This window comes from Cryptomeria japonica, chromosome 9 (genome assembly GCF_030272615.1).
Source record: "Cryptomeria japonica chromosome 9, Sugi_1.0, whole genome shotgun sequence".
NCBI classification, from domain to species: domain Eukaryota; kingdom Viridiplantae; phylum Streptophyta; class Pinopsida; order Cupressales; family Cupressaceae; genus Cryptomeria; species Cryptomeria japonica.
The window spans coordinates 710063364-710119926 of record NC_081413.1 but is presented as its reverse complement, the minus strand read 5'-3'; the positions used below and the strand labels follow the sequence as shown (position 1 = coordinate 710119926).

General features: G+C 36.6%; 1 protein-coding gene across 2 annotated transcripts; it reads left to right on the top strand.

Moving 5' to 3' along the window:
* The first annotated feature begins 3151 nt into the window (after positions 1 to 3151).
* LOC131073835 (uncharacterized) lies at positions 3152 to 33329 on the top strand. Of its 2 annotated transcripts, none has more exons than XM_058010351.2 (5): positions 3152 to 3458; positions 20814 to 21691; positions 32168 to 32326; positions 32506 to 32754; positions 32973 to 33329. In XM_058010351.2, exons 2-5 carry the CDS (start codon positions 20828 to 20830, stop codon positions 33111 to 33113), a joined length of 1413 nt encoding a protein of 470 aa, XP_057866334.2. In that variant the 5' UTR covers positions 3152 to 3458; positions 20814 to 20827; the 3' UTR covers positions 33114 to 33329. The 2 variants fall into 2 exon arrangements, with proteins under 2 accessions (XP_057866334.2, XP_059066888.1); XM_059210905.1 differs by having other exon boundaries at positions 3197 to 3463.
* The last annotated feature ends 23234 nt before the right edge of the window (positions 33330 to 56563 follow it).

Here is a 56563-nt window from a genome sequence, read left to right as displayed (position 1 = left end):
CAAGGTAACATGTTAAAGGAAATAGTCTTATTGTGCCTTGAAATAGTCTTGACAACGCATAGAAGAAAACCAAGGTCCAATAGCAAAAATTGGTTTTTCAAGTACTTAAAAAAAATTCACATCTAAGATATTAGTGAAAGAACAAACAAAAATTATTAATCAAACATCACATAGCTAATCATTATTTAAAAACTAAACAATTACAATTAGATCCTCCAAAAAAAACTAATAAGTAAAAAATTTAAATATATCTATTTTTCGATGTTAAAAGAACAATAAAAATAATGATATAAAAATTATCACAATTATAGAACACATTTTTCCTTTAAGACTATAGGAATTGGGTAGCCCCCTATAAACTATAGTTCGTCTAGTAAACTTTTTAAGGAATTAGGTAAATATTTTTGAACACAATCAATGATACTGGCATGACACATCCTCTAGTAACACGAGGGTTAGGGGGAGACTGAACCTTTTGACCTTGTGCTTTACCACAGGAAGCTCTCGCCAATCAAGTCAGGCCCCCAACCGTACAAAACACAATTTTAATATTAAAAGTATGTGAACAATAAAATCAACATTCTTTAAAATATATAAAATTTTAATTAAATAATATATTTAACAAATGTTTAGACCAAACAATTTGATATTAATATTAAATCTTGTTATTATCAAAGTTATTAGAAAATGACAATCAATCATTTTTAAAACATTTTTGACCTAAAGTTATTAACCATTGAGGTCACAAATGATCTCATCCCTTATATAAACATTTAACAATAAAATCATAATGGAGTTTAAATCTTGATGATAAGAACAACACCACAAAAAATTTTATTATTATTTTTTTTAATATTCATAATAAAACAAAATTAACATATTTTTATTTGTGACACAAAATAATATCCGCTTCATATTCAATCTTTCACTTTCAATTTAAAAATAAAAAATTCCAATTTTTTTAAAAAAATGAGAAAAACGAGAGTTAAAAAAACATAAAAAATTATCAACCAAACAGAAATCAGAAAAAACAAAAAGTGAAGGCATTTGCTTTTTGTTGATTCAAATCAGCTATGGCTCATTGTCAAACACAAAGAAACAACCTGACAAAACTCGCCGTCAGAGTGATTTGAAACCTCAGAATTCAATGCTGCCCTATTCTCCTGTTAAATGCTTTCACACGTCTCATTCACATCCTCGTTTTCATGTCTGATATTTCTATACATTTTGACATATAATTATAACTTATGCAAATAAATTAATCTAAATCAAAGTATAACCATCGAACCTTGTAGGATGATGGTAAAGGGCGTATGAAAACAAAACAAAGCTAGTAGGGTGAGAGAATGAATTGGGAAGCAAGGTGTTTGGATCATTTTTTAAAGGGTTTTGGGGTGTCATGGAATTTGTAAACCACAAGTTTGAAGCATTCTAATGAGGTTTGATATGGTTATGATTTCGAATTTCAAATAGTTCGATAAAAAAGCTTGCATTTATAAAGGGTTAAAAACATATTAAAATGATAAAATGGTTTCATGATGGCTTTAAGTTAATGAGAGGAGAGAGAAAATCAAAAGTGTGATAGATATGAATGGTGAATGATTGGAAGGGTGCATGGGTGAGGTATTAAGAAATAAATCTACATAAAAATTATATAAATGACTTCATTTCAAACAAAAACAACATTTATAGAAATACCTTTATTCAAATTCTTAGAAATCAATTGCCTACTATCAAAGATCTAGTCACAACACTATCTAGTGGCTAAAGAAAAAATATAAAGACTTTGGGAATGAAGCTAGCTCATTCTTAAGATTTTTGAAGTAGCATTGGGGTGTTGTCCTTGAGCAAAAACAACTAAAACCATATGAACAACTAAACAATTATCTTTTTCTATGTAAAATAAGGCAAAGGCAATATGTTTTAAACAACTTGTTTTGAGATTTTTGAGATAAAAAATTTGGGTGAGAAGCTCTAATAATTAACTATATTGCATTCAAAGATTATGCAGAAGGATGAAAAGTCAAAACTGTTCTTTTAGGTGGCAAACAATGGGTATTGCTCAGTTAACTTAATTGACCTAGTGGACCTTAAGCTTGATGGGGGGATCTAGTGGTTGGTGTCCACATTATTTTTGTGTTTATTAATGTAGGATTTAGGTTAGGAAGAGGCGAGGTTTGCACATAGAATGAGGCTAGGCATAACATTCAAAGGTTTGACAAGGTGGTAAATGGGCATAAATCAATGAAAAATTAAATGTGGGGTTATGACAAGTGATGGAGATAAAACTTAAATGAAAAACGACACATAATAACTCTAAACAATATCATGAGATTAGCATAGGAAAGATAATATGTATGGCTAGAGGTGACATATGCTAGGAAAAAAGAGTTGTTCAAACAATACAAGATGCACACACATGGGCTAGGGGATAAAATTGACACAGAAGTGCAATAAGGAAGTTGCAAGATAAACAAATTTTATAATTACAATTATCAATATATTATTGATCATTTGTTTAATAATTGTATTGTGTTCTAAGTCATAGATTTTCTTAACTATATTTCATTTATTTGTCATGTTATGTACAATTCTTTTACTAATATTTATTATTCCCCAACCACCCCTAAATTTTAATAAAAAAGCCATCCTCAAAAATTAATAGCATTTTTTTTCTTTCGACAAATATTAGAACATGAAAACTCCACACTTTTCCTCTTCCATCTGATTAACACCATTTTAATATTAAACACATGTGAATAATAAAAACAACACCAACAATACAATACATTAAAGAAGCAAAATATATAAATTTCAAATTAAATAATATTTTTAATAAATCTTTAAACCAAACAATACATAATAAACATTAGAACTTTTCATTATCATCAATTTTTTTTATATGTTTATGGATAGCCCATGTCCCCAAATTAACAACAAAATCTAATATCCATTAGACCACCAGCTGTACAAATTACTGTTTAACTAAAATAAACTAAACCAAAACAATCGACAAAGATTCGCTTCTAAAATTAAACACTCCTGTAGGTATTCCACTTCTTTTCACTTACGTAATCACTTACGTCTGAGGGTAAAATACGAAAGAGATTCCATGCTTCAACACGAAGCTCTTAGAATTCGTGCTTGCGTATGATCTTGTTAAATGCTTTCACACCTCTCGTTGGGATTTTCGATACATTTGAGCCCTTTGCAAGCTGGAAAATTTTGATCTTCTTCGTGCGGCGCTCAGCTATGAAAAAAATTATATATTCGAACGTTTGAATTAGCGACAATTTAATTTAATTTATTCAATCATATAATATAAATAAAATTTGACCGTATTGAAAGAAAATTTTATAAATAAACCTCCTTCTCCTGCTACGGGAATTATGTGAAGTATATCGTAGACTTCATTATCTGAAGCAGCATACAACACAGACTTGACAGGGCAGCTAACAGTAAGGCACACACATTTTTCTTTAATTTTATTCTCCTCAATTCTAGAAATACATTTGAAAAGAGCAGATTCACATGATTATTTGGTATTCAGCACCTTTGAGGTTTGATGTGATTTTCTAGATTCACAAGGTTATTGGTTATTTTGTTTTTAAGAGTTATTCTGTTCAAATTGAAAGCAAATACGGGCGAATTCTGTTAGTGGGTACAATCCAGGGTGGACAAATATTTTTGATATTGGCCTAGAAATTCTGTTGCAGTTTGAAGAGAGTATTTAGTTTGGTAGACTTATTATGTTCAACTTGAAAGTAAAAATAGGTGAATTCAATCGGTTGGGCAGATTCCAGGGCAATTTGTAATTGTTATGTGGTTATTACTTTATGATATAGCTAATTGCATGCAATTGTTTTAGTGTTTTTGAGCCTGCACCTGATTGAGTAGGATAGATTCTGTGTCAGACTTTGAACCTATGACCAATTGGATAGAACAGACTATTTCACTGGGTACCTAGAGGTGAGGTTATGGGGTTTTTCACCATTGAAGGGAGTAGAGTGTTTCCTTTTACAATTAGGTGTAATACTCAGACGGTCTATCTGTACTGGTGTGTATGACTGGACGAAGAATTTGAATTTTCCCCACAACCCAGCCAGAATTCACCAGCCTTAAATTAAATAATGAAAGTTTAAATGAAATTTAATATTTATTTAACATTTCTCTTTGTGCTTGTCAAGTTTCCCTTCTTCTGACAATTAATATATTAATGTAAGTCTCATATTTTACCTGAGTACTCTGTATTCAAGCTAATGAAATGAAACTCATTATTTGGATCCCGGTCGGGTCCTGAAGCTTCACACAGTGGAGATTGTAATATTGTTGAAACTCTGTTCAACTTTGGACAAACCATTTTATTAGCAGAATTTTTCAATAGATCAACTTAACTTGTAATAGGAAAAATATTTCCCCCCTGTAATTAACTTCAGAGTTCAGACTGAACCTCATGTTAGTGATAAATGATTCAGCTTTTTATTCATAATATTGCATGCACCTAGTTTTAGGCAGTAGGTGACAAAATCACAATAAATACAAAAAAAAGCATGGGTCATTGAGTCCTATTATGACTAAAACCCTAAAAAGCCTAAATGGCAGGAAAAGCGGCAACCAGCATAAATCTCTATAAATCTTCTAACAAAGTCATTGGGTCATTTTTGGCTGGCATTTCCTTGACCTAGGCGAACTGCCAGTTTTCTGCAGGTGCTGGTTACAGAACTGCTGCTGTGATATCATAATTGCTGCAGCAATTTTGCAATCAAAATGGCAGTTTTGAAATCACTCCCTGCTGAAATCTGATGGTTTTGTTGAAATTGTGTGAATGGGAAATTCAAGCACCAAATGACTTTGTCTCTATGTTTTCTCTGTAATGTCCCCAATTTGGGATGAACCAATTTCTTGCACAATGGATGTATGGCCTGAATCTTATTTACTTAGATTAGATTTCTCTATTTTCTTGGTAGATTTATTCTATTTCTGTTCAATGCATTTCCTCACTTTGATTGCCACTATGTTTACTAGATCACCAAATGCTATATATTTGGTAATGCAAACCACTTATGAATCAATCTGCCTTAAAAGCACAAACTAGCATTATAGGATTCCATATTTGTCATAACAATTATTTCCAGAACTATAGTATTTTCTGCTATATCTTAGTGTGTGACAAACTCAGTTTATTCTGTTCCTTTGATCAGATCAGATTTTCCGATTCATTGTTCACCCCTCCCCCCTTCTCCAAACGATTGGATCTTCCTTTTATATCCTTATGAAGGGTCACATCTTTTCATAACAACATTGGTTTGCAAAGGACGCACCTACTCTTGTCTAGATCGGCCCTATTTATTTAACTTAAGTTCTGTCTAAACAAGTCTTAGTCGGCCCTCTTTAAAAGTCATAGCCAATTTTAATTAATGCTTTTTAAATAATTTGTTATTAAATCTCTTAATTCTGGCTGGCCCCTCTAGATAAGTGGTTATTTTAATCTTAAAACATTTGCCATTAAAGTAATTGCTTTGACTGGATTTCCTTATTAAGGCTGTGAACTCAAGAATATGACAGTCCGCCCTTCCCAAGATTGCTTGTCCTCAAGCAACTTAGTATTCTTTGAATCTTTTGTTATTATGCAAACTCAAATCAACTCTTAGAGTTTATGGTGCAATTAGCTTCTGCAGAACAACTCTGATATTACCTAGTTGCAATTTTGAACTAAACTCGTAACAACAGAATCTAGAGTTGGCAAGGTTCTTAATTTTCTCTTATGTATCACTTTGTAACTGTAAAGAAATGATTTAGGTTGTCCCAATGTTTGCACAATATCATGGATATCTCTTTGCGTTAAAGAAAGGGTGATCTTAACATATATTAAGATGAGGATTAGAAGCAAGGCACACATCTATAACCTGAAATGCAATTTTCTTTTCTAAAGTGAATTTATATCTTTTTGGTCCAATTTTGTTATTCTCAAATTCTAGACCAATCAAAGAGTTTCTCTTTGTTGATGATAGACCAACATAGAATAGCTATCTAGGGTGAAATTGTAGTACAAAATAGAGATCTTATATTCAGCACTTTCAAATTCGTTAAGCATAATGTAATCATAGACATACATGGAGTAGACATGGTGGAAACACATCAGTGATCAGAAATAAGTCAGAGTATTCAATTAAATGAAATATTTTAATCTTTAATCAATTTTGTCTTTATATAAACGTAATAACCTTTCAATATCGGATTGTCTCTTCAATTTCCGATGAGGACATAAATGTAGTGGCTGTTCAGCTTCTTTGAAAGCTTATAAATAAGCTCAATTCAAATCCAATAGACAGAGTTACAGGCATACAACTCTTAGGATGAGTTTGTCAAGCTGTGATATACATCTCGTCTGTTGAGTTAGCCAATTCAGCTCTCATGAAGTCCATAGGCATACAGCTCCTTCACGAGTTTGCCTAACTTGTATGGACTCGGGTATACATCTCCACCACGAGTTTGCCCAAATTGGATAGATTCAAGGGCATACAACTCTTTCACGAGTTTGCCCAAAATTGTATGGATTTTACATTTTTATTGAATGAAATGAAGTTTTCGCATGACGTATTATGTGTTTACAATATCACCAATTCTTCTTTGGGTATTGTCCCCTGAATTAGCAAAATAATTCAAATCAATGGTATCAAAGCCATTTTTGATCATTTTAGGTGCATCTACAAGTAAACAATATATTTAGTATCCTTATGTTGATAAGCAGTTGCGTAGTGTTTAAGCTTAAGATGGATGCGATGGTATGAATCATATAGGAGATTACTATAATTGTGAAATCTCAGGAATGAATCCAGGGTCGAGAAAGCTTCATGTATACGAAGCTGCTTAAGTGTCGCCGCCATCAAGTAAAGAATTCCTTGAGGTGGTTTTCGACATGGCTTTGGCTGTTGACTGGAATTTGAAAAAATAATGTTATGGGTTTGTGCGGAAAGAGTGCATGGAAAAGAAAAGAAGGATCTTTAGTGACGCTTCATCTTCTGTAAATAGATAGTTGACAGAGGTGGCAACAAGGCTCGAGTTGAAGCTGAAGTGCTAGAGCCATAGTAGAGAGAAGAGAAAAATAATTTGGTGTGGCGTGCAGAGAACAGAACTAAAGTTTGCTTAAACTCAGACCCTAATTGGATTCAATTTCCTCAATAGTAGAACAAAATAAAAATGCTATTAAGATGTCTGGCTCAAAATGATAAATACCCTAGTCATGGACTCAAAATAGTTAAAAGTGAGCTCTTGGGATATCTTGGTGATTCTTCAGAAAGGGATTCTTCATAGCTTTGTGTTCACATCCTTCAACTAGCATGCATAGCTTCGGCGTTCAGGTAGAGCTTTCCAATAGTTGTCCTCTTCTTTGGAAAATATAATGGCCTTCACTTAAGGTCTGATGCATATGGAGGAAAAGATTAGTCTCACGATTCAAATATTTCTACCTCAGTTTCTTCTCACCAGGTTATTCTCTGCGTAGGCCTCTGCAGTCTCAAGCTTTCATCTCAACATACTGACTAGCACTTTAAATTTGCATGGCAGAATTTTCTTTGGAAGATGATCGGGCAATGGGGCCCATTGCCTTTCAAGAGGGGAGGAATGATCAGAAATAAGTCAAAGTATTCAATTAAATGAAATATTTTAATTTTTAATCAATTTTTGTCTTTATATAAATGTAATAACCTTTCAATATTGGATTGTCTCTTCAATTTCCCTGATGACATAAATGTAGTGTCTGTTTAGCTTCTTTGAAAGCTTATAAATAAGCTCAATTCAAATCCAATATACAGAGTTATAGGCATACAACTCTTAGGACGAGTTTGTCAAGCTGTGACATACATCTCGTCTGTCAAGTGTTGTTGTGTAGCTAGGTCGGATCCCTTCTAGGGCCGACCTAGTGCACAAAATGCCAAGTGGCCTGTCGGCCTTGGCATTTGGATATCTCAGTTGTATGAGTCTAATTTGGGGCAAGCCCTATTTGGGCGAACCACTTTTGTGTAACCTGTGATTAAGTTAAATGTAACTTGCAACTAAGGGAGACTCATATGTAACTTGTAATATATAGGTCTGACCCTATCCTTGGCGCCAAAAGTATATGGCCGACTTGAGGTCTATTAGGAGGTATTGATTCATATATATGCAAGGTCATTATTGCATCAATTGATATGAATTCAACAACATGAAGGTCATGTACTGTGCTCAGGTGTGACGATAAGAGTTTATCATCTGTGGTTGGGAAGGCAACAAATCTGATGTTTGCCTGTGGTTAACGAGCACTACCATAAAATCAACACTCCGTAGTGTCAACCTTTCATCTCAATATACTGACTAGCACTTTCAATTTGCATGGCAGAATTTTATTTGGAAGATGATCGGGCAATGGGGCCCATTGCCTTTCAAGAGGAGAGGAATGATCAGAAATAAGTCAGAGTATTCAATTAAATGAAATATTTTAATCTTTAATCAATTTTTGTCTTTATATAAATGTAATAACCTTTCAATATTGGATTGTCTTTGCAATTTCCGATGATGACATAAATGTAGTGTCTATTCAACTTCTTTGAAAGCTTATAAAAAAGCTCAATTCAAATCCAATATACAGAGTTATAGGCATGCAACTGTTTGCGGCTACAACTGGTAAATTAAATATAGGAAATAATAATGTAAATGACAATGCATACCAGACACGGCAGTAAAATATATCTTTATTCGCACATTCAATTATTACAGAGAAGAGACCAAAGATGGTTGGCCAAGGATTACAATAGATCCGACAATACCATGCCACTTCCTTTACACTACACGACATATTTAAAGGACCCGATGGTTGCCGAGAAGTACACAACCATCAAATAACCGACACGTAACTACCCGAGATTGACAACCCACTAAATACAATTAATTAATACCTTGTCGGATAACAAATATTATCAAATATAACAAGAGGCAATTTATGCCAACAACATCATCCCCCCCAAAAGAAAAAGTTGTCTTCCAGACGACAAGAAAACATCAAGTAATATTCAGGAAGACTAACGACAGACAACGACTTCGACTGGACAACCCCAACTTGTAGTGTACCTGCCAAATCAAATGGAGGTTCAGGGGCAGCGCCCCCAGCGGGGTCAAGGGGCAGCGCCCCTCGCAGGGTCCCGGGGTAGCGCACATGATTTTTCGTGATTTTTTAAGATGCCAAAAACATTGATTTCTGCCTCAAGTCCACATGACGTGCATACAGACCACCTCTCCTCTTCGTACAAAAATTCCTCTTCTACTTGTGCGTACGAAATTACCCCCGCACCAAGCTTCCCTCTCGATTGGTTGCCGTACACGTTGCCTGCGTGGCCCCCTTCAACTAAGTCCATATGAATTGTGTATGAGTTCCTTCATGCGAATTTGGTACTGATTGTGTATGAATTTATGTTGCCTTGCAAAGTTTCGTACGGGTGCCTTCTGCCAATTCCTTCGTCTTGATTTTGTACGGTCGCACTTCTCCAACTTCGCCTGATAGTTCCGTACAGTTCTTGTACGGACAAATGGTTGTTGCACGATCAATTTCGTCGTCCTCCTCACGGATTGCGTTGTGCTTGCCATCGTATGGACTTACCTTCCAAGCTAATTCTATATGGATTTTTTCCAATTCCGTACAAATCTCAGCAAATTTCCTTCGCACACTCTCACACCTTGTATGGATTACCGTACGGATTTCTCTCTCCAATTCTGCGCACTCCGTACGGATTTCTCCTTTAGTTAGTTCCATATGGATTCCTCCTTGCAATTCTATATTCCCCGTACGGATTTCTCTATACGGTTCTGCACACCAAATTGCAACCTTCAAAACCACACGGAACTCCATGGCACACATGATTTTCGTGATTTTTTAAGATGCCAAAAACAATGTTGATGAAGCCAAAAAAGAGCTTTAACCAACATTTGCAACATGTCGTGAAGAAACCACTTTGCTGTACGGAATGATGGCATTGAGAGGATTGTACCATATATGACACGATGAGAAGTCCACATACAGGCTGAGGTTGATGATGTACGGCTGATTGGTGTTCCCGTACAGGATGCAACCACTGTCGTACGATGCGAAAGAAATGCTCTGGCCGTACGGTGTCGACAATAGGCTTTGTCCGTACGAGATGAAGTATCCTTCGTACGGTGTGGGCAATATGATTTGTTCGTACGTGACAGAATTGACGTACAACAATAACTTTTTGGAAGTTTGAAATGTGCGTTGGTAGTAGGGAACGATGCACTAGGTGCCGTACGGAAGGAATGCACCTGTGATACCGTACGAGATGAATGAACTTGCCATGCCGTACGGAATGATCTGAAAGTCGTACAATACAAAGCAATGATAGTCGTGAAGTCCATATGATAATTCCACAATTATGTCGTACAGTTTTGAGGTGATGTACGTGGCAAGGAGAAGGTGGTCGTACGGTGGTGATTCCCTCATGGTGGTTTGATGTCCGTACGATGGTGATTCCCTCATGGCGGTTTGATGTCTGTACAGTGATTCCCTCCTAGCAGTTTGATGTCCGTACAGTGGTAATTTCCTCCTGGCAGTTTGATGTGATGTCGTCTTGGTCTTTACTTGCCTTCATGTCTCCTTCCATACGGACTCCTTCGTACGGGTTGAGCCTTATTTCCTTCGTCCAACCCTGGACCCTGCCAATGTATGGTTTGTCTATGTGGCTTTTCTGAATTTCACGTTTGTACGGATTTGTGGTACGGAACTCTTCTTGGGTAGTATTCCGCAGGGCGTACGGATCCTTTTGAGGTAAATGGTGTGCTTCCAAATTCCGTACGGATTTTTTGTACAAATGATGTGCTTTCAACTTGTACAGCCTTCTCTCATACAACCCCCCTATAGCATACAAATGACGCGCTTCATTATTCCTGCAAATTTTTTTCTCCTTCTCATACGGCCTAACCCCTTACAATTCCTTCGAGCTTGTTCGACTTTGCACTTCCTCAATTTCACCAATCTGTAGCATGTTACAGTCGGGGTGGAAGACTTCATAATCCTCCATCTGCCAGTGAAATAATCCATTAAGAGAACTCGTCTCATCCTCAAAGCAATCTTCTAGTTTGAGCACCGCTTCATCGTTGGGTTTCATACCTTTCCTCCCTCCGTCCATACCTAAATCTCCACCCTCAGACTCAAAGTCTGAGGCTGCCAGTTCTTCACTCACCGCTTGGTTCCTCAAGTCAATGATGTGCTTCCTCATGTCACTCTCGATCGAGAGTGTGTTTCGCTTCCAGTTATGATTCGCCTTGGCAGTATTCAACCATCCCCTCCTGAGGAGTGCATCGTACGCCTTCTTCTCTAACCGGATGACTACAAAGTCCAAGAAAAATTGTTGTGTCCCAATCATTACTTTTTGTGCCCTCAATGTTCCCAACAGCTGGATGTCGTGCTGGTCGACACCTACCAAGTGGAAGGTTGGCGGCCAAAGCTTCTGCTTCCCTAGACATTTCCATGTGTCTTTTGGCAGTACATTTACTCCTGTGCCTCCATTGACAATAGTGTTTGTCAACTTCTTCCCCATTATTTCCATTTCGACGACCGCTGACTTCCTCCCGATGCTCACCGTCAACAACATTGGATCATTGGACTCATTCACTTCGGCTAATGGTTTTCCTATCAGTTCCTTCTCGTGTGGCTTACATTGTTTCTGGATGACTGTGTCGTCACTGACTGTGTTGGCAATTGCCATTCTTAGTTGCGACATAGTTTGAAGAAGGTCTGCCACCTTGATGGGTACGGTTGTTTGTAGCACTTGTCGGACTATGGTCTTCTCTGACTCTCGCAATGACATACTTGCAGTTCCATTGGAAGTTACTTGTTCCTTCACCAACACTTGTTCTACTTTGGCTTGTTCCTTTTCCGTACCAGAGTTTGAATACACCGCCTTCTTTGTTTGTTCTCTTGTGATTGCCAAAACTACGTCCTCTTGTTCCTCCACGTCCAACATATTAATACCCTTCTGATTCGGGCAGTTGGTGTCTTCATGGTCACCTGGTCCACACCATTTGCATAATAATTGTATGGTGTCTTTCTTGTTATGGCAGTCTCTCGCAAAGTGTCCCCATTCACTACATTGCTAACACTGTATGATAGGACGTCCTCTAGAGTCGTACTGTATTTGGTTTCGCCCTCGTTGATTTCCATAACCACTTGGCGATACATTATGTGATTTCGATGGGCTAGACTCTCCCTGTGTGAAGAGTACTTGTGTACTTCTCATCTTCAAATTGTACGGGCACTCCTTGATTGAATGCCCCAGCACTTGGCAAATTTCACAAAACATATTTCTAGGACAATCACCTTTCGTGTGCCCATCCCTTTTGCACTCAATACACCATAATTCATTACCTTAATTGCTGGTTCCTTTCTCAGCCTTCAATTCTTTCATCATTCTCAACATATCCCGTCGAAGGGCTCGTATTGTTTTGAATTCTTCGTCACTGCTACCTTCGGTGCTCTCATCATCATCGGTCTTCCTCTTCTCTCGGGAGGAGGTTTTATTTTCACTCTCGATGTCCATCGCTCGATTGTACACATCAGCTTATGATGACGGAGGCACTACTTTCATCTTCTTGTGCAGTGAGGGTATCAATCCCTTCGTGAACCACCTCTTCTTCAACCCATCGACTGGCTAGTTTTCCATCTTGTTCAACAGTTCTTTGAGCCTACGGTTGTAAGTGCATACTCTCATTTTTCCCTTCCTTAGTATTATAGATTTCGGCCACGATCTCATTATCATCCCTCAAGAGTTTGAATTCCTCCTGGAATGCCCTCTTTAGATCACTCCATCTCGTCTTGTGCTGGGCGTCGAGGTCTGTGTACCAGTCAATGGCGATCCCTCGAAGGGTGGCGGGAAATGCCTTCAGCCAGTAGTCCCTGTCATCTTGGCCATTTGCCTCCCAAATGGTTATGCATGTTTTTCAATGCTGTACCGGTTCCTCCGACCCGTCTCTCGTGAACTTCGGCAGTTTCTACTTCTCCTGGGTGTTCAACATTGTTTTCACTCGTGAGGTACGTTTGTATTCGCCTTGTGTGCCGGACTTGGGTGGACTGTTTCAACCGCTATGTTTTGGTGCTTTCCTTGCACTCTTGACCACGCAGGCGTCCTCAACACTTAGAGTACTTCCAGGTGTGTCGGACCTGAGTGAACTGTTCTGACCGCTACGTTCCGGTGCTTTCCTTGCACTCTCAAACACGCTTGTGTCCTCTACACGTCCACCTTCAACCTTCCCAACACTCCGAAGTACTTCAAGGCTTCGACTCGTCTCTGTGCTCCGTCCGACCGAGGGTCGGCAGATCACCTAATCGCTTGGTCTTGACCACCCTGTGGCCTCTTCTCACCTTTGATGGGATCTACGGACATGAATCACTCAAGTCTGATCCAATTTCTTTTAAGGCAACGACGCCAAAATGTTTACGGCTACAATTGGTAAATTAAATACATGAAATAATAATGTACATGACAATGCATACCAGACATGGCAGTAAAATATATCTTTATTCGCACATTCAATTATTACAAAGAAGAGACCAAAGATGGTCGGCCAAGGATTACAATAGATCCGACAATACCATGTCACTTCCTTGACAGTATACGACATATTTAAAGGACCCGACGGTTGCCGAGAGGTACACAACCATCAACCAACCGACACATAACTACCCAAGACTGACAACCCACTCAATACAATTAATTAATACCTTGTCGGATAACAAATATTATCAAATATAACAATAGGCAATTTATGCCGACAACAACAACTCTTAGGGCGAGTTTGTCAAGATGTGATATACATCTCGTCTGTTGAGTTAGCCAATTCAGCTCTCATGAAGTCCACAGGTATACAACTCCTTCACGAGTTCGCCTAACTTGTATGGACTTGGGCATACATCTCCACCACGAGTTTGCCCAAATTGGATAGATTCAAGGGCATACAACTCTTTCACGAGGTTGCCCAAAATTGTATTGATTTTACATATATATTGAATGAAATGAAGCTTTCGCATGACGTATTATGTGTTTACAATACCAACAATTCTTCTTTGGGTATTGTCCCTTGAATTAGCAAAATAATTCAGATCAATTAGGTATGAAGCAAACACGGAGCATAAACATAAAAACACAAAGCATACACATGAATATATGTAGAGACGGAGCATACATGCAAATACATGTATTGTTAGATCCCTTGTTATCTACTAGAATGCATCCATTGATTTATTTTTACCTTGCAGGCTGGCGGCATCAAGGAAGAAAGAAAGAAGCATTTGGATCTGCAAAAGACAAGTGCATCAAAGGGTTTGTTAGGAGCTAGGAAGGGGGCCTAACCCCACCCTGCTACTCCCATGAGCCAGGAAGGGGGCCTAACCCCACCTTGTTGCTCACAAGCCACTTAGAGAAAGGAAGAGGGCTTAACCCCGCTTTTATGCTCCAATAAGCTAGGAAGGGGGCCTAACCATGCCTTGCTGCTCATAAGCCACTTAGAGCCAAAAAGAGGGCCTAACCTAGCTTTTCTGCTCCAATGAGCTAGGAAGGGGGCATAACCCCACCTTGCTTCTCATAAGTGCCACTTAGAGCCAGAAAGAGGTCCTAACCACGCCTTTTTGCTCCCATGAGCTGGGAAGGGGGCCTAACCCTGCCTTGCTGCTTGTGTATGTGTCATAAATTTGCTCCAATATGGTTCAAACATTTTCTCAATATGTCCCATAGATCTGCTCCAATTTGCTTCAAAGATCTGCTCACAAAGTCCCTTTGGATTTTCTCATAACCCTCTTTTACATCTGCTTTTAACTCTGCTATAAATAGGAAAGATATTCGTTAGTTGCTTCAACTACTGTTTGCCCCTCAAGCTGGCAAGAATGATGCTCTGATACCAATTGTAATAACCCCTTTTGGGATTGCCCTAATATCACAAATTCCATTCAAATAAGAAATGCAAGATCGTTAGAGGTATGACTTTACCATGTGAAAAGCCTTTTAACAAGATTAACCCTGATTTAAGTCCTGCAAGCATATGAAACAATATTGGATATATATATAACTCATAAATATCAATTATTTTCATTAGGGTTAGCAATCACAATAGAGTTTGAATGAAAGAGGATTATGGGATCGGCCCAAAGCAATCTTCACACGAAGCTAAAGAGCGGACACTCACCCTCTTGGCTTCAAGTGATCGGCACATTGGTCATCTAGCATGGAGTGGTCTACCTAATGGAACACTTGTATCTGCACCCACTATCCATGTATCCTTATTCATTCTCTTTGATGATCATGATGGCTTTCAATCAAAGGCTTTTCCTACCAACCAATCCATATTATGGAGTCCCTTAGGAAATCATATAAGGTGCCTCAAGCCTATTCCTTTCCACAAGCCCAAGAGCACAGATGAACACCCAATCATTAGGCCTTATGGCCCCACCCGGGTTTGGTGTACTTGATGGAACTTAGTGCTACTTGCTCCCTTATTATGTATTTCATTCTCCCCTCCATCATGGGATGGTTGGTTGGATAAAGTATTAAGGAATCCTTCATATAATTTATTATGTATGAATATCATAATAGCAAGAATGGAAAAACAAACACACACACACACACACATATATATGTATGTATGTATGTATGTGTTTCCATTCTTGCTATTATATGTGTGTGTGTGTATGCACACACACACATATATTATCAACAATATGTTAATTACTTATAATTCGTACGTATTATTAAGTGGAAGAAATGATAACAAATCAGCAAGATAAGTGTTCTATGTTTTATGCATCATACCAAGCACCTATCAAAGTCTGCTGACTATTTTTTGATTAATTCTGAAATCAGATATCCAGTTAGAATCGATTGACTTGCTAATCCTTTTTTTGATTCAAAGCTTGTTCCTATTTGATGACTTGCATATTAATCTCTTATTCCCTATACTCATCATATTTTCACAATTGAATTTACTCATTCCAAGTTGATGATAATAACTCAGATTTCTGCTATAATTTATTTATTTTCTGCTCTTACTAAGTTCTGACTTATCTGCTTGCTCATATTTATTTTTGGATCCTTCTTGGATGTCTTGCTTGGATGTAGTGTCCTTCCTTTTATTTTAATTGGTGATGGAGTCATGCCCCTTCACCATTTCTTTTTCAAGAGTCTCACCCTTTCCTGATTGCCGCCCTTTTGGAGAATAATTTAATGAATTTATAAATAAATTCCTTAACTTGCTGCCCCAGGTTGGCCCTAATTCATTAGCCCCATTTTGTCCAGGTCAGCCCTAATTGATTAGCTTTGTTTTGCCCAGGTTGTCCCTAATTTATTTGCTTCTTTTTGCTCAGGTGGGCCCTAATTTATCACTTATTTAGCGCCCTAGGTTTAGTTATTAATGCTGCAACCTATTATGTCTTCTTCCTTTTGCAATTTTCTTAGTGATGTTTTTGTTGGGGCATGACATTTCACCCATCCAATCTTCCCAATGTTGTCTAACAAAAAATCCAAGCAATGTGCAGGACAAGGAGTCCATGAAATTGTAGTTTGCCTCTCCATAAGCAGTCTACCTGCAGCTACATATGCAGTTGCATTGTCCATGATAACTTGGAAAACATTCTCAACACCAACCTCCTAGATCACCCTGTCTAATAGATTGCACAAAGTCTCAACATTTTTGACTTCATGCGAGGCATCTATAGACTTTAGAAACACCAATGCACCACTAGAAGCAAATAAAAGTTTAGGAGAGTCCTATTCCATCCATCCATCTGATAATATGTTGCAGCCTTTTCTTCACCACACTTTCTTTTGATCATCAACCACAAATGTGTATTTTTTGCAACTTTTTGTAGCAATGGCCCACCTAATTCTCTAGCTGTTGGAGTCTTAAATCCTTACCTACATTTGTCAATGCATTCACCAAACCTTCCCAATATGGACTATTCACCACATTGAATGGAAAATTATCATAGTAACAAAAATTTGTTGCTTCCATCCTAGCCCCATGGTGTTTTTCTTTATTCCAACCAATACCTTCAAGTGAAGGTTGTGCTCTTGGAACATTTTGTGGAACAAAGAAATTGGTGATGATGAACGAATTTGGATAGCAGCAGAAAAGGAACCCTCAGGATTCTCACCAATAGATGAATGTGGATGATGGATGCTTGGACTTGGGCCACCAAAGGTATCTGATGGCGTAGAACGAGATACATTTTGACTCATCAGTTCTACTAGTGGTTCCTTTGTCTTTTGCTTTTTTGTTTTCTTCAACTCATACTTAGCAAGAAGGGCATTCATCTAACAATCTTCGGAGTCAATTCAGGGGATACCTTCACATTTTGACCAAGTATTTTACCAAGGTGGTATTTTAGTCTATTAATTCAGCCTGTCATCAGATGATTGCATTCAGTACAAGTGACTTGGCCCTTTTCTTTTCTTGGTATCCCATACTTCCATGTAGGGTCTTTCCTACTTGGCCTTTGTGTTGACCTTGAACTTAAAATTGCTGTTTTAACATGAAAAAAAAATATCAGTAGGGTTTTGTAAAAAATCACCAAGAAACATGACAAGCATTCATTTTGAAAACAAAAAAAATCCAAAAATAAGCTATAACGGCTATGAAATAGGTTATGAAGGGAAATAAAAAAAAATTGCCAGCATTTCCCCTAGTTTTCCAATTTTTCCTGATTTTCAAAACAAGAAAACAAAAAAAGAGTGAAATTTACTTACTTGTGTCTTCTTTGATCTTAAATGCTCCTCTTCTCCTCTCCTTTCCTTCCTATTTCTCTCTTCAGACCTGTATTGAACAAGCTAGAGCAAAAAAAGTGAAAAAAGAATGTTTCTTTTGTGTTTTTAAGCTCCCAACTGTGCCCAATAGAACCCAAGAGTCCTCCAAAACTTGCAAGTCCGATGCCAAAACTCTCGAAGTTTCAGACCAAAAATTACACTAGTACTTGCCCAAACTTGGGCAGACTCACCTCATGAGTCCTAAATCACTGATTTTGGGACCTAAGAAATTGCATCATTGATATTTGGGGTGCAATTTTATTTTGAAGTTTTAGAGGTTCATTTCTCATTTTTAGGTCGTACAATTTGGTATTTTTAGAATTTGTGCAACATTTCCAGCAATCATTTGGAGGTTAGTAAATATCTGTGATACTGGTTCGCCTGTCTGAAGGCTCTAGCCCGGATCAGGTCCGCGTGGGTCGTAGTTCACGTTGGGTTCACAATCCAACCAGGGTTCACTCCAGGGGTCCTGGGTTTGTTGTGGGTTGGGGTGAACCCTGGTCGGACCTATTGCGAACCCAGGTGCGAACCCGGGTGAACCCAGGTTCACTGGCTGGGTTAAGTCACATAAAGTGACTTTAAACATTAAAAAATTAATTTTTTTTTGCCTTTTTCAATCAAAAAACCATATGGCATATGACATAATATGATATTATTGAAATTTTGAACTATCAATGATTCAATTGGCATTTGGCATTTGGCATTGATCAATGATGAAGTAGCATACTATTAAATGTATTTAGATTTGTAATTTTGTATATTTCTTAAATTTTTTGCATATATATATATATATATATACAGACAAACCCAACCCACAAACCGAAAAGGCAAAAAAAATTTTGCCCAAACCCGAACCGGTAACTTAGGTAAATATATACCATATTGAATTTTGTATAATTAATTTCAGCTACAAAAATTGGATTTATGCATCATCCAAGTAATTTACATTTTCTGTAGTTTGCTTTCCAATTGTTTGATGAAATGTCTACTTTCACATTTTTGGACAACAATTTGACATAATTCTTGGATTTGGTTATTTAGGAATAATAGTTTCTTATCTTTCAAAATTGTAATAAACTGGATGGTTTACTACTAGTTAGAAGTAGCATTGATATTGTAAGATCCTAGATGGTTTACCGTTGGATCCATGCTATTATTGTAAGAAGATTTTAGATGGTTCACAGCCAGATCACTTTTTATTTGGCAGTGATTCAGAATCAAATGATATAGTTTTCCATTTTGGCATTGACACATTTCGACTTGTTATCTGCCAGTTTGGCATTGATCAGAATTTGCATCTTATTATCTACCTTTTTGGCATTGATCAATTTTGTCAATTTAATATTGTTTTTAATTTGGTCAGCTAGGTGCCAATTAATTGCTTATTATTTGTATTGTCATCATTCTAGGCTTTTTTATAACGTCAGGAACTTTGTGATAAAAAAGAGCTAGGATTTGAGTTGATTGTTAAGATTTGGTGGATTTGAGCTAACCATCTTTCCAAGGACATCACATAGAATATATTAGAGTTTAGATTGTACACTAGAAATTCCCAATGCGTTGTAATAGTTTAGTTTCTTTCCATTTGAATGTATGTGTTCCATGAAGATATATAATTTTTTAAGTCTTTTGGGTTCAATTATTTGAATGCATTTGGTTTAGGGTAATGATGCACATAGAGGGGTTAATTCCAGTCTAATAGTTGTGTCAACATAACACTTCATTTCAGTAGCATGCCATTGTGGATAGAGCACCAGTGATTCATTTTTCTGAAGAATGCATTCTTTTCACCAGAAACTCTGTTCCTTTTGTTGTTTAATGGACTTTAAAATGTGAGCAATACATTTTTTAAGAAAGAAAATTATATGCCCCTCATCAATTTTTCTACCAATTGGATGCTTGAATTGATGGTATGCAGGAGCACAAATGAGAGCAAAATCCCCATAGGCTTGTCATGTTGCTTCCTGAGGTTATGGGATCTCTTTGTCTGGGCAGATAGGTTTTTAATCTCCTGGTCAGCTAGTCAGAATATAAGGAAGTAATGTTTTAGGAGGACAAATTGAGCTGACTTATTGTGGTTGTGAAGTCATACCATATTGCATAGAAATAGGATCAATCAATCATATAGAAAGTTGGAGCATAATGAAATCAAGTGAAAAAACAATCTGCATAAAGTGATTCTTTAGCTTCTAGAACAACTCTCCTTAATTTTCATTGCCATAATGCCAATGAAAAATATCCAGTTATTTCTTTTCATTCTTTTATATGAAATGATAATTGTTATCATTTATTATTAAATATTTCTTTTATGTAATTGATTGTGATGTATTTGCAGCTGTATGACAATAGTAAGCTGTAAAATACTAAAAACAACACAATACAGTTTGCTTGGATATAAAAATAAATGGTAAGTGATTTATATATTTCACATTGATGGCAGCCCCTACTAGAACCATACATGACCTATTTATTCTAGATGATGGGTTGATATTCAAGGCACTTATCAATTGTGTTATGCTTGGATTTTCAGTTTTCTATTAAAAATCTCAAGACATTATTAATGGTGCTTTACTTGTCTCTTATCAAATTTGAAATCAATCTAGTTCATTTTTCCATCTTTTTTGTTTCATGCTGATATCTCAGAATGACATACAATGTTTAGTCTCATCAATTGTTTCCAATTAATTTTTATCCCTTCTTTGTTCACAAGTAATACTAATATTCTGATTAACAGGGAATTTATACCATAAATTGGAATTAAGTATCCTTTTAGGTTTTTTCCTCTAGTCAATTTGATTTTTTCATATCTAGAAAATATGGTTCTCATATAGTTGCAATACTATGTCAGATGGTATGGGTTTTCTTATCATGCTATATGTAATGCTGTAAACTGAGAACCTGTCATTTCATTCATTGTATGAGAAAACTGTTCATTGTAATGACACCTAGTATTAACATGATGTAATTTGGTGTATGCAGAATTTGAAGACAGCATGTATCAGCATATGAGGGCATGGATACTTTCATGCTTCTTGTGGATAGCAACAGTGCATGCCCAAATAACAACAGAGACTTCTTTAGATCTAAGCGCTGGAAAAATCAAGTCTGCAGTCTTCAAGTCCCCAGCATTTATTTTGGGACCTGGAGAAGTCCAAGATAAATGGTATTATGGTATTGATTTTCCCAAAGGCCATATTGCACTCAAGGGTTTTGATGCAGAGGTTGTAAATGAAGATGGTAACTCGGTCCCTTTGTCTGAGACTTATCTGCATCATTGGGTAGTTAACAGGTTTTACCACAAGACACCTATAACAGAAGAACAGAGAAAGCCAAAAAATGAGATACTTACCAGTTCAGACTATATCTCAGCAGGAAATGATGGTATTTGCCAAGCTAACGTTCTTAGCCAATACTTTGGGCTTGGATCTGAAACACGTCATACCAGTACATTCATTCCTGATCCATATGGAATTATAGTTGGAGATCCTAATGAAATACCTGAAGGATATGAAGAGTCATGGTTGTTGAATGTGCATGCTATTGATACAAGGGGTGTTGTAAACTCCCTTGGTTGCACAGAATGCAAATGTGATCTCTACAATGTTACAGAAGATAGTTATCATCGTCCACTTAGAAAAGATTACATAGGAGGCTTAAGGTGTTGCTATGATGGGACCCAGTGTCAACTGAAAGAAGGGGTTCAAGGAGAGAAAATAAAACTTTACTTGAAATACACTATACATTGGATGGATTGGGAGGAAACTATTGTTCCCGTTAAAACATATATCCTTGATGCTACAGATACCGGAGAACGGTCTGTTGATCAATCAAGCTCTCATGACTATGTTGGTTGCCATGTAAGTTACCAACTGGTTTATCTCAATTTATATTTTTGCTTTCATGTGCAAGCAACAATAACGTCCAAAGAATGTGGTTTTAGTTAGTGTTGACAGTTTCCACAATACTAGTACTGAGGGAAAAAAGTTACTATGTTGAAACTCTAATTTAATTGCACATGAGGTTGGTTTAAAAGAAAGATAATGACCTCCATTATACTTTCCATGTTCCATTTTCAATTGCATCCAACATAATTTAGGTACTTTCCCTCTAGCACTCATCCATGCATGGGGTTAGTCTTCCATCTTGAGCTTGTTTTTGCCAATTCCAATGATTCTAGTCGTTGTCGGCTGTTTTTCTATCGTGTTGCCTCTTCTTCCTTTCGTATTTATTTATTGGGGACAGCAAAAATACCAGTTTAAACCTGCATAACTGTTGTGGTGATTCCATAAACTCCAATGACAAACAAAACCACCTATTAACGTTATGTAACTGTTGGGGATGAGCTCTCCTAGTTGTGGGACCAACCATATGGATCTAGTTAATGCCTAGATTCACAAATTAAAAAACAAAAGGATACACTCAAATGTCATAAGGAGTATTGGACATAGCACACAAAATAATCCATCATGATAGTGATTTCAATTTGGCATATTTTCCTTGCAAATGAAATCAATGATAGTCCACATAAAATATTCTTTAGCTTAGGTAAGACTTTTTGATACCAATTTTGATAGTTGTGCTAGTGTTTATCAAGTAGAAAATCCTTAGAAGAGAAGAAATTGTAGACCTCACTTATTGGCCAACTATTACTTTTAGGAAATGGGTATGGCAAAAAGGCATTGATAGATTGAATCAAGAAAATAAGTTGGGAGAATGGTTAGTTGAGATAAAAGATATAGTCAAAGCCAACCATAGGGTACCTCTAGGCTTGATGAGAAACTCAGTCCATGTATTAAATAAAACTTTTCAGCAGGATTGGACTATAATAAAGGTCTTGAATAATAGTGGTTTCCAAATGAAGAAGCATCCCCTTGTGGAAAATTTGAAGACAATTGCAGAAGAAACAAATGTAACATAAGCCAAGAACCAAAAGAAACAACTCCAGGCAAGTAGGGCACACAAGAATAAGAGAAACACAAAATTGTATTGGTCGTGTTTCTCCCTAGGCTTAAAGAATCAATTTAAATATAATGGAATGCAATGAGATACATGCATTAATCTTAGCTTGTGTGTATATAATTCATTCAAAGTGAAGAAATTAACAAGGCTCAATATTATTACACGATGCACAAGGTGTGAGGTTACATGGACCATAAATAAGTATATGGAGATAGGTCACCCTTAGTATTGTACCTAAACATCCTCCCCAAAGGTTGACTATTAGTCTATTATTGTCACCTTACTCTACATCATCCTTGCAAGGGAGCTCAGAGTCAAATCTGTACATGGAGCTTAAAGAACAAATTCTTAGTAAGAGCCTTCATGAAGATGTTGGCAAGCTGCGCAATGGAGGAATCATGCCAAAAAACTACATAACCATCTTGAAATTATTGCTTGACATATTGCATATAGATCTCGATGTGCTTTGTCCACTAAGGGTGGACAAGAGTATGTATCATCTAAATGGCACTCAAGTTATCACACTGTGTGATTGTGGGGATTGTCTAAACCAATTTACAAATATCGAATGTGAAGCCATATAAATTGACATGCTTCCTCATTTGCATTGAAGTAATCATCCTCGACATAGATAAGGAGATAGAAGCTTTCTTCTTTATCCTCCAATAGATAGGACTTCCCCAAGAGAAAAAAATTAGCTAAAGGTACCATTCTAGCTATCAAGATCCTCTACATAGGCAACATCATAGAATCCTAAAAGAAGAGGAGTACTACCTACTACATAATGAATCCCAAACCAAAGACTACCCATGATGTATCAAAGGATTTGCTTAGTTGCCTAAAGATGAAAAAAATGAGTTGTTTGCATTAACCCTAAAACTACACTGATTTCAAAGGAAATGTCAAGCCAAGCATGCATGAGGTAGATGACACTACTATCATATTGTGATCAACAAGACACGATTCAGGCATTGGAGAATCCTAAAGTTGAGTACCTATGGATAATTGAGTGAGAGATGTACTATAATCCTAAGGATAGAACAACTGAAGAATATCTGTGAAGACCCCCAAGACCTTCAACTGAAATCTCTCTGGAATGTATCACTGAATTTTGTTTGTTTTCTGAATTTTTTGTGTTTTTGGCAAGGGTAATAAATGCATAGGAAACTCACAATGCTGGAAACTAAGAACTCAACTTGAATGCATTAAAATAATTGTGATTACAATGCTTAAATACTGATCAAATCAATTTATAGATTCCAACTTGTATGTTGATTCAAAAAACAACTACAATGCCAAATTAAAAACCTGATATACTGTAGCAGCAGACATAGATTGATTCGATTCTCCTAAATGAGCTTTTCTTGGGCCACCAAAATGCTGTGAATGTCTTCTAGAATGCAAGAGCCTCCTCCAAATATTTATTAGAATTTTTCCAGCACCCTCAGTCAAAATCTCCCTATACACAAGAGTGCCCAGCCAGGATGAATGGTGCCTTTACTAAAATCTGATACAGCCTGTACAATCAACAGCTGTATGGCCTATGAATGATTGCCAATGCCTTGCAAAGTACTGCTCTTATTCTGCTATCCAATCCAATCATAAAACTCCTCCAATCTGATCATAAACTCTTATGAATTCTCACAAATTTAGCACAAGGTTGACCTCTGGATGAAGCCAATCAAATTAGCAATCTTCAGTTGATATTTCACAACCTCAGTATGCTGAACAATGAAGCATGAACGTTCTCCCATGTCTGGAAATGATTGAAAATCTACAGAAACCCTTGGTCTCTCACAAATCCCAATGCTCCCATGAAAAGACAAATTAAAATGCTCAAAAGATAAAATTGATTTCCTTTAGCTGCCTTACATATTTCCTCCATGAAGTCGATCCCTCTAAAAAGCATTTAATTTGCATTTATTATGACATGAGCTTGCACTTTAATATTTTATATTAATCTTCTTGGCCTAGGTGTTCAAACAATTAATATTATGGCCCCCTTTTAATGATGACTTGACCCCTTCACATAATGTGCAATTATAACATTATTTTATATTGTGCCTTTAATGATTAATTATTAATAAAGTATTACTTTATTAATAATTAGAATAACATAACTCCATGAATACTCATTATTTCTCGATTCTATTTGAACCAGGGAGTCAACCACTGCATCCAATGCGCATCCATCTGCCTTACTAAAAATAGTAAGGGTCCCTCTCAAACATCCACTGACTTACTATAAATAGAAAGTGTGTGAAACTAAGCCAGACGAAGGCCAAACCTGATCCAACTAGACTCTGGAGAAGATAGATGCCAACCACTAACCAAGAGTCTGCCCCAATGACCCTCTATCCAAACCCATTAGCCTACGAGGGTCCATTGATAGGCTAATCTCACTGCATACTGATGACTAGCTAGGAGGGGACATTACAAGATCTGACGAATATTTTGGCTTAGATGAAAATTCTAGCAATAGTTTGAGAGGTTTGGATTCTTAAGAAGTGCAGAAGGTCAATATTGATCATTTCAAAGGAATCAGGTAATTTTCCTTTGAACTCTCAAATGAGAGAAGGAAAGTCTCCTATGACGATCATGTCATTAACATACAACACAATAATGAAAATATGGCCATCTCAATGGCAGCTGTAGAGATCATAGTCGCACACATTGAACAAATAGGCAAAGATGAAAAATTGATGGATCTTCTCTACCAATCTTTAGATCCTTACTTGAGTCTAGACAATGAATTTTTGAGTTTGAAAACAAGTGGAATATTGCTATTTTCTTGAAAATTTGGTGGCTACTCCATGAAAATCTCCTTCTATGCACACAAAGAAAGTTACTCTTGACATCCATTTGATGAACTTTCCACATAAGGGATGTGGCAAGGGAGAGAACATGAATGCAATCCATTTTGGAAACAGGAGAAAAAGTCTCATTGTAGTTGATCCCTCCCTTTTGAGAGAATCTCTTAGCCACAAGGTGTGCCTTATGCTTGTCAACTTCCCTATTCTCATCAAATTAGGTCTTATAGACCCATTTGCAATAGGCAATGCTGGCCTTCTAAGGCCATGGGGCAACATCCCAAGTATCATAATGCTAAGGGCTTCATACTCTTGCTATATTTCCTTCTCCCAATGGGCATGTCCATGATCTTTCTTATAGGAGATGGGGTCAAAATATTGAGCTATGAGAGATCAATTTGTCTTGGATAGAGTCGTGTTGTTTGTCTGACCAAGAACTTGAAGAATGAAAGCAAGATCCTCCGACACCACTTGGGAATTTTTCTTGAAATGGAATGGTATATTAAGGAAGCACATGTTCTTTTGTTGGGAATGAGATCATGGCATCCTCAGACAAGATAGGCTTCAGAAGAACCTTCTAAGTAATGGACTAATCGGCAGAAAATTCAGTGGAAGTTGATTAAGGAATAGTAATGCTCTTAAGAAAGAAACAATTTGGAATAGTAGGTAGAATGATGGGTAAATTCTCTTTAATATTATCATCCGATGGATGAATCATTTGAGATATCTCTTTAGGAGATGAAAAATCAAGCATCTCTATAGAAAGCAATTAAGGGAAGTCTGAGAAAGACAACACCTCTATCAGCAATGCATTCTTGAAATGGAATGGCAGATTAAGGAAGCAGTTGGGAATGAGACAATGGTATCATCAAACTAGATAGGCATTCGAAGAACCTTCCAAGTAATGGACTGATTGGCAGAAAATTCATCAGGGGAAGTTCATTAGGGAGTACTAATGCTCTCAAGAAGGAAACAATTTGGAATAGAGGGTGAAGTGATAGGTAAATTCTCTGTAATTTCTCTCTAGTATTATCATCTGATGTATGGATCATTTGAGATTTCTCTTTAGGAGATGAAAAATCAAGCAGCTCTATAGAAAATACTTAAGGGAAGTCTGAGAAAGACAACACCTCTGTCAACCTAAGTTACCGGGTTCGCCTCTGGGCCCCCCTGGTACGGGTCCGGGTTCGACCGGGTCCGTGGTACGGGTCCGGTTCGACCTGGGTTCGACCAGGGTTCGAAAAACCCAGAGTGGGTTCGACCCTGGTCGAACCCAGTCGAACCCGGGGTCGAACCCAGTTGAACCCGGGCAGACCCAGTCGAACTTGGGTGGCTGGGCGGCCTGTAAAGTCAAAAAACAATGCAAATTTAATTTTTTTTTCAATTCCGCCTTGTAAAAAGTGAAAGTTATAACCTTAATAAGCAGAAAATTAGACGTTTTAAAAAAACAGAAAACTGATGCACGCCATGGAGTTCTGTGTGGGTTTGAAGGTTGTGATTTGGTGTTGGCGGCGGGGGCGCTGCCCCTCGACCCCGCCCTGTACCGCGACAGGGAGCGCGCCCTGGGCGCTGCCCCGGGACCCTGCAAGGGGCGCTGCCCCTCGACCCCGCAAGGGGCTCTGCCCCTTGACCCCGCTGGGGGCGCTGCCCCCAGACCCCCGCAAGGGGCGCTGCCCCTTGACCCCGTTGGGGGCGCTGCCCCCAGACCCCCGCAAGGGGCGCTGCCCCTTGACCCCGTTGGGGGTGTTGCCGGCAAAATCCAGGTCCTCAGTTTGAAAAATTAAACTTGGATGTTCTTAGTTTGAATCCATTTAATGATCAAACTTTAAATTGTTGAAAGTTGAAACAATGATACTTGAATATTTTATCATTTTGATATTAGACTTGATGTATATGATGCTGTTATGGTATGATCATGATGCTACGATTACAAGTTTATGTTGGTTTTGTTGTTTATATGATGCTATGTGACATGCTAATCTTAATTCATGCTTATAGGTTGCATATATATATAATTTACATGTTTTTGTACTAACGAACCCAAACGAACCCAAACCCCTTTTCAAAATTTTGCCGTACCGGCGTACCGGGTTCTTCGAACCCGAACCGGTACCCGAACCCGAACCGGTAACTTAGCTGTCAACAAAAAATTTCTGAGTTTCAAGGTTGAATAACCTTTATTTTTTGGACTCCTTGCTATACCCAACTAGGATTCACTTACAGATCTTAGGTTCTATTTTGTGATAAATTTCATCTTAGATGTGGGCCCAAGCATCAGTTACAAAGACTCTTAAGCGAGAAATCTTTGGTTGATCACCTATCAGGTCTTTGAAAGGAGTTTTTCCCTTTACCTCATGAGTTGTATTACAATTTATCTTCCCCCCAAAACATCAAATCTATATGTTTGTTATATAGAATGCATATAATAGTTTCCATGATTACACAAATTTTCCTCTTAGCCATCCCATTTCACTGTGGGGTATGGTGTGCCATGCGCTAGCAAGTTATGCTGTCGTTTGTGAGAAATCTCTTATCACTCTTATTGATGTACTCTCCTTGTTTGATCTAGATGCACTTTATTCTCAAATCCATCTTTTTCTTTGTCATGGCCTCAAAGTCCATTAGTAGATCAATAGGAATCTAGAGTAATCACCAACATATTGAAAAATATTTGGCTCTTGAGAAAGAAGGTATCCTCATCCATCCACATATATATTTATGAATGAGATCAAGTGGAGCAGAGGCTTTGTGAATTAAGCTCTGTGGAAACACTTCCTTTTGGCATCTCCCCAAAGGACATCTTTCACATACTTCACTTGGAGGGTAGGATGGAGGGAGGCCCTCAAACAATTTCATGCATGATCATGTTCTGCATGGATCCAAACTTGGTATGTCCCAACCTTTGATGCCAAAGAGAGATTATGGCATTTGTCCTTGCAACCCTAGTTGCATACATTGATGTTCTACACAACGTATTTCCCTCTCCTAATTTGTACATCTGATTTGCTGCATCACAATGCTTGGAAGCTATGACCATGTGCTCATCATCAATATCCTTGTCAACCCACTTGTCTAGCCAAAACTCAACCTTTTTGTTAGTGTGTGTATTTTGGCACACATAAAGAAATTTAGGACCAATAGATGGAATGTGATGTATCTTACTGAAATTTGCATTTCCAATGGAAATTTCAAAGTTGCATTGCCAAGGGAAATTTCACGAGTATTGGAGACGATGAGTGTCGAATCATCCTCTAGTGTGATGCATTCACCCTAATGAAGATGCCACTAATTAAAGAACAAGCTCTTGTGGTTATTCATATGTCGACTAGATCTCGAGTCAGTTAGCTAATTTGAAGAAATCTAGGGGTGAGGACAACATAAAAGGTGGTGTCAGTTTGACTGGAAACTTGTTGCTATGATTATGCATAGCATGCTCCTTTATATCTCAAATTATTTGTCAGCAATGGATTTTTGAATCAAATCTAACAAGTCAGCATGCCCTTTTACTAATTAGTGGTGTAATTTAGATGGTTTGGATCATATATGCATTCAAACTCAAAATTATTTTCCAGCTCAGTGATCCAATCCAAGAAGGCTTCTAGATTTAAGCTTCTCAAGTGGCTTGGGAGATCAAACCTTGGTTTGTTTCATCGTTCATCAATATTAAGGAAGAAATTTCCTCAGCAGATAGTTCTTCCTCTGAACTTGATGCACCATCATGTGATGCTTGATCTACTTGCTTTTTATCATTGACATCTGTAGCCACAATTATTCTGTGCCTTTGTACAGTCTCAATAGGTTTGAGCTTGGCTTAAATGGATCTCATTGTGTTAGCCAGATCATCATGCTGTGCTCTAGCATTTTTGTTATTTCTCCTACCACCTTTGTGGGCAATTTAAACTTTTGGACCACCTGTAATGCAACTCTCACACGAATTGTCTTCAAATATGGAGAAAAACTCACCTCTTTCAGGACTTCAAATTGATGCTCTAATACCAATTGCTGCAGTGATGGTAGCAAGTCAAATGAGCAATCAGTTATTGCATGCACAAAGTACACAATGGAAAAAACAAAAGAGAATGTCTAAGAGAATTATTGCCATGGTTATGAGAAAATATATCATTACAAATTATTGACTACTCATTAATAGCAAGTGCCAGCATAGATGTTTAAGACTCTTTGCACATGAATCCAATAGTGACGTTAGTGATCACCATATTCTAGTTTAATCCACAATTGAGCGACTTCATCCTCAAAGCCAATGTATGCATTTGGAGTCTGCTCAATGCCTTATCTGTCAACGTCTGAATTCTTGTGCTAGTATCTAGTGCCAATGACCCAATTTGCTAGACCTATATAGACTTAGGATGATGCGGTAGTTCAAGACAGTTCACCCTTCCATAATAATTGATTCAACTTCTAATGCACCATTTAAATAAATAATATAGTTGTCAGCATTTGACACATTAACAAGTTGGATGCTGTAACACATTACCAAGGATGTTTGGGAACAAAGATGGCGTGGAATCACCCATAGCATATCGACTTAAAAACAAACTGCACCCTCAAGGACTTTGTATGCGGACAACAATTTGTGTGCATCAAAGAATTAGTGTGCACAACTTTAGAAGTCAATGTATTGGGAAAACCATACTGAAAGTCTCTAACAAAGCAACCAATGTGTAGATCAAGGACTTGCACACAAACACAACAAAGAAAACAAAACCATGTGCACGACCACAAATTTGTGCACTAAACATATTTTTGAGTGATGCGAGATTGCATGACCCCTGAGATGCTCCTGGATAAGATAGGAGATGAAGACACATGATAGAGCTTCCATTTGGTTAAAATTTTGGAAAAGCTTCTCAAACGTGGGGAAGGGGAATGTTGTGCGCCTAACATGATGTGAGCAATTTTATTCACAATCCCTTTATATGTTAGAATGTAATAAATTGAAAATATTTGTAATAAAACTGCAACATTAAATTGTAGCAATCTAGTCATTTTGTGTGGTAAGGACTAACTGTTATGGGTCTTCAATTCAATGTATTTAATCAGATGGCAATTACTTGTGGAATAAGAAACCCTTAATTTTAACTAGGGTTTACAAACTTCTCTTCTAGACATTTTTGAGTTTTGCATTCCATTACTTTTTTGGTATGGCAGGTGCAACCCATTCTTAACTATGCAAGTGTTACCATGTTTCTTTTTTTGTTCATTTTGTGCGCATCTACCTCTTGTGATGTAGGTACACCATATGCTATTCTCCAACTAAAAAGATAAACACCAAAGTGATCCTATCCACCTCTAATTTCACCAGTCTAATATAGATAGTAGCTGATTGGTATTTGTTTTCGCTTTAGGGCATTACACATCTTGGTGGCTTGGGATCCTTGGAATTAGAACTTTCATGTAACTATGTAGAGCATTACGGCATGAAGATGTGAGACCTCTTCATGTTTGGGGTTGGTGCCAATATGTGGAGATTAAAAATAGTAGACGGGGCAAATCTAGTGCTTTGTCTCTACAACCCCCTCCCCAATACCCATATCACGGTTAGTCCTGCAACATTCCCATTGCTTAGAAGTTGCTCAAAACATAACAACCTTCCCAAACCCTTATTATTTCAAAATATTTTCAATTCATATCATAAACGAGGATAATCCACCTTCTCCTCTTTCATATTTAAAAATATTTATCTTTTTGCACTTCCAAACACTAATTATTCTCACATTTCTGGAGAAATGCAACTATTAATGGATAAATCAAATCTAGAGAAGCTTAATGCATGAGGCGAGTTGAGCTTGAAATAAACCTTATCCATAATTATATGTAATGCCCAATAACTCGAAATAAACCTTATCCATAATTATATGTAATGCCCAATATCCGCAATGTACAAAGTCTAACAATGCATTGTAAACCAAAGCTAGCAACCTTTACAAATGTGCTATTTAAAAATAAGCTTCGTGTCAACTTTTATTTGGGAAATACAAAATACTTTTTTTAACAAAAAGAGTGGTGCACTGGATCTTATTCAATTTACTACACTAGATATCTTAAAACTTTCTCTTGGCTATGGCAGTGCACTTTCATGTTCAGTTGGCACAGCAACGGTACATGAATGTCTTACTGTAAATGATTGCTACACTAGTGTCTCTATGGCTCACAATTACCCCCTCCCCTAGCTCCATTTTTTATCAATGCAATAAAAACAGCAAGCTAGAGGTTTAGTAATAATATCATAACCCAAAAAACAATTTTTTTTTGACATCAATGCTAAATACAAGCTCTATAAACAATATTCCTCTTACACCTTGCAAAATAAAACTTGTGATTCATTCATACAGTTTGGAGGATCAATTTGCAAAAGATCATAATAATAAAGCTCTGGAAATAAAAAGGTTAGTTATTTTACTAAAACTGTTTTTCCTGTGACATCTAAATTATGATTTCATCCACAGTACTTATTTTAATTTGTAGGCAAATATAACATAAGCTACATTACATCTTCCTCCAAGAGCTTCCACATTTGTAGTTTGCTAATCACTTTCGAAGCAGGTTGAATATGATATTCCACAATGTAGTGAAGGTATTCATTCCCCTGGTGATTGCATTGACATTCGTGAAGCACATATGGTCATACCACAAGGTGGCGATGTAATTTATGCTGTCGCACACCAACATACTGGAGGGGCTGGCATAACACTTTATGGCCAGGTATGAATTTCTCATCTCAACCAGTTATGATGACTCATGGGAATATTAGAGAGAGATATTTTGATCTCCTTGATTCTGAGTTTCTAACTCTGTTTCAATGACTCCAGTTCATGATTATTGCTTTCTTTCCAATTGATGGTACATTATATAGTTGATTTAACACAATTTATAATGGTTAGGATGGTCGGGAGATTTGCACATCGTTGCCAATTTATGGTGAAGGAAGAGAGCCTGGTAATGAAACTGGTTATATTGTTGGAATGGGCTCATGTTATCCAGAGCCTGGGAGCGTACAGATACATGGCGGGGAGACTCTAAAATTACAATCCAAATATAGCAAAGAACGCAGTCACACAGGTGTTATGGGTCTTTTCTATCTTCTCATAGCAGATCCCATGGAAAACAGGGCTCTCTATTCTCATCAACCAGTAAGTTACTATTTAACATTCGTCTTCTTTATGAATGAAGTATTCCATGTTCCAATTGATCTTATTGTTTTAATTTTAGTGATGCATCCTATATTACAGTGAAGAACAAGATATTTTGTTTCATGTTTTTCTCCTTATAGACAGAAAATTTCAGATATAAAATGATCAAATCAAATTTACAATAGAGAAATAATTACAACCCATCCTCTTAAACGCAGGAACAAGCAAGCTCGCTTCATGTAAACAGATTTCTTCCAATTGGCCTTCTGATTGCCTTTGCCCTCCTCGCTGGGTTGGGCTTAGCGGCTTATTCTATCAAGAAAAGGAGAGAAGATGGTTACGAGTATATTATTGCATGAAATGGGGCAAATAAAGTATCAACTTAAATGTTCTACCAGGGATGCTGCTTATTTTCTAATGGCTGATGTAAAAATTGGATTTTTATTATTAGTTTGAAAGCTACTCTGTTCATAGTACCATATACTCTAGTTTCTCTCGTCTCTATTCCCACTTGAAGTACTGATATTTATACGCTCGTAGCAATACAATATTTATATATTATATAATGTTCTGTACGGCTGTTCAGTATATGGTATGGTAACTTGCCTAGAAAGTGATTTTTTATTGCATCTTGTTACATGTTTTGTTTCCTTTCCACCCACAAGTAGTTTTGAGCGGGGAACAATCAGATATCCTTATTAACTATATGCAAGGAATCAATGCTTCGTATTATGTCTATTTCTTGCTTTGAATAGCAAGTCTCAGACTAAATTAATTTTTATTTTTTTCAACTCACGCTTCATATTATGTCTATTTATGCTAGGTAGTTTATGGAAACAACGAATTGTTATTGTGCTTAGTCTTTAAATTTGAACTTCTTTTGTGTTTTTATATCATTTAAACCATTTTTTAATTATATTTAAAAAATTTCAAATATTAATTTTATACATTAATTCAATATTTATTATTAAAATTTAGAAGAAACTTTGTTCTCGAAATCCATCCTTAATACTTTCATTCTCTATACTCAAAATTTAGAGAAACTTTGATATTAAGTAAGGTCTTTAACATGCTCGTTGGAAAACAACTAATTTTAATGATAAATCAATTTTATAGGTTAAATTGGATCTCTGATTCATTTAAACTCTTCGACTTGAGTTTCACTTTTGAAATATTTAATTTGAACACAATTACAAAAAAAGAATTTAAAAAGACTAATAAATGTAGTGAAACTTTGATTAAAGTAATAAGGTAAGTTCTTGGATTGAATCTTACGATTTATTGCTTATTCATGGTATAAGTACTATTAGGTACAAATATATATGTAAGCCAAATCTGCACAAAATAATAGTTAATTTTTTTCTTTTTTCTTCTTAAATAAAAAAAATATTTTAAAAGTTTGGGGATGTCTTAGGTTTTTATCGAGTTTGCTTGGATTCACCTAAGTTGTACTTGGGGTGAACTCACAAGAAGAGATAGATCCTAGTCAAACAAATCTTGGACATGGTTGGGATTTATAATTAGTTCAAGTTTGGGCTAGCTTTTGATTGAATCCATTAACAAAGGTAATAAAACATCATAGTTTGAAGCATTGTACTCAAGGTCAACCCATATGTTCATGTATAATTGTATGTGAATTTCCAATCCATCCCTGATCTAGGATCCATATCTAGTTCAAATGTCCAGTGTAAGTATATATTGGTTTCTCAACAAATCCAATAACAAATGTCGTAGGCCATCAAGTTTGAAGCATGTGTTAGCGATTTGTGCAATTGATTTAGCCAATTGGTATTATCATCATATATTCCAACAGGGTTATCCCATATTTTACACTAACACATCAAAGTATCAATAAGACTAAAATTTTAGTGGGAACCAATTAATAAAATCCGAGTTAAGTTGAGTTTTGACAAGATAGTCATTAATAAACTCAAAAAAATTGAATAGGAAGAATTGTTAGAAATCATGAAAATTGTATTTATTATATATCAAAATTGAGTTTTGACAAGATAGTCATTAATAACCTCAACAAAATTGAAATAAGAAGAATTATTAGAAATAATGAAATTTGTATTTATTCTATATATCAATGTCACATTAGACAACAATTTAATTGTAGAAGTGTTAGCCTTAAACTGCATGCTTCTTTTAGAAGGGAAATAACAAGTATCCATACTAGTGTTACAAGACCTGCTAGGACTCAACTAGACTCTATGAATCTTGAAGCAAGTGATTCCGAGAGACTTAACTACCAAGTACTTTCTAGACTCACTAAATTTGGGAGACTCGCTGGATTCACCAATATTAGGTGAGTCCAATAGGGTAGACTCGACCGTTTAGTTTACTTTTTATAATAAAATACAATCTTTCAATGCTTGTTTGGTTCAAATTATGTCTATCTAAGATTTACAAAAAAATATGAACCTAGTGTGCGTTATTAAGGTTTGCATGGTTTTGAAGCTCTTTGTTTGGGCTTGGTGGTAGGGGCTTTGCTCCTTGACCCTTCTATGTATAGCGACAGGGAACGTACCAGGGGCAGTGCCTTTGGACTCTATTGGGCATGATGGCCCTCAACCCCACTGGGGGCGTTGCCTCTGAACCCCCATCAAACTATAATTCTAAGCAAGTATTAGGCCATTGATGGATCATCATCATAAAATCTACAAAATACATATCCCTTGTTGCAAATATTTGCATCTTCGCATTCAAAGCCACAATTAAGGATTATCTTGTTTCATACATTGGACAACTTGTTTAGTTATACAAGGATTTCCATAGGCAAAGTTGGCATGCTACAATCATTGTATTGCAGAATACAAGTTAAGTCATAGTTGGCAAGATATGCCATTCTCATAATGCAAAAATGTATCAATGCCCTAAAAAAATAACTCATAGAAAAATCCCATCTATTAGTATCCTAGCTAAGATCAATCTAGAACAAAACCATTTATCTTTTTACTTGATTGTTCTTCTTTGTTAATGAGCTTGACAAAAAAACATGCAGTCTTGAAGGCTTCAAGAAACTTTAATAATAAATTCCTCACTTGAATATTTAAACCAGTAATTGAGACACAAACAAATATCATGACTACATCATTATCCAAGACCTATCTTACATGTTAGTGCATGACTTTTGATGTCGGGGTGAGTTATGTAGGCTCCTCTAAGCCATATACTTATATTTTTAGTTTTAATATTTGTTTTGATGTCATAGATTTCATATTCCATTAGTTTTGTACATGCATTTGACATTATTTATATATCTAAATGTGTTATTTCCTTAAGCTAAAATTTATGTTTATACTTATGTGATCGATGTATACTTTTGTATATGATCAAAGTAGCTTCTATTTAATGAGGTTATTGTGTCTTTAAGGTTTATTTATCAATGGGTGCATGAAACAAGTTTTATATCTTTAAAAATCTTTGAGTTTGTTGGATTTTTTAATTTACGGATTCTTCACTGAGTTTGTGTTTAGTCTAGGTGTCAAATTTGAGTCCAAGTAAAAAATCAACTTATCGAGTCTAAAGCAAATCCGAGTCTTGTAACACACATCCAAAATTACAATTCAATATAACTCTAATTTAATCATCCATCTCATTGCCTAGAAGTCACTACACAAATGAACCTTTTAATGGAGAATGGGTGCTCTAGTCAAACACTCAAAGCTTGTACAAAGCTATTTGTATATCTGTAAAACACTGCCCATATATCAATTATAATGGATTTATTGGTGTGCTCACAAAAGTTGCTCCTACCATAACAATAGTTAACAAATCATCTATAGCATTTTCAATATTTTATTGCACATTATTGTCTCAATTTTTGAATTTTAAAAAATTTGACAACCCCTACAAAATTTTACTCAAAATTCATAGTTTTCTTCTCTAAGGCACATTTTATGAGGTTAAAAACTCATATTTGCTAATGTTAAATCATCAATGGGTGTTTTTGTCATCATTGTCCAAGTTTTGGTTAGTTTTTGTTTTCATTTTCCTAGCTTTTTGTGCAATTTCAGGTCTTGAGTCAGACACTACAAGTAGGAACTTTTTGCACTCACTGCAAGTAGGAAATTTTTGACCTCATTGCAAGTAGGAACTTTTTGATCACATGACAAGTTAACATTACTTGCAATCGGGTCTTTGAAACCCGATTACAAGTGTGGGGGCGGGAAAAGCGAGATCGGGTGAGTAGGACCTAATCCCACTTTTGCCAACACATTGGAAATACGAAAGAGCCTAGGGAGATATATCACTTTGGATACTTCTTGTGAGAAAGAGAGAGCTAAGGATTACCTCTTAGGGTTTCTATTCCTCTTGTTGCAAATGATGAGAAAAACTAGGTTTGAATGATCAACTAGACCAGGAGATAAAGAATGAAGCACAAATGAACTCGAAATTACACAAACTTGTAGATCTGAAACTGAGATACTAAAAGAATGAAAGGGAGAGGATTCTAGATGTGTACTTGATGTTGCAAATTGAACAAAACTGACCTAGACGAGGGTGTCATGCCACTGTCTTGTTTCTGCAAACAAGAGGCTGCAACTAAGACACTGCAAACTAGAGGTCCTGAGTCTTCAACCTATCAAACTTGACTGCAAAATGGAGGGACCAGGGTGCCACACCCCTGTCCTTGACAGATTTCTGCACTTCTGAAACTTCTGAGTGATTTTGATGCCTTTTCCAGATCTAAAACTACTTCCAAATGCCTGTTTCTGCACTTGTAACTGAAAAGGGAAGGTTTGGGTGGCTATATAGGTTTTGCCTTAGTCAAACCCCTGTGTTGGATATTTCCACCTCCACAAATAGCTGATAATGTATTGAAAAGGTGTGTGCTAGAACCTTGTGTGTATGCAAGATCCTAAAATGAAAGAAACTAGAGCTACCCTATGCATGAGAGTAAACCCTAAATGTAAATGTGAATGTAAATAACAATGCTTCAAACCGAATATGCTAAATGATCTAAAAAATGAATGTAAATATGCAAATTGAAGTAAAGAAGCTCATACAAAGACATGAAAATAACATGAAATCATACCAATCCCCAAGGGAGAGATATTGCCACTAGATCTCCTATTACTCTTCAATGTCTTCAAGGCTCCTAATTGATGAGGAATGCTTGATGAAATGTTGTTGAATGTTGTTGAATATTGTTGAAGACTCCACATAGGCTTCTCTTTCACTACATAGAAGCCTCCTTATGCTTGCTTTGTTGAAAACTCCCTTAGATTAGATAGATCTTAGTTGCCTTCAAATGAAGAAAGAGAGCTCTTATGTATGAAACCCTAGATCTTAATTTTGACTTAATTCTACCTTTATGTCGACCTAGGAATTTAATTTCCTGCCAATATTTTGGGGTTAAGCATTATAATATCATAGAATTATGCTCTCAAAATTTCGAGAAAAAAGTCGAGGACCATGTGCACTCCTGCCACAGTCAAACCAACTTTTCACCAAATTTTCAGGGTCGTGAGATATGATGATATTAGAGAGAATCCCAAAGTTACAGCTAATTTCAAGGTGTTTTGATATGCGAAATCAAGCCTTAAAGGTTGAAATAGGACATAATTAGGGTTTATGATTAAACGATTTATTGGAGGAATAAAATAAAAAGGGGCACACTTAGGGTAAAGAGCCCAATTTTATAATGTGTGAAGTGATGAAAAATATGACTTTGGATTTAATTAAATTAATTAATTAAATGCTGAAAGGGAAATTAGAAATGCAAGATGCAAGACACACTAAGGTGGGTGCTAACTTAAGTGTGAAATTGTACCACCCTAGCAAGGGTGTACAATTTATGACACTACGACAAGTTACTTGCAAAGTCGAGTTTTTGAAGCATCATTACAAGTTGTAATATTATTACTTGCAAGTCGGGTATTAAGACCTGAAATGCAAGTTCAAACCTATATTACTTGCAATCGGGTTTCAAAACCCCGATTGCAAGTATGTGGGTGTTTTGTCTTTCTTTTTGCAAGTTGTCATTACTTACAATTAGGTCTCTATACCCTGATTGCAAGTCCTCCTTTCATATTGCAAGTGTGTTATCTTATCATGTTTGTCTTACACTTGCAACTGGGTCTTCGAAACTTGATTGCAAGCCATCATTGCATAAACACTTTGATGCACTTCACTTGCAATTGGGTCTCAAAACCCTGATTGCAAGTTTATACCTCCTTGCGATCTTGCTTTGTTTCACACTTGCAGTCGAGTCTCAAAGACCTGATTATGAACTAATGCCTATCTTGCATTCATCTTCACTTGCATTTAGGTCTTTAAGACCCAACTGCAAGTGTAACCATCTTCATTCATTTTTGCATTTCAAGTTTTCTATGACCCACTTGCACTTGCATTCCACCTCCCAAGACCTGAAATTCACCTAGTCTCCACGGACCCTAATTCCCATGTCTTACTTTTGCAAGATCAACACTTGCAGTCAGGTTCCAAAGACTTGATTGCAAGGGGTTTCAATACATGTAAGGATAATAAGCAAAAGACACTATTGTCATATGTTGATGGTAGTAATGATGTAGAATTAAAAGAGTATGCTTTCATATGTATAGAGAGGATCAAAATATCATGAATCATGAAGCAAAGAATAGTGGCCAAGTCAAGTGCTATCTAGAATTAGGGATAACAGTTCTAGTCTCACCATTGAGAATATTTTCTTTCCTTTTTTAAATGTGGAGGTCAATGCCACATGATAAGAGATAACTTGACAAATGAAGGAGTAATACAACAAAGGAATGCAATGTAGCAATGCTAGGTGATGAAGAGTAGTGACTTTCACTATCACAATGGCTAATAAAGAATGTTCATTATTCACAAGTTCAGTGGTTGATCTTCATAAGGTTGTTACCATTACCATTCATGTTCAAATGATGCAAGTTGATGTTCCTAGACAAATACCTTCACTAATCTTGAATACTTCAAGTGTCAGCATCTTGTAGCAACATGAAGATCTCTTAGACATAAGATGATGTAAATAGAGTCATGTCTCAAACACTTAGATTAGTTTCAATTATGAAATTATAAATTCCTTTTGACAAATTAAATGTAATGTCAAAAGTTGTAATTGCAAGTAGTCACATTACCTGCATTCTTGTAACATGTAATTACATGTAAACAAATTACAAGTTGAAAGACAATAGGACTGTAATTTGGAATAAATCATAGTTAGTTATAGTGGTTGTGGAAAAAGTCTTAGTTAGTTATACTTCTCCCACTTTTTCTCTCAGCCTCACTCCTATATATATAGGAGGGTGCTCTTTGTAATTTTTATCTTTTTAGCAAGCAAGAAAACTCTACAAAAATTTATAGTCATAAAGACTTTGTGCTTCATACTTGTAAACTGTTCTCTCAAGTAATATAAAAAAGGTTTTGAGTTTCAAACTTTGTGTTGAAGTCTTACCCTTATATCCATTGTGTTCTTGTGTCATAGTGGTATATTTTTCTGCATTTGCTTGAGGTTATAACGGAGTTGTTGAAAGGAGCTTTAATCTGATTTCTTGTAGACTTTGTGCTACAAGTATTAAGGGTTGAATTATTACATCTAAGTGTTCATAAATGAGAGGGATTACAAGACTTTGTGCTTGTAGTTGTTCCCATATGTAGTGGTTCAGGAGTGCACCATATCAACAGACTTTGTGCTAGTATATGATGTACATTGTTCTTATTTTAATCATTTGGAAAAGGTAAATAGGATATTGGAAATTAAAGACTTTGAGCTTTCTTTCTATTTTCTCATCCCAAGGAAGTGACAAAAGACTTTGAGCTTTCATAGAAACTTCACTTCTTTTTTGTATAAGCATTCTTGTTATTGTTAAAGTTCCTTAAATTGTTGTGTTTGTTTTCTTAATTGTTGTTTCTTTTCTAGAAAGAGAAAAAAATATCTTTTTATGAAAAAAGAGAAAAGGATGTTGTCCCACCCAAGTTAGATTAGTGTTTAGTTAGTGATAGTAGAAAAGGGGGAGCCTTCCCTTAAATTAGGAGAGTTTTTAACTCACATGTTGTGGTTGAAACCAAAATTTTGCACATCTTCCCAGGTGTACAAAATTTTCAACCAACACACATAATTTGCATCTTAATCAATATAGTTCTATCTAATGAAAAAACATATTCAAATGATCTATTATCAACATCACTAAAACTATGCCCATAAGAAAGGAAAAATAATATTACACTACTTTCGAAATAAAAATCACAAGACCTATTTATTTTTGCATATTCATCCTTTTAATATTCATGATATCTATTGATGGGTGTTTTATACTCACAACAACAAAGGGAATATAACATGATTAAATTTAGGCACTTTCCATAATGTAACACCATTATGTTTTTTTAAGTCCATTCAACAAAAAACAAAGGTATAGGATTAAAGTATGTATATACATGTTTAAGATCAAGAGTTTTAAAGGTTAATAATTTGGGTTACTCTACTCAATATCTGAAAATGAGAATTAATATTACATATAAGATCATTAAATCTTTCTTAAACATTGGGGATTATTTTGAAAGCATGCTAACATATCTAATTCTTTTCAATTGAACAATAAATGTATTTTCTAACCCTACCCAATTTATGATAAACACTAAAAAAATATGTATAATAAAAATCTATAACAAACAACTACTTCTATTGCAAGTGTGTCATTTACTTTTGGGCTTAATGTCTTAAATTTTGTTGGTGTGCCTACTATTGGAACCTCCCCTACTATGAAGCTTGTGCCTAAGATTTGTTCACCTCCTACAACTATTGCCACTCTCATCATTGGGGCAAAGTCTCTTGGTCATATGACCCTTGATAATTTTTTAGGTGCTTGTGTTAGTGCAATAGGTGTTTGTTTACTTCTGCTACAAATGCACCATTTAATTTTAGATTTAATGTCTTAATTGTTGTTTATGCGTCTTCTATTAGCATCTCCCTTGTTGCACTGTTCATACCTAGTGTTTGTTTATTTCTTGGAACTATTCCTACTCTCATTTGTGGGGTGAAGCCTCTTGGTCATAAGATCTTTAATAATGTTGTAGGTGCTACTTGCCCTTTGAAGGAGAAATTTGTCCCATCCCTTGTGCCAAATCATCCTCAGTAGGTTTTGGATAGGATGTGGTGGAAATAAATGACTTCTATCAATGTAGTGCTCTAGTGTGCAGTATCTAAAACCTTTGGCCTTCTCTATTAGACCTTCATAATTGGGTGTGGGATTTTTGGAGGCCTTTCACGACAAGTAAGATTGAAATTTTCCCTTCTGCTAAAAATTTCTTCATTGCTTTTATTTCTTCTTCTAAGGACATAGAATTGGTGTTGCATAGTAAATTGTGATCTTGGGGAGAGCACTCTATCTCCTTAAAGCCTTAGTCAACCTTCTTTAACCATCTTACCATACCTCTAAATGTGCATCAGACGTGAGTTGGAATTTTGAATCCGCCCCTCCAATTTTGAGATGTTTCCTATTTTGAGGCCATAGACAACTCTATTTCTTGTTTCTTTAATGTTGACACCATCACTTCTTACATGGGGCACTCTACTTTTGCCAAATTTTGGTGGACATTGACATATCCAAACCTCTTCACAAGGATATGGTTTTCATAGTTGGGGGAAGGCCTTGGACTCAAGCTCTTCATTATGAGGGTATCCCTTTCAAATGCAAACATTGCATCTCCATTAGTCATTTGTCTATGGATTGTTCTCTCTCTTGATTTTGTAGGACTTGATGATTAATCATAGGAGCCAGGAATCATTTGCAAGAAAAATGCCTGTCACACAAAAGAGATCAAGCAAAGATTGTATGCTCTATAACAATCAAATAACTTTGTATTATTGCACAAAGAATGATTGAACATACATTATTGGAGGTACACTACAGTGAATGAATGAATCCTTATAAAGGATGAATAAAACCCTAGGTGCAAACCCTAATGCTACAATAGGAGAACTAAAGCAATGCAAAGTAGGAGCTACATTAAGCTCATCTACAATTAGAACTAAAGCTAGAAAAAAAACTTTAGATAACAAAAAATCACCTAAGTTTAGCTTAAGCGAAAAAGCAATTAAAGGACCTAATTAATAAATCATTAGATGATTGCCCTAAAATTACTCCAAGAGATTTAAGGGTACTATTATGTGGTGGATGAATGCTAATGAATATCATTCCACTATTCATACTTGATTTTCCATTAGAGCTCCTCTTAAAATGATGGTGCTTCCTTAGATTTTGATGGCACTTTGATGTGCTTTTCAAACCCTATCGGGGAACCTCCTACCCTAATATCACAACCCACTTTGACTTCAGCTTCAAATCATCTTGAGATTACTAATGTGATCAAAGGTCACCTTTTTGCTCACCATTCTATAGCTCTTTTTTTGCATGATGATGGGCTCTTTGTGGGGAAATCCCTCCTGCTTCCTCTTGTTCTAAGAACTTGGAAGATAATCTCTTGTATTGTGATTAGAGGAAAAATAAAATTCTTTCTAAATTATTATTCCAAACTCATGCTAGAGTGTTGGGCGAGAGCCCAACTCGTCCAAGGCCTAACATTGTCTAATGTGAACTCCAAAGATCTCAAATCTTTCGATTGTTTGTAATTATTTTTAACAAATTGACTACAATTGTATCTCACTCCTTTGTAGTGTTGTTATTTTGTTGTTTTAGACCTGTTCGAAACCTATTTTATCTTACTTTTATAAAATATCGAAACTATCATTTTTCATTATTGTAATAAAAAAACAACAACTACTACATATTCAACAATTAATAATCTCAAACCTCCTATAAATAAAAAATGTTTTTTTATCATCTAACTATCGTTGCTAAGAGATTTGAGATTTGAAGATTTGTTGCATTTGAGTTTCACGAGGAAAACAATTGGTGGATAAATTCCATACAATAGAATTTCCAAAAAGATTTCAAAATATGTTACATGCAAGTTTCATCAATCATATTCCCATAGACTATAAAACCCACAAAAATAGACTAGAAATGGGCATGCCAAATTCTTATAGCTATTGGAATAAATCCATAAAGCTTGTATGAGAGACTTATGGTCTTACCTAATATTCATCCACAAAGGAAAAGCACTTCAAACATTATTGGGATGCTATCAAATCCAATAATATTGTGACTAGACATTAGAATAGCACAAATATTACCCCTCTAATTTGCATTTTACTAGAGAAATCTTGGTAGTTTGTCAAAGTTCTCTATTTGAAATGATAAAAAAGGTATCATGAAGAAAAGATATTTTAACTCTATTGCGAGGGAATACAATCTCCTTTACATAATTTTGAAGGAGTAAATTAATTTAAATTGAGTAGTTGGGTTGATAATTATAAAAGAGTATTTTAAAATTAATTGGAATGGATTGAAGTATTTGGTTTGAGAAATGATGATAGAGAATTAAAGTTGATATTGTGTAATTTATTTAGTATTAAAAATTGATAGGTTTTTATTGATAAATATTATTGAGTGAAAAATTAATAGTTTTTGATTGATAAATGTCACCAAGTGAATAAAATTTGATATTGTTATGGATTAAACTTGGGCCTCGTATGTTTGACCCTTGACACATGACACTAAGCTTTGACATATGATTCATTTGTAACTCATGGTATTGACCTAGCAAAAACAGCCCCTAAGAACTCATTTGCCTTAATTTCTAGTATTTGATTGTTTATAAGGATGATGACATTTAAAAATATCTCTTGGGAAGTTGCTACATTGCTAGGGTTAACTCTCCTAGGTCAACAAATTATTTAGATTAACTTTATGTTTTTGAGCAAATAATTGAAGACAACATTCTTCAAAACTGTAAATGGTCATTGACACTCTAATGCATATTTTATTCAATTTTAGATGTATTGTTTTTAAGCGCCAAATCAAGATGTTCTTAGAATTATTTTCTTCTTGATAATTGATATATATTTAAATACATAAGATGATTCACAATGGGAAAGGGTAGGACTCTTGCAATTTGAAATTAAATGTTTTAATTTGACATTAATCTCAAGAACCTATGATTGATTTGAAATGACTAAAGAATGCCTCTTGGTAGGTGATGTGTGTGTGTGTGTGTGTGTGAGAGAGAGAGAGAGAGAGAGAGAGAGAGAGAGAGAGAGAGAGAGAGAGAGAGAGAGAGAGAGAGAGAGAGAAAATACATTAAATGGGAAAATGATAGGTTGTAATAAATGGGGGATATATGTAAATGTGAAAAATATGTCATTAAGAAGTATTAGGCCATGAGTCAAACTTGACATAATCATTCTATAGACACCCAAAATTGTCATGTCTAATTAAATAAATATTTTATTTATTTAATTATCTAAGCCTAATTCTTCTATTAATTAAATAAATCTTTATTTATTTAATTAATTCATTTATCCTTTTCTAGCCTTATTTCTCATTTGAATAAATACATTTATTTATTTAAATTATCCTTTTCCTAAATTAAATAAATATTTTATTTATTTAATTATCCCATTTCTTCTATTAATTAAATAAATCTTTATTTATTTAATTAATTCATTAGCCTTTTCTACACATGACACATGTCATTCATCTCTTAATTCCTACACTACCTACCTCTTTCATTATTTTATTATTTCTTCTACCTACCCTCTAATCCTAGCCGACCTCCTTTTTTACACCTCTCAATCTTATCCCTCCATTTCATATTGTGTCTTCTATTTAAGGAGATGCTTTCTTCATTATCAAACCCTAATGAATGATCTTAAAGACTTGGCTACACTACGATCCTACTTGCAACCACATTCCGTTCTTTGTTGAGCTCTTGTGCACATAAAACCTGAGAGCAAATATATCAAGCAAGATCAATGGAGATAGGAAGAATGGAGATCAAAACCCTATTGGACATGTGATGGTATAATCTTTGTGATTTCATTTGATTTGCATTGTCTTAGGTAATCTTCATATGTTATGGTGGATCTTTGTTGTTGTTAGGCTAGGGTTTGGTGGTTGAATTCATTTAGCCTTTCAATATTGTTATTATTGTTATCCATTTTCACCATATACATTTTGGCACGCCTGGTGGGACTCTTGTCCCTTTTGCATTTAACATCCTTGTTGCAGATTTGGTATTTTGAAGTTGCAGATCTGACGTTTTCGGCAGCATTTCGATATTTTCACGTCTGCGCACTTTCTGATCGCGTTTTTGTCTTTCTGTCGCGTCTGTGAACTTTCGGACTGCGTCTGTGTTACCTAATCACGTCTGTGTATCTCAGAACCGCGTCTGTGTTATCAACAATCTTTTGTTTTGCAGGTTTCGAAAATCGCGTTTATGTCATAAAGTCGTGTCTGTGTCTCACAGAACCGCGTTTGCGTCACATAGCCGCGTCTGTGTCGCTCAGAACTGCATCTGCGTAGGTAAGTCGCGTCTGTGTTTAGGGTAAGCATGTCTGTGTTCACTAGTTTCAAAAATTTTGGGTTTTTATTGATTCAGTTTTTGGATTTGGCATTTAGGGTTTCAGATCTGGTTTATTTTGAGCTAACATTTTCAGATCTAGCTAACGAAATTGGTGCAGCTTGTCTTGAAAGCAAAATCATTTGGTTGAAGGCCCCTATTTTCACAAAGTCTTTTGGGTTTAAAATTTACCTAACTTGTGTGCTTGCAGGAAGGGGTGATTATTTGAAACAATCCAAACTACTAACAACCTTTTGTTGCAGGTCCTTGGCAAGGGTTTTGATTTTTATTGTGTGCCTTGTTTTCATAGACTAGCAAACACTTCCATTGGTGCACTAAAATTGAATCATTGTCTTTTGTGTCTTGAGCAATAGGCTCTTTTTGTTTAATCTTTAGAGGGCCTGTCTTCTCGTGTGGTCATTAGGACTACTAGTGAGAAGAGAACGACCCAAGTGGTAGCGAGGAAAACCCACCTCTTCCGAGCCACTATAAACAAATGTATTCATGGTGAAAACTATGGATAACGTGTGCTGATTATTTCATACCGCCACTATGTCTCCCCATAAACCCGTTTGATCAAATTTATTTGATCATTTGTAGGGCATAACCCCTACCGGCTGGGAGCCTTTTGTATTTATAGAGCTAAAAGTGCCGCATGTATGGCCACACGAGCGGATGCCCTTACTAGCACCTTTTTGTTTTAGAAGCCCAAATCCTTCTAGTTGTTGGGGTAGGAGGTCGGACCTCTAGTAGCAGCCCACACAAATACGGTTCTTAGTAGAGATACAAAGTTCGCCACGGGGAGTTTTCGTGGGGACTGATGCTTGGCTAACCCGAGAAGTGAGTGCCGAGGGTGGAGCCAGTGAGGTCAAGCATCTAAGTATCCGCTCTGAATAGTGTAGCCTCAGGGGTAAAACCCTATGTGGGATCAACAACTATTGTCTTGGCCAGCCATAAGAATTGTGCTTGACTTATTTTAAACATTCAAACATTCAAGACCAAACAACAAAACATTGTGTCTTTTGTGTCTTCAAGTGTACGCAAAACATTTTTACATCAAACAACACACTTTTTCTTGGAGTCATTTTTGAGTCTAGACACTTACAAACATTGGGTCTTCATCAACATTGTGTCCTTTTGTCATGAAAAATAGTCAAACAGTCAGATTTGGTCACAAGAAAATGACTTCACAGATTGGAAAAAATTGCACAAATTTTATAGAAACGCGTCTGTGTCTGTTATAATCGCGTCTGTGTTGTTTAAGTGCGTCTGTGAAGGGCAGAATCACGTTTGTGTTCCCGGAATCAACCTTATATTTGGCAAAAAACTCAGAAGCGCGTCTGTGTTGAACAGAGCCGCGTCTGTGTCGGGGAACCGCGTCTGTGAAGCATACAGGCGTGTCTGTGTTCAAAATTGCAAAAATTTTACAGTCTAGCAAACAAGAGCAATCAGTTTCGGAATTCTTGAGCTTCCTAGGTCATTTCTCCAAGGTTTCATTTAGCATTCAACCTGTCTTTGGGTCTCACACAGTCCATCATTGCTTCATATCTCACTTTACATTCACACTTGTCTAAACTTGAGTCAAAAGGTCACTTGCTTGTCCTCATCATACTTTGTCAACACACTACATACAACAACACTTTGCTAAGTGGTCCCTCATCAAGGTCTATCACCTTTGGGTCTCATTTGGTCTTACTGAGAGTCAAGGTCAACTTACCTCATCAAGAGAAACTATCCTCTCTTTGGAAGTCACACCTACTCTACTACATACATACTTGGTCTTACACTTTGGACATTGCAAGTACACCTCAGATTCATTTACATTCCATCCAACTCTTGGTCTTCCATACCTTTTCCATTTTTCATCTAGTCTCACACATCTTGGTCAATACCTAGTTCATGGTTGAAACCCGTCTTCAAAAATCTAGGAGAGAAACCAAAGAGGCTCAAGAGTCCGCAAACATGAGTGTCTATGAATATGACAATGATGTCTTTTTCAATCCTGATCACACTACATTACCTAACATGGATGTCTATAGAAACATTCCAAATGTTGAGAACATGGACACTACAAACAACAATGATACGCACAATGACAATATGGACAACTTTTCAATACATTCAGCAGATGTGGAAGAATCCATTATGAATCCCCACTTCAATCGGTTGGTTGAGGAAATAATGAGGAGAGATAGACAATACTTCCTACAAATGATGGCACAAAGTGGAGCCAAGATACCTCATGATTTTGACATGTCTCAAATAATGGAAAATCGACCTTTGCAACAAACTCACTCCAACATGGATCAAAGAAGGCCTAATAGTGGAGGACATAGAGGACCACATATGGTGCCTGAATCACCATCGTCTTTACTTCAAAAACCAGAGGTCCCACATACACATGGTCAAGCATATGATACTCACCTTCCCAAGCCATTATGGAAGTCTTATGCAGACAGATATGCTCAATCACATACCAATTCTAGGGATCAACTGCCACAACAATTGGATATTCAAAGGCATGCTCAAAATTTGGACACAAGGAAACCCCGTGTCAAATTTGGGGGCAACACAGTAGAACATGACATGCCTGTAGAGTATGGTATACATGCACAAAATAGATATGGTGTTCCTCAACATGAATCTATACCAAGTGCTCCATATACGCAGCATCACTATAGACCTCCCCCATATGAACATGTGTATGATCAATATCATCCATATATGCAACATGCTCCTCCTCCAATTGGTGCCTCAAACATGGGATATGGTCCAAGAAGTTGATCCCCACCTAAGAGCAATTTGGAGCAACAAATCAGGGACTTACAAAAGAAAATGGAGGACATAAATACACCAAAGCCAACATACACAATGAGAGACATATGTCCCTATCCATTCGACAAGAGCATTCCAATGCCTCCATTTCCTACACACTTTGTGACGCCTAAATTTGATAAGTATAGAGGAAAAGGGGATCCTAAGGCACACATAAGATAGTTTTTCACAGCTTGCATTGAAGTGGCAGCAGAAGAGACATATTTGATGAGATTATTCCCACAAAGCTTAGGTGATCAAGCTATGGAATGGTTCTCCCAACTCCCACCTAGTATTAAGTCATGGGGTGACTTAGCAGAGGCATTTATTCAACATTTCTCCTACAATATAGAGACAGACATATCAGTCACTACTTTATGCAACACCAAGCAAAAAGAGGGAGAGTCTTTTGCATCATTTTTACAAAGATGGAGGAATCTAGCTAGCAGATGCTCTTGTGAAATTCCACAAAAACAAATGGTAGAGATGTTCACACAAAATGTTAACAAAGACATTGGCTATGATCTAAGGAAAGCTTGTTTGTCTACCTTCGGGGACGTTATTGAAAAAGGCTTAGCAACATAAAAGGTCCTAATTGAGCAAGGAGTCATTAAGATATTTAAGGAGAATAAAGATGACTTTAAAGGAAAAGACAAGCCAAGATTTTGGAATAAAAACAAGAACACAGTCAATGATGGTGTTGTTGATGCCAACACAGTGTGACCCAAATTCATCTTTTCGGGATCAAGTTCTACAAACAATCAAGTGAATACTTAAACAACTTCTAGATCATGAAGGAAGTACACTCCATTGGGAGAACCACTTGAATCAGTCTTCAAAAAGTTAGTGGCGAACAAGGTAATCACAGTTCCAGATTTTCCTCCATATGAGCCAAAAATTAAACCAAATTGGTGGAATGATGATGAGTATTGTGAATTTCATAAGAGCAAGGGTCATAAGACAAGAAATTGTCATCGACTGAAGAACATCGTACAAGATCTCATTGATAGAGGTGACATTGAGATTGAGGGACACTCATCCAATCAAGAACATGAGATGTTTAAGGAACCTTTCCCAAAACATGACAAGGGAAAAGCTAAAGCCACAGATGATCAAACCAACTATACTAGAGCACCTTACAACTATGATTCAACCATCAATCACATCTCGATGGATAATTATGTCTCTACTATTATCATCAAGGACAAAAACCCTGAAAATCCTACTCAGAGACCCAAGATTGTCCTAAAAGGTGTTGGATCTTCTTCCGAACCTACCTTTGAATGTCATGTTACAACCCGTCGAGGTAAAATTACTTTGCAATGTGCTCCAGCCAAAAACACCGCCTCTTCATCAACCAAACCTGAGTATGACCTTGTAGAACAGTTAGGGAAGACACCCGCGCTCATCTCCATACTTGAGCTCTTACGTATATCCCCCGCTCATAAAGCTATTCTTGACAAAATCTTGAGAGACAGTGCCATTCCTACTGATCTAAACGTGGACCAGTTTCAAGCCATGGTGGGATACCTATCCGTTCCACATTCCCTTACATTCAAAGAAGCCGATGACACCTCCATAAGTCAGCCACATAATGCACCACTACATGTTGAAGCCTTCATACACAAACATAGAATAAAGCTAGTCTTGATAGATGGAGGAGCTGGTCTAAACATTTGTACATTGAGCACTATTAAACAATTGGGATATTCTGATAAAGCTATGAATTCTACAAATCAAATCACTATCAAGGCATATGATGATGAAGAGCGCTCATCCAAGGGCACAGTCACCTTACCTCTCAAAGTTGGGCCAGTTACAAAGGATGTGGTTTGTCAAGTCTTGGATGTAGATCTCACTTATAATATATTGCTAGGACGCCCTTGGATTCATGAAATGAGGGCAGTCCCATCGACGTATCACCAATGCATTAAGTTTCCTCACAATGGAGTCGAAGTAATGGTTAACGATGATCCTAATCCGTTCATATATTGCAATAACCTAAAATCACAAACTGAGACCATCATTCCCAGTAATCGTGAAGTTGTTCCTTCTTCGGCATACATTGATCCTGAGTCATTGAAACCTTCAAAATCAAAGCAAGGTGAGCTTAAAAGGCAAATTTCAGGACAAAGGCATGGGAGAATACACTTTAAATCAGACCATGTACTTACGACAAGTCATGAGTTCCCCAAAAGAATATGGAAGACCACATCCTAACAAGCAAGTATCCATCATGGTACTCAAATGGGACCCTACTACCTTTCAAGGATGGGGTGAACTGGAAGAGGAAGACTTATACAAAATGCTCTATAAAGACATTGAAGATGACTCACAAGATCACATCAATATACCCTATGAGAAATATGGCAAAGGCTTCAAGATTCTACAAAAATTTGGGTATGATGGAAAAAGCCCTCTCGGGTTACGAAAGGAAGGCATCATTGAACCTTTACAACCTGAATTGACTTTCAAAAAGGAACGCTCGAAAGGACTTGGTTTCCTGACTTCCAAAGTCCACACTAAAAGCACAGAAGAAGCATTACAAATCAAAGCTGCCAAAATTCAACAAGAGAATCGCTATTCCACAAACTCTAACGAATGGGAATGGGGTTTAGACAAATCCTCCAGTGACTACGAGCTCACCGAGACATTCAGAGAGCCAGATGAACCCACAGAAGAAGAGGAATTCTATAAAAAGTTCAAAGTTGGTGAAGGAACAACCCATGAGGATTCCACACAGTCTTTGTCTCAAGGTTCTAGGTTGAAATCACATAGGATGAGAACACTTGTCCCAGAATGCGCTACTAGTGATGACAATTTGGATTCGCTCGCGATCGAAACTGATGAGGAGAGTGTCATCGATGACCTCGATAATTACCTTGACATACCCAAATATAATTGTATCTTCACTCTTAGCCCCGCTAACTCCGAGGACATTAAAGGCCTTCCCCTTGTTCACCATTAACTCATTGATTGGGATTATGAAGGACCAGCACAGTTTGACACATTCCAAAATGATGAAGCTATTATTGACTATCTTAGCATACAAGACGATCTTCCCCCTGGGGACCATAAAGCGGGATACACTATAGAACTAAACAACATGGCATATTTTGGTGAGGGCGTCGGACCTTCCAGTCGCAAAAACATGAAAATAAGAACAAATCAAGGGTCTTATGGTGAAAACCACACTGTGCCGCTGTCTGACCCCAAAAAAGTAAAAAGAAAGGACGTATCTGAGGGTGAAAAACCTCTCTGAGGCACCCGAAGATGGAAGGCTCGACATTCTCCTAGCATCATATGAGGAAAAGTCATCCATGTTGGTAGAAGAGACTATCAAAACAAACAATGGTACAGAAGAGGTTCCACACAACATATTCCTGGCTCAATCATTGACAGAGTCTGAAAGGTCAAAATTCATAAGTTTCTTCAAAGAATGACAAATCAACTTTGCATGGTCATACGCTGATATGCCTGGACTAGATCCGGATTTGGTAATGCATCATTTGACAGTCAAACCGGGGGCAAAGCCAGTGAAACAGAAATTAAGAAAAATGCATCCACAAGTGGCATTACTAGTCAAAGCAAAACTTGAGAAATTATTGGATGTTGGATTCATACGCCCAATTGACTATCCTGAATGGATATCCAATTTAGTGCCTGTCAGTAAACCAGATCACAGCATCAGAATATGTACAGATTTCAGAGACATCAACAAAGCTTGTCCCAAGGATGACTTCCCATTACCAAATATTGACTTTGATGCTCTGCAAAAAGGATTAGAAAATCTATTTGATGGCAACACACACAAGAGCACAAGAAACAAACGTTAGTGTTAGCAACAAAAGATTATCCTAAACAAGCATATCAAGAGAGATATTAAGCATGAAATAGAAAGCATATAAACATAGAATGAAATAGCTAATCAAGATGCTCATAGTTGCTCCTCCCTTGTTCCTCTCCTCTCCAAGTCCCAAATGAGTGTAGCTCTCAGCTTTTAGCACTAGCCATGGATGCCATATGGAGATTCAAGATAGTTGAATATGATAAGCAAATACTATGCAAGAGTAGATAGTGATGCTATGAAAAAGCTCTATGCTAATGCCAGTATAACAACAATACTCTAAATGCTTCCTTTTGCTTGAGGAGAAGGGTTCTATTTATAGAAGAAATGGGGAAATGAAGGGTTAAGATTGAATGGTTTAATCAAGGGCCAAGTTTGAAAGTTGGGGATCCATGTGCACAATTGGCACCAATAAAATGGTGACAAGTGTCAACATAGGATTGGGTTGAGAGAAGAGGTTGGAGGCATTAAAGGCCTGAGAAGACCTCATGGTTATCTAGAAGGTAAGGGTCAAGTCTAAATTAAGATTACCCATTGGATTAAGAGTTAATCCAAGGATAAACCTTTGTGCAAATGATTAAGAGATAATCATGGTCAAAGCATTAAAGGCTTGATGAGACCTTTGGGTTGGGTAGAGGTTGAGTCAAAACAAATGTTTTAACCATGTGGGAGGGTTTGAGGTAACCGTTAATGGTTATTGGAGACTTTGGGGATTAAGTGGTTGAAGGTTGAAAGCCTTCAATGGTTATCAAAGACTTTGAGGGTTAATTTGTTGAACACACAAAGCATTAATTGCTTTTTAAAGACTTTGGAGTCTTTGAGAAGTGACTCCAATTTGCTTAGGAATGTGACAATATTTAGGGATGGATTAGGCTAATTAGGAAGGGTTTAGAAGAATCTAGAAGGGGTTTAGGCATACAAATGGATTTTGTAGGAAAATGCAAGTGGGAGAAATTTTGGTATTTTCAATTAAAATAAAATCATTTATTTCAATTAAATGGTGTAATTTGCATTTGGATAAATATTCAAATAAATATTAATTTATTTAAATGAGAAAAATGAAGATAAAGCATTAAAATGCTTGAAGACTTTGAGGGAAACCATTAAAGGCTTGAAGACTTTAAGGAAAACCATTAAAGTCTTAAGAAGACTTTAAGGGAAGCCATCAAGTTTGAAGACTTTTAAAGCCATCAAGTTTGAATACTTTAAGGGAAACCATTAAAGGTTTCAAGTGGGTGAGGATAAATAGGATTTTAAATATAGTTGTGCAACTTGCTTTTGTAGGAAAATACAAGTGGGTGGAGGATAAAGGTGATTTAAATAAATTATTTATTTAAAATAATTGTGCAACTTGCATTTGTAGGAAAATGCAAGTGGGTAGAGGATAAAGGTGATTTAAATAAATGCTAATTTATTTAAATGTGAGAGGTGGGATTTTGGGGGATTTAAATAAATATTAATTTATTTAAATGTGAGAGAATATTTAATTAAATAAATATGATTTATTTATTTAATTAATGGTCTGAATTTGGTTAAGTGAATTAAATCAAATAAATTGAATAATTTATTTAATTAATAGGAGAAGAGGGTTAAGATGAATTAATTAAATATTAATTTAATTAATTATTAATTGATGGTTAAATAATCAAATAAATACTAAGTATTCATTTAATTAAGTGGACAGATTTATGTGACTACAGACTTGATTGTTGATCTCACAGCAGGTCATGAAATGTTACCTTTGATGGATGGATTTTCTGGTTATAATCAAATAAGGATCGCACTTGAGGATCAACACAAAACATCATTCACCTGTCCTTGGGGAACTTTCTACTGGAATGTCATGCCCTTCAGGCTAAAAAATGCAGGTGCTACATATCAAAGAGCAATGACTACTATTTTTCATGATCTCATGCACGTAACCGTGGAAGATTATGTTGACGATCTCTTGGGTAAATCAATAGATAGAGATACACATTTGGACATACTTTCAGTCGTCTTTGATCGGTTGGAAAAGTACAAAGTAAGACTAAACCCCAAGAAATGTGTCTTTGGAGTAACCTCTGGGAAGCTCCTAGGATTCATTGTGTCTAAAAGAGGAATCAAAGCCGATCCAGCAAAAGTCAAGGCCATCTTGGACATGCCACCACCTAGAAATATCAGTCAACTTCGATCCTTACAGGGCAGACTTCAGTCTATACGGAGATTCATAGTGCAACTTGCAAATAAGTGTAATCCTTTTCAACACCTGCTACATAAAAACATCAAATTCAAATGGGATGATAACTGTCAACAGACTTTCCAGATGCTCAAAGATTACCTTCTGAATCCGCCAGTTCTGATACCACCAGTTCCAGATCAGCCTCTGTTACTATACATATCAGCTACTCCAACAGCACTGGGGGCACTCTTAGCACAACAAATTGCTGAGGGCAAGGAAAAGACAGTATACTATATTAGTCGCACAATGGTGGAATATGAGTTAAACTACACACCAATTGAGCGTGCATGTCTCGCCGTGGTCTTTGCTTCACAAAAATTATGACATTACATGCTCACTCATAAGACTAAGTTGATTGCAAGAATCGATCCATTGAAATACCTTCTCAATAAAGCAACACTTATTGGGCGACTAGCCAAATGGGTAATGATCCTGAGTGAATTCGACATCGAGTATGTGGACAGGAAAGCAATAAAAGGACAAGCCATCACAGATCAATTAGCAAATGCTCCCATGATTGATGATGTTCCTCTAAGTTCAGAATTTCCAGATGAATCCATTTTAACAATGTCACATGCAAAACCATGGCAACTGTACTTTGACGGCTCATACACACAGCATGGGGTAGGAGCTGACATCCTTTTTATAACTCCTCAAGGAGACTCTATACCAAAATCATACCGCTTATCATTTCCTTGCACTAACAATATAGCGGAATATGAGGCATTAACAACTGGATTACAGATTGCAGTTCAGTGGAAGATCCAGGAACTTCATGTTTTTGGGGATTCTCAACTTGTCATCCGTCAAGCAACTGATGATTACCAAACAAAAGATGAAAAATTAATGCCTTACAAACAAATGGTGGATGATCTGAAACAACACTTCACAAAGATAGATTTTGAGCAGATACCAAGAGAGCAGAATTGCACCGCAGATGCCATGGCTACAATCGCTTCACTAATCGATCTACCTCCAAATGAGACCTGCTATGAGTTCTTGGTGGATAACCTTTTGGTTCCTTCATATGAGATCACTTCTACTGAGAGGATATGTGTTGTCGGTCCCGAGTCCCAGTTATATGGTTCCATCTTCACATACCTTCGTGACAATACCCTACCTCCTGATCTATCAAATAACCAACGTTGCACCTTCATTCACCAATCCTCTCGATATGTCATTTTAGCTGATATCCTATACCGGTGAGGTCTAGATGGCACTCTTCTTAGATGTTTAGAAAGCGACGAAGCTCAGATTGCGTTACGTGAAGTACATGGAGGGATATGTGGTCCACATACTAGTGGTCCTACCTTGGCCAAGAAACTCATTAGGACTGGATATTACTGGCCCAATATGGAAAAAGACTCATATCAGTTTGTCAAGAAATGTAAGCAATGTCAAATTCATGGAGACCTCATACATGCGCCAGCACAAGAACTACAACCACTTGCATCTCCTTGGCCCTTTTGTCAGTGAGGAATCGATCTCATAGGCAAGATTCA

What these genes read in the sequence shown, in the direction of transcription:
- LOC131073835 (XM_058010351.2), top strand. Translation starts at nt 20,828, where the DNA reads ATGTATCAGCATATGAGGGCATGGATACTTTCATGCTTCTTGTGGATA. An exon ending in ATGACTATGTTGGTTGCCAT is followed by an intron (nt 21,692 to 32,167) that starts GTAAGTTACCAA and finishes CTTTCGAAGCAG; the next exon opens with GTTGAATATGATATTCCACA. An exon ending in CTCTCTATTCTCATCAACCA is followed by an intron (nt 32,755 to 32,972) that starts GTAAGTTACTAT and finishes TCTTAAACGCAG; the next exon opens with GAACAAGCAAGCTCGCTTCA.